Source organism: Nothoprocta perdicaria, unplaced genomic scaffold (assembly GCF_003342845.1).
Source record: "Nothoprocta perdicaria isolate Ctin4 unplaced genomic scaffold, notPer1 scaffold_18, whole genome shotgun sequence".
Lineage (NCBI taxonomy): Eukaryota > Metazoa > Chordata > Aves > Tinamiformes > Tinamidae > Nothoprocta > Nothoprocta perdicaria.
The window spans coordinates 2,514,309-2,586,397 of record NW_020454982.1 but is presented as its reverse complement, the minus strand read 5'-3'; the positions used below and the strand labels follow the sequence as shown (position 1 = coordinate 2,586,397).

Sequence of the window (72,089 nt, the reverse complement as noted above, 5' to 3'; positions counted from 1 at the left end):
CACATTGCAGCACGGTGGGCAGCAATAGGTGTCACCCTCTGCTTAGGCTTATCAGTGCTAAACCTCCTCATGGAGCTAGGCAATTAATTAAGGTTAGCTGCTTTTGTAACCCAAGTTGTGTTAATTTGGATGGAATAAACAGCTTCAGAGAGCAAATGGTGTAAGTATGACCCCATCGCTGGCACAATTAAGCAGCTACACATATCTAATATCTGTTGCTGTCCAGCTTTTGCAGACTTGCTAGTACCAGTGATGGACATCTGCACATGCAATATCTGTAGACACAGGGCAATACAAAGCCAGACAGCTATGTCCAATATGTGAGTACCACTGAGAAAGCAAAGATGTTTTTGTTGTTCATTGTAGACACTTGAATTCTTAAAATATCTGTGCGTGATCCTTCGCTGCCGATTTAGGCATCCTGAGCCTTTGTTCTGAGCTGACTATAACCCCTATGGCTTCCGTCAGTGCAATGCCAAGGTGAGCTACCAAGCTGCTTGAGAAAGGCGGTTCTGGTTCCGGTTCAGTGCCACACTAATGTGACTGCAATTACATCTGGCAGCCTTCGAGCACGGGCAGAGCAAGCTTGTATCTGCCAGCAGGAAACTGCATAGATGCAGCTTCTCTCACTACCAATTACACTCTGCAGGTATCCGTTCCCTCTTCTGAGCATATGAATTTTGGGGCATACTGAAAAACACCTGATTTTTAACAGTGCCGAATTTCTGGATATGCCACCATTTTTTTTAATCCTGATAAGAACATATGAAGTGGGCACTTTCCCACTTCCCTGGCTTGCTCAGCAGAACATCCCATCCCAAACACCCCATCCCAAATGTGGTGGAGGCTCAGTTAGAAATTTCCAGCCAGAACAGATTCTTCAGTGATCCCTCCTGGAGCAAACAGATCGCATGGCTCTGGGAAATGCCACCGCATCACAGAGCTTCCATTTGGTGGTTCTACATAAGCCCAAGCTAATTAAGTATTTAAATATGAGCAATCAGACACTCTTGGACACTGCTACAGATGTTCAGCTTCAAGGAACAACAACAGTAAGCAGAGGTATTAATGAAAACACAAATGTTCCCTAGAGACAGGAAGGTTTTTGAAAAAATAAAATAGACACTAGGTTATGGTATGTGCTGATTTTTATCTGTTGCATTAATGACATTTGCAAATAACTTAGATACTGGTAGTAAACTCTTGAGCTCTATTTCCTCAGTTTTCCTTGCCAGTATTTGTCAAGCTTTCATGAGTTGCATTCATATTCCATATGGATATCTTTTTTTCTTTGTTTTCCTTTGACATTAATGCTCTTGCAGAGATTTCTAAGTAGTAAAGCAAGGAAATTAACTTATATTTGCTGGCTTGCTGAAGTAAATTAGCTACACTTTTGACTTGCTGTGGTTTTACTCTGAATGGGAAAGGCAATAAAAATGAAATAAGGCTAATCACTGTTGTTCTATGGTTTTCTCTGTGGTGTGTTAAGAGGAGAAGAACCCATAATGAAAACCCATGAGCTCATATCTGCTTAAAACAGGTCTCTAATTAGCTTCCATAATCGATCTCCACGCTCTAGCAGGTGAACCAGGTAATTATCTTGTTTATACTGTAGGTGAGGCACGAAATGCTAGATAGCTTTTTTCTGTATCTTTAAAAGATAATGCATTGTAACAAGTGTTCCCAGTATGAATGAACTGCTGCCATAACCCGTACCATCTGTTTTACACATAGCAAGATGCAATCTCATTTCATGCTTTGTTACAAAGAGCTCCGGACATCAAAGACCTGTACCTTTGACCACTGCCTCAATCAAAGCATTTTTACCTAGACAGACCTCTACTTCCCCTTCTGATTAAAGTGCTTCAGAATATCAAGCCTATCCTGGTAGCAGGAATCCAGGCACCAGTGCTTTCTCTAAGGGCCAAACCTTGTCACTGTGCCCTTTCTGTGGGCTTTTGGAGTAGCATGGAAACTCCACCCTCAGCAATTAATTAAGGGTTAGTTACTTGAGGCTTTGGAGCCAGACTGTGGTGTGCTCTGCAGCGTGTGTCCTTTCTTCAATATGATGTGTCTCTCTGTCACTTTCCAGCAGGTAGAGATATGTTGGCTAAATGTATGGTCAAGATTAAGCAAATGTTAGAGTATTACCCCCGTATGTTTGCTCATAGAGAAATCCCAAAATATAACATATATTTGGGTCTTAATATTATCCAATCTGTGGTTTATTTACATAATACAATTACTTCTCTTTTTCTGCAGGTCCTCTTATACTAAGCTGTACAAAGGGATAATCCCTTTTGACGGAGAGCCTTTAATGGGTCACAGCTGTATTTGAAGCCTATGACTTGTAGCACTAATAATGGTATATTTGCAAAGAAAGGACATGCAGTGCAGTTCTTGGTGTAACGTGGAAGTGTTTCATCTCTTCTACACTAGAGAAGAAGCTTCTTGCTAGTGGTAAGTATAAGACTACATATTTTCTGTAATCATTAAAACAATGATTTACTAGCTTTTTCCCAAGCTAAAAGTAATCCTGTCATGGACATACCCCTTTTCCGCTTCTCCTTGATAGCTGAATTCAAAACTACCATAAACAATTTTTTTTTCTCCTTCTTTCCCCCCCCACCCTCCCTTTTTTTTTTATAGACTTGTCCCTAGCAAATTTAGTTTCAAGGTCTTTTATTTCTGTTTCTGAAGTAATTATCCTCTGGGCCTCTTCTTTTCTTCCTGGTATGATGCTAGACTAATTATTCTTCTCCTAATGAATGCTTGAAATGGATCCCATATGGTGGCATATGTGCCTTCAGATGGAAGCTTCGTTTGAATAAAATAAGAAAATTCTTCTCTTGGGGCTTTCTTAAATTTTTCATTCTGTAACAATGATGAGTGAAATCTGTGTCTTGGGGATAGAAGCAGCCAGCTTGCTTTCTATTAGACGCTTTGGAGCCTTCTCTGAACTAGGGATTTCCATGTCCCTCTCGCTATGTCCATCCACAGTTTTGGACTCTTACCCCACATTGTTCAAAAAATAATTTGAATGGATCAGAGTACAACTTGTAATGTCCTTTTATACTGACTTAAAGCTCAATTGATAAAGTGACTCTTTATACAATTACCAAACAAATATGAGCGCTACTCCAGTTTATTTCCTGCCTGAGGTGACTTGAACTCACAAATCTTGACAGAAATTTCTAACTAGGGGATTATCGCATATTGTATGGCACGTGTCTGTGACAGCAAGTACTTTAAGTACGTGTATGAAAAATGAAGGTCCTTGTTCTGCAGGCCTGCAAGAACCAACTGCCACCTACCTTTACCTCCCTTAGCTCGACTTCAAACTGTATTTCTTTAAGATGATCAGGAGCTAACCTGCCATTGAAGGCCCCCATTAAACCTAGTGCAGCCTTTTGTTTGAATCTACTAGCTGATACTGCAGTGAATGAATAAAACGGTGTCTTCTAATGATGCAGGTGATCCTAATGGCCTGGATCATTCTGACACAGGGTCATGATTTGGTACTACCTCATAAAAGAGGTGCCAAAGTTGAAATATCTGTAGCGAAATATAAGAAAAAATTAATTGTTATTAAAAGAAAAGGAATCTTCATAAACTTATTTTAGTAGATCACTTGAACCATGTGTTTTCATTTGTCTAAACAGCCTCATTTTATCTGGTGCATTTATTTGTTCTTATTTCAGAGACACAGGGGGAAAATACTGTATTGTTGATTACCACATTTGATCCCAACTTGATAATGAAGAGGGCAGTAACTAATTGTATCACTGTTAATACCAAGCATTACTTGGATTAAAAAAAAAAAAAATACTGCTAGCAATATTTGAATCTGCAAACCAGACAGAATGTTACAATATAAAAGCTCGATTTTAAGGTGTACCATGAGGCCTTGGTTTCTCTTAAAATGAGAATGTTAAAATGACTGTTCCCAGGCCTCTGGGTGGTCTCTGCCTGAGAATATCAGGCCAACAGCTTTGGAAAATACATACTGTACTTTTGTGAATAAGCTTATTTCTGACTTGCTGGCATTTTCTTGTTTTGTTTTCTCTTCTGTGAATGAATAATTGTTAGCATTCCAGCAACCCAGCTGAGGCTTTAAAAAAACAAACCACTAAACAGATTTTAGCTACTCTAACAATTTTCAAGCTTACAAATTCTTTTAAGGAATAATCCTTGATTTGGATTTGTTTTACTTGGCCCCATTCTATCCTGTTCTGTGCAGAATTTTCAGATTGTATTTCTGAAGATTCTGGAATAGTCCTCAGGGATCTGTTCAATAGCTTGTGTCCTCTACCTGACTTTCAATCACTGGCTACAAATAACCAAGGGAACATAAACCATTTTAGGGGATAATAATTTATCTTTTGCAGAACAGTTGGTTTCCTTTCTTTTACAGTCTGTACAGAATAGTTCAGAAAAAGATTTCTTGTTCAGCCCTCTTATTAAAGTCACAGTGTCATTTTCTAACAGGGCAGTATTTGCACATATTTGCCTTGATGAAAGGCCAGTAAGCAACAGGATTAGGGAAAAGGAGTCATTTCTTATTCATATCACAGTAGTGGCCCTTTTCTCCTGTTGGAAGTTGGTTCTGAACACCCTCTTTAACAAATTATGTTGCAGAAGGTAATAAATAGCTGTGGGAATCTCGGAAGCAATTGCTTTTCTTAGAAAACCCAAGCCAAAGCTTTCAATTTTGGCTACCTAAAGTTAGGGTCCTAAATCTATTGTTAAGTACCAAAACCAAATTGCTATCATGATGAAAGATTTTACTTAGCCACAAATCTTATTCTGACAATGGGAGCTGTGAGTGCTAGGAGCTTTGTAAAAGCAGACCACTTCCATCTATCTAATCAGATTTGTTTTTTCTGTCTCTACTTAAATCTATCTAGGAATTTTATTTCATGAATATAGTTCTGGCAGTATCAACTGCAGGAACCTGTCTTTTTCTTGATAAGGACAAAAGTTAAAAATGTTCTTTTCTCTTTCCAGTACAGAGTTGACTCGTTGAGCTCTAGAGCCAGGGATTTCAGTAGCTTGCTGCATCAAGTGGATACTCAGCAGCACTCAGGTTTTCCAGGTGTTATGAACCTACATTTTGGACTACAAAGGCATTTAGAGTGCCTTTCTCAGAAGGGACATCTGATATTGATGCATCTAATACATCAATATTGGCACAATAATTTTCAAAAATCAATCAAATTCTCTTGAAAATTCCGTACTGGTTTTGCCTGCTCTCCGAAGGAAGCCACAGTAGTTCTTACCTAGGTGTCTTCCCATGTAATTAGCAGAACCTTGCTGATTGATAGGCCTTTTACCATTGAGCCTAAAATTCATTCCTGGCCCTTGATAAAGGTATACATGCATATCATGCACCTAAATCTGTTTAAGAATCTTGAATTTTCTGCTATCATAAAAAAACAGTAAGACTACATTCTTAGAGTTGCTTTGCCCACTGCAAGAGTGGTAGGTCCCACAGGGGGAAAAAGTAATAACCTGCATCCAGTAAAACTCCAGTATCATATGATAAGCAATTTTTTTTTCTTTTCCCCGTTTATCAGATTTGATATTTTTACTTTATAATATTCTGGGAGGTTGCAAGCCCAGGCAATGAGACCAATCCTACTTCATTTAACAGACAGCTAATGTAGCAGCATAATTATACTAATAATTCCATGAGTTACCAGCTTTTTTACAGCTCTGTAGCCACATTAAAGACTTAGGAATTTTACTGTTTCTTTCCCTTAACTGGCCTGGTTGTGCATTTTCACCTGGTAAGAAGCATAAAAGCCAAAAATGCAAAGAAGCAATTCTGAAGAGCTCCAAGCGGTACTCTCAAGCACCCTTTCAGATTTTCTTTCTCTGACACATTATATTTAAAAATTAATCCCGAGCACCCCCACAAAAAATCTATTTTACTTGTTTAACAAAATGGAGTATTGATTTGCCAAAGCCTAAACAGAGCAGCCAGCATGATTCATTGATCAAGAATTTGGGCTCAGTCCATGTGATCATTAACTTCTTTGTCAGATGCATTCATTTATTCATAAGCTTTGTTTATGGCAGGCTCTTTTCACAGGCTTCTTGCAAAATAACCAAGACCAAAGGACTTGTCTACCTTCCGTATCACTGGATGTAGAAGACAAAAGAGAAGGTTCTGTCTGCTTCAGAGATTGTATGAGCCTTTTGAAGAACTTGGGAATTCTGGATGCTTTCAAGTAAGTCCAGGCTTCAGTATTATTTAGGAAGTGTGTATCACAAGCACAAAACTCTCCAAAGAAAGAAACCCTTTGTGCTGCAATGGGGGGAACATAACCCCAGATTTGACAAAGTCAGAGCTGCTCTTAGGAACTGCATATAACCTTGTAATGTTGTTGAGGAGATGCTAGTTTCATGACCCTAAAGCTTTTCTCTTGATGGGGAATTTGTTGCAACAAAATATCCTGACTGAGAACTTCTGATACGTAGTGTAAAGGAACAAGAAAAAGGATCCAGTTAAAAACTGGGGCTTAATCCTAAATCAACCCCTTTGCTTTAAAACAGGCAAAGCAGCAACAGGCAAAATAGATTAGATTTCTCTCCCTCTCCTTCTCTCTCTCTCTCTCTCTTCTTTTCTTTGAACACAGTACTATTTTAAATTCCAAACCGTACTGTGTTCTTAGCTTAACAGCAGACAAAATGTATTAACAATGAAAAATGAGTCCTTATAATCAATAACGGAGTATTTGCTGCACTCCATTAATCCTTTATCAAAAAGAAACATCACAGACTTGAAGAAGTTATTATAGGGTGAAGCAGGGTATGATCTTGCAGTCAGCTAAGTCACTGTACAGTTAACAGAGGGGGCTGAGCATTGTTGCAGACAGGCACCGAGTTAGCTAAGCCTTTGGTGGGAGATGGGCAGCCTTCACGGGCACTGCCCTGAGCTCGTGTGGGTCAAACACTCAGAGCCTGAGAGTAAATCCTGTGTTCACTCACTCACCTTGTAGTTTCTGTGTAAGCCTATCATCTCCTTAGCGTGCAACTGTCAACCTTTTAACATCAAAAATGAGAATAGTAGGAAAAGAAGATGAAACAGTTTGCGATTTGTTTTGTCTTGTTTAAAGAAAGAATAAAGTAGTTTCACTCAGTAATTTATAGAACTGAAGTCTAATTTACATGTTGGATGGGCCATAAGGCAAACTATGGAACACGTTCTGACTTCAGAAGCCTAGATATCTATGTGGCTGTGGAATTAAATCTTTCTTTAATGCTTTTACTAACTCTACAAATACAGTAATGGAAAACCCACTATCTGAATCAGGACATTGCAGAATAAATAGCCTGAAGTATGACTGCAGTAGCAAATAAAGGTCTTGTCCAGAACTGTGAAGTAGGTGGAAGTTTTTTTTTCCACAAATTGCATACACTGTGTTTGTGATCAGACAACAAGTGCTTATAGAGTATGGACAGGGGAACTAATAGCTCATTTTTAGTGTATTTGGATGGCATCATCTTGATTTCTGTAATTAACTAGAAGTTAACTCAGTTATCTCAAACTTAGTGTAGATAACTGGATGAAAACTCCTAAACAGTGAGTGGAGGGTGTACAGTGCTGGTACCCACTTGTAATTCTTGCTCTCTGAGAAAGTTTTGGGGCCTACTGCTTTTATACTGAAGCACTCATAAACATCTCGAGCTCAGCTCAACCCCAAGCAACAGAAAAGCTCCGAACAGTTCTTCTGGGAAACATCACAAACATTTTGTCACAACACAGGAAAGAATCAAGACAACTGACTATACCATATTCTTTCTCAGAGATAGCCTGATTTTTAGACTTAACTCTGGCATAACCACTGATTCTGTGCCAGCAATAGAGCAGAAAACAGAATGACGTTTTGCCTGAAGCTGAGTTCTTGCAGTCTGTTCTGCTATCGATACACGTCAGAAACCTTTTCTGCAGTGAGATCTCATTACAAATACTTTCATACTCTGAAATGTTCACTTAATTTAACTGCTTACAATCAGACTACTTAACATTTGGACAGGTTTTTTGAAAGGCATAATACAAAATGATACATCATGAACATTTGGAGTGTGTTCTCTGCCCGTACAAAATGTAGACACACACGTACATATGTGTCTGTTCAAGCAAGCTCACTGAATGGAAAAAAAAGAAGAAAACATTTCCCTAATACTAATGCTATAGATATACTTTTTTCCATTAGCAACATTTGCTTTATGTTTTCTTTCAGTTAAAGATGGAATATGTGCCACAAGAAATAGGCTTTAAATGGATGCACAATAGTTGGCTACAATGGATAATTTCATTTAGGCACAGCATTGCAAAGTAGCCATTTTTAACTTCAACTAGATTACACATTTACTAAACCTTCCATAAATTCATCATTTAGCTGAGTCACATTGAGAACTGTTTTAAATAAATCTATGTGAAAATTAAATTTAAGTTGAAAAGCAGCAGGAAAAAGATGTATAGTAAGTACTTCATTTGTTGTAATAGGACTGTTTGGAAGGAATACAAATGCACTTCAAATTGCAAAAAGCATAATTATTTTTCTGTAGAAGCTGAATGAAGTAGAGCAGCTTCTGCCAATATAATATTTGATAAGACTTATCCCCAGAAAATTCAAGCTGGAGTTTTAAAATTAAGTCTTTTCTTGACATATAGTAGGTTTCCCAAGGCATTCGCTATTTCTTTTTATTTTAATGGTCCAAAAGAACATAAAAATGGTCTCAGCAGATCAGATCTGCCCTTTATCTTCTCCATTTTAGTACCTTTGGCAGCAGATACTAACTGATGCTTCAGAAAAGCATCAAAACGACCTGTTTATTATAGAAATGCTGGCAGGAGGGTGGGTTTGCCCAGAGCCCAAACCCTGGGAGGAGTGTGAGGGGTCTCGCAGACCATCACCCTCTCCCGCTAATCCCCCCAGAGAGGGAATTTCATTCCAGCCCCTGACAATAAGTGGTTGTCTTAGAAACACTGAGGTCTCGGGGTCCCTTTCCATTTCTCTCTTATCTAACATAACTGCAGATGTGCATATTACCCATATAATGGCTAATCCTTTTCAAATCCTGTACAAGGTTAGCGTAGTGTAGATGACTGAAAAAGATCTGGAGTGCCCTGTAAGAATTTATTGGTAGTAGGAGATTGCTGTTATTCTGAGACATTGCTTGGGTTTAGTTGGGAATATCGGGAGGAAGGAGGATATTGTTCCAGACAGCCATCCATCAAGTGACACTTAGGAGCTGTTAAGAACTGTTAGCTTTAATGATTCAATCTCCTTTTCCAGACAAGGGACCAAACTTGTTCTGACAAGAAATGATTAAGGACTCACCAAAAAAAAAACCAAAAAAAAAAAAAAAACCCACTATGGTAAAAGATTTGCATGAGGAGTTTTTGTGTTTTTCTAAAAGAGAGCGGCCGGTGCCTCTCTCATGTCATTTGCAAGATGACAGAGCTCTGAACAAGCAGTGGCGGGAGCCAGTTCCCGAGTGCCAAGCAGCATCCAGGCTGCCTCAGTGGGTCCATGTCCATGTTCCAGTGGGTCCCCAGGTCCTACACAATCCCAGAGACACTAGCTAATGATTAGGATATCCAGGAAAGCTATCTCTACCTGCTCTACAACCCTCCATACTGATGCTTAAACCAGTGTTTAAAACCTCCCCTCCCACTTCTTTTTTGCTTTTCTCTCTCTCTTTTTTTTTTTTTTTTTTCTTTCTATCTTGGTCTTTAAAGTCATATGCTCACAGCCAAATGCCAAGTAAAGCATACATGTCTTTTAGAAATGTTGTTCTGGTCCTGGCACTCCCCCATTCATGGACTTCTATATGGAGTTTAAGCTGCAGGGGAAGGATGTATTGTAGCCTAAGGCCTGGTCTAAAAATGAAAAAATTGTAAATTTCCCTCCAAGGAGCCTTAAGCCAAGGGGAAGGCGCTAGACAAGGGAGACAGAGATGCAGCAAACTGTGTCACCATGACATTATATCATGAATTCCAATGGATATTTTATTGTCTTCTTTCTTTTGAGGGTTGAAATGCACTCACTGCTATTCTAATTTACCAGATGTGCCTTTGTTAGTATAAGAAAGTTTAAACAAGACTTTGCTTTGCTATCTCTGTACCATTTGTAGCTTTGTATCCATCATCTTCACTTTCAGTTATCACAGTTATTTACATTTTGAGATAGTTCTGATGTGTACAGTGTCTACAGAGGATGACATTTCTCCAGTTGGATACAGTGTTAATTAAATACTGTTCAGGTTCTTTCCTTAAGGGAGACAACACTAAACTCTTTAAAGACTTCAGTAGAAAAAAATAAAATTGTGCCAAAGAAATTGCATGCATTAAATACCAGCAGCGGTAGCTGCTGCAACTCGGGAGGGCGCGAGGCGGCCGCCTCACGGGTGACATAAAGGTAGGAGCTGTAGGAAGCCCATCCTGGCACGGCTAGTCTAGCTCTATATATTTGTCTATAGTGCTCTCTCTGACAGATATAGTCTGCCTCAGTTGCACGCACAGTGTGCAGCAGACAGAAAAATATTTTTAACCTCAGCGCACTCATGAAACAGGTTGTGGAGCCAGTGATGGCATTCGAGTCGTGCTTATGATAGTCATCACCAGCCATCGCAGGCTCTTTGCACCTTCCTCCTAGCAGAGCTGGCTGCTACGCAGGCCACAGCAAGGGCTTATAGGAGGATGACTATTGTATGGGATTTAGGGACTGATTTCATACATGAGTTCCAAGTTAAAGAGGCACAAGTGGAGAAATTCCTAAGAAAACACCAGCTGTACTGCAGTGCTCCATCTGCCAGTGGAGTCAATTGCAGATTCCTTACTTTGGGCTTCATTAAACAGTGGTAACCCAATATTTGTTAAGGAGTGTCGACAGTAATGCAGGGCCCTGCAGGACTTCACCACATCTTTTTTTTTTATTTATTTGCTTAATTTCTTTATATACTTTTCTAGCAGAGGAGAGAAACATGGTGTATTAGAACAGAGTCATGATCTAGAGATTACACTGGATTCCAGAAAGAAGCACTATCATGGAAGGTATTGTAGAATAATATATAGTAATGAACTATTATAAAAACATAAAGCACCTGCCAACTTTATAAACAGATCACAGAATATAATCCTAAAAAAATACAATCACCTTCCCCAGCTGTAGTGAGTAATTTACATCTTTCTTTCCTTTAAACAGTAGGAAGGCTTTGAAGGTAGATTTTTGGCTGTTAATGAACAGTGGGAAAGATCAGTCTCTTTATAAACAGAAACCAATTCAGCATAACCTTCCTAATCAGTATTTTCATGATCTACAGATCATGGCTGGCACTGCTTTATTAATTGGTCCCAAGGTAACATAAACAGCTTTGTTCACTGAACCATTCCAATACGAAGTAATTGACGAGTAAATTGTAAACTTATCAATATCCATCACTTTTTTAATAGGCTGAGGAACATTTGAATCTATCAAAATTACCTTAAAAATGTTATGAATTTTATTTTAATTGATCTTAATCTCTAGACAGCAATCATGTTCTAAATATTTACTAACTCTGTTTTTCTTAATGTTGTATTCTGGTTTTCATTAAAATTAATGCCTGTTTTATCAATATAGACACATGAAAGAAGTCTCATCCTGTAGTGCTGAACAGTATTAAATGCTTCTGTGGTCTACTTAGGACTGTCCTTAATAACTCAAATATCAGAATGAGCTGGATATATTTTTAGATAAGAAAAATAATTTTGAAAATATCACAATATAAAATATTTCTAAGTTGAAAATATACCCAATAAAAGTCTATTTTAACATGGATAAAGAGAAAATAGGATAGAAAACATTTTGGTTGAACAAAATGATATATAATATAATTATAGTCTATTAAGGTATTCTGGGAAGAGAGGGTTTATCTACTCTCTCTCTCTCTATATATATATTTTTTTTCCCAAACTCTGTTATCATTTTTCTCTTGTCTGTATTTCTGTGGTTAAACTACCAAACCCAGCCATTCATTATTCATCCTCTTCTAGATATGGATGACCTAGATATGGATCCCCACTTTTAACAGATCATAATCTGATAAACTTTTCATTATTGATCGGTTGCGTTTGCTGTTTTTTAAAGCGTTAACTTTTCTATTGCTTAAGTCTTACTTTATCTAGTTAAACGTGCTCTAACTGAGCACTTCCATTTGTGGCATCTGTTGCATTTCCCACTCCAGCCGCCTTGTACTTTCCTCCTGCTGGGAGAACCTGAGCTGACACAGTTGCTGCTGGCAGTGTCACTGTCTGCTTTTCATCCAGAAAAATGAGTTCTGTGTCTCAAACACCCTAAAGGAGTCTGAATTGGATGTTTTGTGTCATTCTGCATTTTACTCAAGCAGCAGAGGTTTTTCCTTCTCTATTCCCTTCATTCCAGTGAGCATGTTACTCAGTAGCAGTATTTGTGAAAGGCTCTCATGGGTAACAGGGTGAATGAGATCAATGCACCATTGCAAAACCCTAAGATCCAGCATTCTAGAAGCATTGATTATACTAGGAAAAATATAAGCTGTTACATGCCTTTTCAACATCAAGGACCCTGTTTCCTGTTGTGAACATTCTTATTTTCAAGGATGTAAGATAAAAAGAGCTTCTGGATGCCTTCGGATATGTAAGAAAACAAGATTATGGCCTATTGCAGCAAAACATACTGAATCTTTTGGGAACCTGAAGAATGATTGAGATTTACTCCTCTGTAGAGCAGTGAACAAATTCCCTACTAACCCTTTATACGCTTGGGCTATAGAGCACACCCCTAGGGACAGTCAGCAGAAGCAAGAGCTGAATTTAAATGTTAATAGCTTTAACCATAGATCTCAGGATCACAGTGATTTCCTGCAGTTTTGGGAGACATGCAGATCATTCACTGTGGCCAGATTCTACTGAAAGAAGACAGATTATGAGGGATTTTGTGCTGGGCTTCTTCACCCACAACATGAAGCTGTGGCTGCTGGGATCCACTTGAATTTTAAAAGCCCCTTTGCTGAACCTAAGATGTCCATGAGCTGTGTAACCATGGCCTGTTCAGCTCGATGTGCACCGGAGCACCCTTCCCACCTTGTTTTTGGAGACAAAAAAAAACGATTAAAGAAACTGAGGTTTCTCAAAACCTATTAAATGTTGTTCTCAGTTCATTCAAATTAATTTGAGGCAGTTTGGCACATTGAAAAGGAAAAAAATGAGGCTGGAGGTCTGAGCTCTGATACACTTGACATGTTTTGCTGTGATAGGGAGGTTTTGCTTCACAGAAGTTTAATTGCCCCTCATGCAACAGTGAGAACAGACTTTCTAGGTTAAGGTCAAGATTCATAGGTAGAGAATAAAAGAGCCTTTCTCTGCATTAGTTCTTGCCCTGAAGACAATAAAATATCTTTTTGGAGCCCACATGGGAATGCTACTTGCAAAGTCTAGATTGTATTTTCTTTGTTAGGACTGAAGAGCGGAACTGCTTCAGCAAAAAATGCTCATTTTAATTTCATGAGAACTTTAAAATGTGGCATTATATCAGGAGAATACAAGAGTGATGATTGGTGATAACTCTTTATATCTGTTTGTCAGAACATTTAGCAGAGTGCAGGAAGTCTGTTTTGAATTATTTCCCATGTTTTAGGGAATCAGAATCTACTTCCACCCAGGAAAGTGTCTTAACCAGGAGACTGCACTGCAAAGGGGTACATCAACCCTGTATTTATTACATAATGCAAAATAAACTGCTTCCCTTGGAAAAAAAAAAAAAAAAAAAACACCACATTCCCATATTCACAGATGTACACATGGTTGAGCATATAGTGTGAGGAAACAGTCACCTGATAAGGATTTAAATTTGAATTTAAATTCCCTTGATTGATAGAAGAAGCTGTGAGCTGAAGTATGCTACCTCTTCAATATTTTACTGCCTCCTAAGTGAAGGTATCAGAGGAAACACACATATTTAGCCATTTGTTTAAAAATATTAAACTTGTCCACTTATTTTTTGAGACTAATCCTGTAAGAAGGTAAGCAAGTCCATAAAAGGAGGTGTTATTTAAGACATACCTGATCAGTCATGTTCCAAATGGCTACTTTAAATGGCTCTCTGAACACACTGGTTTTGCAGTCCAGGTGCCTGATACTTCCCACAAAAGCTAGACTAAAAGGTAGTAATAATAACAACAACAATAATAACAATAATAATGACAACAATAATAATAATTAATAATATACCATTGTTTGAAGTTGGCCATGAAAAAAACTGGGTTTTGATCAATGTTAATATGGAAGGTAGCTAGGCACCCTCTGGAAAGAAGAAGTCAGTGATTCTATTTGTAGTGCTTGCTACTGCCCATGCAAGCTATACACGTGAAGGCTGATTGAGGAGGGTAGTTCGTCCATTTTTCATATTAGGTCATGCTTCTAAAACCACAGAAGTTTGGGTGGTGCCCTGCACTCGCACAGAGCCCCAGATCCAGGGGGATGCTTAAGGGACTACCTGTGTAAAGGTATGTGGTAAATTTATTCAGTGAATTTCTGTATGCACAGCAAATTTGTATGACACTTAAGATGAAGTATGATTTTTTTTTTCTTCTCTCAATACATTTGCTTAAAATATCAGCATCTATTGTGTTCACTAAGTATTTACCAAATCTGTGTAAAATACAGTGTTTGTTATTGTCACAGGACAAAAAAATATCAAGTCATTTTGTAACCTTTGAATAAACACAGGTTCTCAGGCTTGGCAATTGTTTGCTGTTTTTTTCATGTCACTTAGTGTAATTGTTCATTCTCCTTAGCTAGAAGCAGAAGGCAAATGCTTATGAAGACTTAATAGACATTTTACTGAAAAATGCACTTACTCTCAAGTTGATATCCTATTAATTTTCCCTGAATAACTCAAGCAAGTATATAAAAATAATTTGTACTTTGGTTAGATTTGTCTTCAAAAGTGTTTTCCTAAAATTTGAGAGAGTGGCTCCATTCTGAGTATCTTTAGTGGCTGTACGAGGGTGTGGGGTGAACAGAGCTGGAGCTCAGAGTCACCTGTCATATCTGAAAGGTCACTGTGTTCCTCCTGCCCTTCACACTGGTGTAGCTCAGCTCCAAACTGAAAACTAAAGGATAAGAGATCACTGTGTTCTCTCTCCATCTGATAAGCTATTTACTTATGGGTAAAACAACCACTACCACCCCCAAAAAAAATCACAATACTTTTGATTTTTTCCAAGCACCAGTTAGAAATTACTATAAATAGCATTATTCTTATGTTACAGCTGGAAAAATTATAAGAATTGTCTACAGAAAATTTGAGTTGGAGTTTTAAAATTAAGTCTTTTTCTTACTTTACAGATGGAGAACCTTAGCATTGTACAGCCACAGCACAGCTATAACTTACCATCATTTCAGCCAGCAGTCACACAAGGAATGGAGCTCAGTTCTTCAAAGATTATCCAGTAATGTATCTATTAGATTGCTTTACCTCTGAATGAGAAGCCAGTCTTGATCTTCTTACAAGGATTTGGTTTGAGACCAAGTATGAGCTGCAATAATCTCTAGTAGATAATATTTTTGACCAGATTAGAGTCAATGATTTAGAAATTAGATTTTATTTTATTCCCACAGTAAAGTGTAAGGCATTATTTCCTGAGAAATAAAATCTGCTCATTTATCTTTCATGTACATTTACTCGGATTTTGTAGTTAGATAGAAGAAACATTTCAGTTTTATGGTTTGTCAGCAGCATGTCACATTGAACTCTGAAAAATATTTAATCATGTACCAGTCATACTTTGTGTCTGCTTAAAGATGACAGATTTTAATAGTTCATAATTAAAGGACAAAGATTAAGTTAATATTGATAGTTTCTTGGCACCATTAGATCTCTGCATTTCAAATATGCAGTGGAGTCTCAATAACTTGCCCTTATTGCAGGATTCAAGAAGAAAGTTCTAAAAGTTAGTGAGAAAAAGCTACTTATTTTAGAAGATATGTTCATAGATAAAAATTGAGAGAGTGCTCTCTCTTCTCATTTGGTCTCCCATTATCTTCATTGACAGACAGTGTTCAAATGAAGCTGATGGTAGGCAAATATATTTTAACTTTCTATGATTATGTTTCAACTATTAGTGACTAATATATGATATATTTCATGTAAATGTAGTCTGTGTCAAACTTTTTTATTTCGCTGAGAAGTGGGGAAGCACTAGCATTCTTTGTGGGTTTGTGTATTCACATGGATTATGCAAAAAATAATGTTAGCAGGTTTCACTTCAGCGTCTCAGTAAATGCTGTTCAGCAGCTACTGGAATATTCAAATTAGACCAGATGTCATAATGCTGAATTCTTATCCCAGAGGATTACAGCACTTTAAAAATTGTTACTTTTGTTTTTAATTCACTACTCTATGGATGAGAGAAGTTTCATCTGTTTATTTTTAAATGGAAACATAAATGTTGTCCTGTGACAATTAGGCTAGATATTGTCACTAGATGACATTAGGCTAGATATTACATAGCGAGAGACCTCCAAGCAGTTAAAACATATCTAAAACGTTTTCTTACACACAACCATCTGCATGATAAAGCATTGGGTAAGTCTGTGAACAAGGTGGAGAAGGGAAGAGATGCATTCCGTTCAGTTTGAAAGGGAAAGGGAATATTACCATTTTCCTTTCCTCATATATAGTTCTTCTGTTGGTGATGGTACAAGATGAAAATGAGTGTGTTTGTTGCTATGGCCTTCCGAGATTACTATTAATAAGAGCAACCTTTTTAGCAACCTGAAAGACCGAACTTTCAGAAACCAATTTTTTTTTTCTCCCCACCAGACTCACCTTCCTAATACTGAACTTTCTGTCTTCAAGTAGATGTACTCCTGCAAATTAAGCTTTATGATATCAAGTGTAAAAATTGGCACTACTGGAAAATTCAGTAGTTTCAGGAGGTGACCTGCACTGTCTCCCCATAGAGAAACAGGGGCAATATTTCAGAGCTGTACTTGCCAGTGAGACAGACTGGATATACTTGCCATGATGAACTGCTGCTTTTACTGTGTAAGATTTTTGGACATGGGGTTTTCTTCTATTTAGATGAACTGCCAGGCTCAACTGAACGCATTTCCACATGTAATTAAATTAAAATAATCTTATACTTTCTAAGTATGTTACTTCTGTATCAAATGCATAGTATATATATGAATGTACATACATAGAACAGGTTGAAAAAGGATGGATTTTCTGGAAGCAGAGCTCATAGAACAAGCCATACAGAAAAAAAAATGGGAACTCAGGAGACTTAATGCACTTTCAAAGTATGTAAATGATATTTCACTAAGGTCTAAATGAACAATTAATTTCTTCAGCCTGCTTCAGTGATTTTACAAAAAACAAAATCTTCTGTATATATGAAACAGCATCTTACTCACATAATGGTTTAGAATAGAAAAGCCCTGGAAGTATCCAAGGTTTCAGCTTGGTGAATGACTGTACTTCTGAAAGGTGGCTTTCATATTTGAGAAGGTTCTTCAAGCTATCTACTGCTGAGAGAAGTAAGAAAAATAATTATTGTTTCTTAGCTAAATTGTTTTTTTAAAGCAACTGGCTCTTTGGAATGTGTGAGTACTACAGCTGGTGATCTTATTTTCAACAACAGGCCTGATCTGAATGGAAGCTTTTTCATCCTCTGCTTTTATCTGATGCCCAGAAGTATTTTAACACCGGATTAGGAGTCAAGAATTTGCAAAGTATAATCTGGCTCTGACCAGTTCTATCTGTAACACTATGAGGTCTTTCTTCTCAGCTTTCTGTTTTAGTAGAATTAATGCAGATTGTGGTATTTACCCTCCAGGCATATTGTAGAAGTTAATTCCTTGACGCACCTTGTAGTTGGAAGAACTGCTGAGTGTTATTAGTCTTAGTTTCAGCAATTATTCAAAGACTCCCTTTCATGAAGCTACGGTTTTTAAGGCCAGGAGGGCTTGATCTTGTCTATGATTAGCCTAATTAGTCTGCTTCCTCTTATATCATTTTTAGACCTTTTAATTGCAATTATATGTTGTTTTGAAACAATAGTTAGAGATACTTTTGAAAGAGATTTTTAAAATAATGTACATTAGCTTAAATGCATATGTTTTCATATACATCTGTATATGTGGGTAAACTAGTGAAATCATAGGTTCATATTTTTTATAATCATGACTGTCAGTCTGTGTTGCAAAACAGAGAGTAAGGGATTTGATAGAAGTCTTGCTCTCTCATAACCTTTCACTTCCCATTTCCTCTGTCCTTGGAGATTGTCATAATGCAGTTCTGTGCCACTTTTCAGCTAGACTTTGCCAGATGTCTACTTCTTGCATATATTTGGAAGAAGCTAAGCTTAATTTAATTGTGCCCCAATTCAAGAGAGTATCCCTGTGCTGGCAAGTTGATTAAGCATGGCGGTAATTTTAATTATCTTCTCATCTCTCACTGGAATGCTGTTAGTAGAGCTGATGAAGTTAACCCCACAGATAACTACCCCTTTTAAATTGGGATTTTAAATAAAAGGGATAAAGCTTTCCTTTCAACATCAAGAATTAGTCTTCTCCCGTCTGAAGTCATTTCTTCTCTACCATCTCATCTGCAGATCTTCTCTTCCTTGAGAGGCCTGACATTACAGTTGAATAGCCTTTATTATTGGCGTTTTATTTCTCGACTGGTTTTCCTCTTCTCTCTGATTCATTGCAGTCTTTTACATACGACAGTGATAAGTTGGCTGCTCAGGCTTTTTTGTTTTCCTTGCCAGCTGTTTCCCTCTTCACCTGACTAATTCTATTGTGTAGGTTCAAAAGAAATGGCACCAGGCCAACATTTAAAGTATGCAAATTAGTGTATTAAAGATTTGATAAGACCTAGTGTCCGTTTTACATGCCAAATTCATGATAAAATCATAGACACGTATAGGGCTAACATTTCATTAAAGACTTAATGAAGTCTTTACAAAGGCACAGTTTTCAAATATTGCATTTAAATGCTTTGTAACTTACTTTTCTTTCTGAAGATGTCCTGTCAGAAGTCTGTAGGAGAAAGAGTAGCATAATTTAAATGTCACTGTGCTTTCTAAAAATGAATTTTATAGTCCGTGATTCCACCCCGTGACAAAACTCCCATCTCTCCTAGCTTGTTTCTTTTCCTTTGGCCCTGTGTACTGTGCAAGATGCACACAGTAGCTGGGGTGCACTTTGGTCTGCTTACTAGGTTAGGTTTTAATTAACACAAAAAAACAATGGCCTGGAGAGAAAAACCGAGAGGGCCTCCATAAAGGAGAATTCACTCACTAAACAAAGGCAAAGGTACAAGGTATAACAAAATCATAACCTCCAAGTATACGTAGCTTTTTAGAAATAAGTTTTAGGAATATCAAGCCAATTGCAGACTTGCTGCAGCGCGCAGATGATTAAGAGGAGGATTCACGCTCACATCGCAGTACACACAGGCCTTATTGGGCTGCAGAGCCTTTCAGCTTGCCCTGGATCTTCAACGAGGCAAATACACTTCCTGAAGAGCCTAGTGCAGTTCGGTTTAAGTCCCTACAAAAACCAGTCCCTGCTGTATTTTGTGCTCTCTCCATGTCCCTCCTGCCACGTGCTCCCTTCCTCCCTCCCCAGGCCAGGATGCACCTGCTTAATACTATCTTTTTTTTTTTTTTTTCTTTCAAATGGATCTATCAATGGGATGCAGCTGCCTGGACATGAAACCTCTCATTTCACTCCAAAAATGTATAAAAATCCTTCACTTTAATCCACACTACAATTCAGGCATAGCTGTGGTCACACACAGCCTCTGTTTAAACAGCAAAAGGAAACACTGCATGTGCTGCATACCAGCTAAGAGGAGTATCACTACTGACAGCACAGTCTCATCTCTGGGGTCAAACACCCAGCCCTGCCCAGCCCCGAAACTGCCACGGGAGTTTCCTGAATTCTTCCATTTTGCATCTTATTTGCAGAATGCTACCTCCAGTTATACGGAGACACAAACATAGTCAGAGAGGTTGCTTCAGGCCCGGGAGAGATTTGATTCCTCATTACAATTTCTGCATCCCCTAAGATATCCTCAGAGAGCTAACATTAGAGCACTGGCCAGGCCATATCTTGCCTCACTTACAAGAGCTGATGCGTTTACATCTTAAGGGACTATCGATCTACTGCAAATCATCTTTTTTTCTTGCTTGTTTCATGCAAGCTGAAACTCCAGAGGAGAGACAGGACAGCAAAAAAGCTTGGCCGGAGCTTGTGAAAAAGATGAGGATATAATAACAGTGCTCTGAAAACTTACAAGGTGAACCCAAAAACTCAATGGCAAACATAATACAGAAGGGAAGCTCACACATGGAGAATGAAATTTGTGTACACTGCCTGTTCATAAGAGAGCTTGAGCAACATCTGGCACAACTAACCTTTTAAAATATCATTGCTGTTTATTTGTTTACAAAAGACTTCAGAGTCTAAAAAAAAAAAAGGGAAGATGCTGAAGGATAAACTCATAGAATAGCATCTCCCCCTCTCCCTGGTAAAGATTCCTGAGCAGGTGTTGCCGGCCCGTTACTGTTGCTATCAGCCGATATCAAAAGCAGTTGGTAATGCTCTTATCATGCAAAAATTCCAATCAGATTTCTCAGTACCTTCTAATTACTGCAGCGGCACCTGTTGTGGTCCTAAATGACTACCTCGTCACAGCAGACAGGTCTGCCTCCTACTTAGCGTTTATTAGCTCTTAAATATTCTACATCCTCTAATTGCACATCTAATCTTACCAAACAAATTTAAGAGTCCGCATCTATTCTTGGCTACCTGCCACTTTAATCCTATGCACATTTAAATTTATGCTGCTTTCACCTAAACTATTCTTATGCCCCTCCCAGCTTCACACCAAAATAGGAGACTTTCTTCTCTTTTCCTTTCTAATCACTTTATCACTTGGCCAGGTGATTCCTCCAGACTCTGCTCACGATATCCACAGGCAGGTATTTATCAGGTACTCTAACACAGAGATGTCATTTCTGCAAGCCTGTTTCTTTGCCATCACATCCCATATGAAGAAGTGTTTTCACATAAACCAGCTGTGGACTGACTGCACATGCTGCTCCACCCTGAAGGCCTTATGCTCATTCTGCACCTACCTACCAGAGGCAACTGGCAATCATTTTGCAATGAAACTGCCAAGCGTTGACTGTGGCGCACTCGATTGGCACATCACTTCACTGGGGAATACTCATGTATCACTCCTTTTCTGATCTGGCACCAAACAGATCAGCTATAGCGCAGTGGGATTTTTTTCCACTGACTTCGGCAGGTCTGGATAATACCCCTAAAATGTGGAGTATTACTGCTGAAAAATAAACATTTACGGTAGGAAGGTACGCATAAAAGAAAACTATTTTTTAACCTCCATTCCTCATTTTGTTGGGTTCCAGTTAAATTTTACTTCAAATAATTAAATCTTTTTGTTGATCATACGCACAATGAAATGGCACAGAAATACGCACAACGTCATGTAGCTTCCCTGCTACATCATGTAGATGTTGATAAGATGAGCTCATGTAACCTAAGTTTAAAAGGCAGTTATCATTCATTTAATCACTACTACTATTTGAGATAGGAAAGCAGAGAAAACACATTGCGCAGTCTTCAAAATACATACATACAGTAAGTTGCAGCTGAGTCACTTCTTCCTAATAAAATTGGTGCTGATCATCAGTCCAGTTGCTCTTTTATTTTGCATTGTTAATGTTCATTTTCTCCTCTATCTGGTCTGCATAACTTGTGGCCAGACCTGTAACATTTTACAGCACGCTGTCCAGAAGTTTAGGCACAGTTACTGAGTACCAAAAAGAACCATGTATCAACCCTCTGCCAATTCAAGAAAGCATTTCAAAAAAAGAGTGTGATCTAACATATTATGGTTTGGAAAAAAAGGCAGTTTTCTGTAGCAGAAGTAAGACTCCACTTCAGTCTGTTATCAACATTATTTTTAGATGTCCAGACTGAATTTAATTGAAGTCATCTAAGCTCGCAAAATAAAGAATTCAGGGAAGCATTTTTATAGATTCATACACATGAGTACAATTGCTCCTCTGGAACAGTTTTTTTTTTATTATTATTTTTTTTTTATCTTTAGACTTACCCAACTCTTCAAATCATTCTAGGTTGGTTTCTCTTCAGTTGTTACTCATTTCAACGTTGGCTCGGAATTGAACGCTGGAGTCGGGCGGCCGTCAGCGTGGAGTGCTATTGTGATCTGCCGGGATAGAGGATGGACGTCCCGCTGAAAGGATGGCCGCAGCAGTTACACATGCTGATCCAAAGCAGGTTCACATGCACATGCAACACACAATAGCCCAAGGTAAAGTAAGACCTCTTTAGACACATTAAAGAAATGATGTCTATAAAATTACCTGGTTACAAAGGAGGCCAGCTGTTTAAATGATTGCATTGTACACGGCACATACCTCCTCTGCATACAAGTGCTTTTTGTTTGCAGCTTTAGCATTACATTTTTTTTCTGGTGCTTTGGCCATTTAAATAGTTGCTATGATTTTAAGATGATTATGCTTAACACAAACCATTACTTTTGGATGGTTGTATCGTGCCTTTTTTCCTAATTTATTTTGTTACCTGTATGGATAAAATCCACTTTATTTTATAAACATTATTAAGCCTTTGAGGAAATTTCAATGTACTCACAGAGAGCCAGTGTAGAATGTATTCAGTCTATCATGACACAGCAATTACAATCCTAAGCTAGAAGTATATGAGACATTTCAGAAAAAGCAGGAGGAACAACATTTAAAGAGTTAATAATGAACCACTTGTCTTCATTCTGAGATCCTTTAATCCAGCTATTGTGCAGTTCTCACACAGTGCTAAATTGAATTACTGCATCATTTTTTACAATTTCTTCGTACAGCTGACCCAGTTTATAGCAGGTTTGAAAGCATTATCATTGCTTAAGGTTCAAAGATGCTGCAGTGTATTGCAATACAAGTCAATCAGTTCAGAAGCATTTTGATGTCATTTTGCTTTTGGATATAGTGCAGCAGATCACAGGACAAAGGATAGCATTTGATTTTGTCATGACAATGTCACATAATACTGTGTGCCTTTTTGTATAGTATGTATTGTCTCGTTTTTATTTTATCTCTTTTTTTTGTGTATATCTGGACATAACAAAGTGAATCCTCAGTTTATGACTTTCAGTGGTTTTATTAACTTGTGCAAGAACAAAATCAGAAAATTCCTAAGGTTTAGATATTTTACTTTTGTGTAGCAGATATGCTAGTTTCATATCACTAAAAAACTTAAAATAAAAACACAATATCTAAACATTACTCCACTTTCTAAATGCTCCAAGTTAAGATTTTTTTTTAATCTGGTTTTTTTTTTTTGTATTCTAACACACAGTGCTTTCTACAGCTTTTCATAGTGCATAAGCACGGTGCTCAGTTTAAATATACTTTAAGCAAACTGTTCTAGGTAAAGCATTTCATTGTTTTCAAGGTCATTCTTTATGCTTCGGGTGTTAATTTGTGTTGTTCTTGAAGCATTCCTATTATTGATAGTAGAGTCCTTGGTACATGTTATATTGAAATATTGCTAATGTATGAACTGTAACATTAAATTTTTAATCTAATCAATCAAATGGCATGCATATGCAGTAGATGCTTGGCTTTTACTAAGATTAATTACCATGTGCTGTGAAAACGAACTCTGTAAGGTGAAATATTGCATGCATAGAGACACAATGAGAAGAAAAGAAAAAGCAAATTGTGCAAAGGGATGAGCACTGTAATAAGTTAATGACTACTTCCGTCATTCAAAACATATGCATAGCCTTTAAGACAACACAAAACAAAGATTAAACGCATGCTAAATCAACTATCTATTAAAGCTTTTAGAGCTTTTCTCCAGATTCTACATGAAAATTATGCAATCTGTTGCAAAACTAAACACTTGTCTCCCAGATGGTGCTCAGAGTCTGTCTGAGCAAACACTCCCTCCATGCTCTGTGTAACAAATTGTGCATATTTTTGTTCAATGTGCTTCATTTTATGTATTTGAGGACATTTACACTGAATATGCTATGTAGAGATGACTAAATTTGCATTGTAAAACCCAGTGATGTTGTATTAATATATATTCTTGATTGCAGTCATGAAGTAGAAGATACTTCATCATGGAAAAGAACATTATCTCCATTTTTGCTGGCTGGAAGTTACAGATATATTGTACTTACCACAAATACTGATCTCGTTATAATTTTCACAGGCCATTGATATTACTCCATTAAATAATAAGTAGCTAATTGCTTTGTTTGAACTGTATTGCAAAGTTAAGCTTCTATGACAGAGTTTTGAGGAGGTGTTTTACTATGCCAAATAATATTTATGATTGAAACAAGAATAAGATTAAAGCTGCCCTGATCTTTTTATGATTTTATTAAAAGGTACCTTTCTTTATGTCCCAGAAATGTAGGGATTGCCCTTTTGGTTGAGACTATCATCTAGCTAAAGCCATTAAAACCTCAGAAAGTTATTTGCGATTGATGACGCTTCAATTCTTTTTTTTTTTCCTTTACACTTTTTTTTTTTTAAATTAATAATTCCTCCTCTTTGGTTTCTATCTATAAAATGGAGATAATTTCCCCATTTCACAGGAGTAAAGTGAAGATAAATACACTACTGTTAGTAGATTACTCAGATACGTGAGAGGTGTCTAAATACATACCTGAGATGAATAGACACTCTTTCTGTGGAGAAGCCACTGCAACAACCATTTCCAAACAGCTTCTTCAACCATACCTTGCAGACACAGCTCCATAGATTTCCTTTTGTGATTTTGTCAACTACCTGGTTTACTAACAAACAAAAATACAGGAGTATTCAGTCTTAGTATCATTAAATGTCACATCTACCTCTTTTATCTTTTAAAAAGGCAAAAGTGCTCACACGCATCGAACAAACGTAAAATAGCAAGAGGGAACTAGAAACGTATTTGCCTGATAGAGTACTCTGTAGTATGTCTTTCTTTTGCCTTGTTTGTTGTTTTCAGGTTCCTGTCACAGAAAAAATCACATGTATTAAATGTATGGCGAACCAAAACACTTAAATAAAAGAGTATCTATTTGTAGTCCATTTCTGAATCTTTTTAATAGAGGAATTCATAATCTGTGCGATTTGATATGCCTGTTTTAAATATATGAAGCTGTAAACCAATTTCCTGTACTAATAAACACATTTTTCCCCCCCCATTCCTATTTATCTTCTTTTAAAACTACTGCAACACCTTGCGCTCATTCTCTTGTCCTTGTCTTATAAGAAGGAAAGAGAGAAAGGAAAAGAAAGCAGCGGCTCACAGCAAAAAAATGGGACTTGGGGAGAATCCAAGATCAACAGACCAGCAAGTCCACTCATTGTTCTTCACTGTTCTGGCTCTCCTCCAGCCCCTCTAGGTTTCCATCTCCTTCCAAACTGCTTTATCACATATGTTATAGAAAGTGTTATGATTTCAGAAAAGTGCTTTAATTTTATAACAGCTTGAACTGTAAAAGCAGTTGTCTAGTTTTTAAGGATGAAGATGAGGGGAGCTTGTTGCTCTGTCTTAATGTATGTGTGTGTAAACTTGATTATTCTTAACAGGAGATCCATATGTGTAGCATCACTGGAGGAGAAATGGATGTCTTTTCATATAATTAGTAGGCATAATTATCTGTAAAACTGTTTGTTTTTGGATTGCTTTGGCAGCACATAAATATTTCAAGCCCAACACATATCAGGCCTGCTGACATCTTTGCAATTAGAAGCACAATAGTTTAGCTTTACATTTTGTCACAAAAATGACGAGTCTTTTTAATGCAGCAGAAAGATGCTGCAGTGCTGGTATAAAAAGGTAATGTTGAGAATATTTTATCTGCATTTCTAATAGATTCCTTCAAAATATACCAATTTTTGAACATTGCTTATTGTTCCTCCACAGTTCCTAAAATTCAGCCCTTCTGATCTATGGGGTTTCTGGTTGGAACCAGGTTTGCAGCTTCAGAGTTCAAGTACAGAGTTCTATGAATGCAACTGTGTTCAACAGCGTTGAACACTGTTAGCTAGTCCTCTGCTTAATGCTGTGCTTTTGCAGAGCAGGACTTGCTGTGTATCTAGTAGCAACAAGAGGGCAGACACTTTGGCACAGAACTGTGCCCTGTCGGGCTTTCCCTTCATGCCACCATACAAGGGCATTTCCAAGGGAAAGGTGCAGCCTGCAACTACTCATGTCCACTAGTCAAACAGCAATGAGAAGGACATCAAAGCAGACATAAGCACAGTTGTTAGAGCAGCATGACAGCATCATGATCCCATTTGGAGGGGGTCTGAACAAGGTCTGCTGCCCACACTGAACCCAGTGCCAGTGCTGCTGCTTTACCTGCTCCTGATGGGTTCCTGCAGAATTTTCAGAACCTGGATGAAGGTTTGCTGGAAAAGGGACTTGGCTCCTCAGCTTTGCACCTGGACAAACACTCGTTACCAAAGACCTGTGTGGAACTTAGGATGCAGTGCAGCCTCTCCAGGTGAACTGGGTGCCCTTCCAGACGTAGCTGCAGGCTATTTCCTGGCTACATCCTTACCTAATGTAGGAATGATAACCAGCTCAGTGGGGCAGGAGATGGGCTACAGGCAGCAATTTTACAGTAATGCTGCTTAGAAAAGACTGTTAGATTAGGATTTTTCAGGCTCATTCATTGGACTTAAGATTTGGCATTAGATATGAGGGAATACGTACATACATCTGTGCATCTCCAGAATTACAGGCTATGTGTTATTTTCTTCTCTGCTTTCCTAGGTTAGCTGAAGCAAATTGATCATAAAAATAAAAACTTTTATCATCCAAGGATTACCTAAAATTTTAAAGACAGGTAAATATATATATATATTCAAAAATATTTGAAAAAATCTATTTCTTTAAACTTTTCTATACGTTGTACTTCAAATATGTCCATTATACTTTTAAAAACATGTAAATATGAGAGATAAGCACTAGTTATTGTTAAATGCATTGCAAGACTTATATCTTCAAGCTAAGAGAAAATGCCTTCAGCAAATCCTGATTCTCATCTGCAAAGCTAGCTCTGCATTTCAGGTACTGTGAATGGGGAAGGAAAGAAAAAATCATACTGAGGCTCAGAGCCGGACTGATTTATACCAGCTCAGAGCAGAAACAAACCCACTCAGCACAGCATATCACTACCACAGGTAAATAAGTAAATAATGTGTAAAGCTGCTTTATAACCCAGCTGTCCCCATGCTGTTTCTTTGAGAGCTTTTCCATTTGTAGATGCAAGGAGGCTTCATAGAGGCATATATTCCCACTTTGATTTTCTGCTTTTCATTGCTTTTACTGCATCTCTAATAACAATAACAATCAGATAAAGTTGCTCATTTGACTTTCAGAGGCAGTGCTCGGTAGGGCTGAAAATGTGCCATTTTCGGATGTAGTCTGCCTTTCAATATTAGGAAGTGCCTGTCAGCATTATTAATTAAGTATGACATTTACTCTCTTCATTGGTTCAAACCGTGCATACCACGATCTCTGTGGCATATGAATATTGTAATTTACAGATAGGTGAAAAGTGGATTCATTGTTTTAAGACAGAGAGGTTGTGGTTACTCGAGGAAAAATTTGACTTTTGGGGTTTTCTTTTTGGGGGTCTTTCGCTTACTTGTTCTGTGAAAAAGAAAAATCTATCTACTGACCAATTCTAAGACACACTCACAAAACTGTGCAAGTTAAGTCTAGCAAAAATGCGAATCAGTCAATCTAACCATTTCTGGAAGTTGTGGCATGGTATTTCTGCAGCATGTGACTAAAGAATCTTCTCTGTAATGAGGCTTTGTTTCCAACTAATGCTGCAATAACTTGCTTACACACACACATATATATATATAATATACATACATTCTAAAGTATATATGTGTGTGCGCACACACAAATATAAATACACATATAAAAGGAAAAGATAGGATATATGAGTAAACCAGCAATGTGTTGTTTTGCTAGTTAGGCAAGTGAATCACAATTAACTGCCTTTTTTGAATGTTTCTGCGTTTATCAACAGGCCACAGGATGTTTGGAATTTTCCTGTTGGTTTGGTAGCTAAAGTCAAAGAGAAAATAAAATGTGAAGCAAGTAGCTCCAGGAACTTTCAAAAGGGAAGGATTTGTAAAGCCTGATTGCTAGTACAGATAGCTACATGTGATAAGCCTACTTTTATGTTCCTATTTACATACTAATTGTAATTCATCTGTGGTATAATTAAAGAGGCTCAATACAAGGTTTTCTCCAAACATCAGTTGAATCAACAATAAGCTGAAAACTTTCAAGGACTGGCATTGGGTTCACTTAAAATTCGATGATGGTCCTTATCACTTGGTTTTTGTGACATGCAACTTCCTATTTTAAGGATTATCTCACTGCAGCTTTTCAGAGATTCATTTACAGAGATATATTAAATACAAATGCCAACTTAACTAAGCATAAAATGAACATCCTATAATAACACATTATTATTACTATTCTCACTACTTCTGCAACTACTACCAAGCATATAAAATGCCACAAATATAGGACAGTGCAAATCTCCCAAAGAGCTAGTCATATGAAAAAAGACAAGCTTATAGTAAAAGGAAAGGCTGGCAGGGATAGAGAGACTCCCACTCATAAAAGCTAATATTGTATTGCAAATATGTAAGTAATTTTCATTCAGGTATTTTCTAGTTGATCTATACAACAAAACTGTATAAATACTGTTTATTATCTAGGTATTAATCGTCACAAGAGAAGTACGTAAAATCCGAAGAAGAACAAAATGAAACTATGCAAACAGGAAGCAGGGAAGACCAAAGTGGTTTTGAAGGGAGAGGTGACAGGAATTAGCAGTGAAGGAGGCAATGGACAGTCACCAGAGTCAGCCTCAAAGGGCACACTGAGGCACTAAAGGAAATGAAAATACATTACTGAATACATTACTTACTACATGAAAATACATTACTGAACACTACAGGGTGCTGATTCCACTAATATTTGCACATGCTCATGGATATTACATTTCTCATGGAATTCTTTTTGCCTCTTTCTAATCTAACCCTTAAAAAAATTAGATGCCTGTTCCCAGCCAACTGTCTGAGCTTGTCCTGCAGCCCACCTTCTCCAGCCATTTATCTTTGCAATAGATGACTTGCCTTCTGAAGGTGCCTTTTCTTTCCATCAGCTTAGGAGGCTGCAGCTAACTTGGATGTGATGCAGGGTCATGACAGATCACATGAATTTCCTGAGTATTCCACAAGTATATTTAGAATCACTTCCTCACACAGTATCAAACTCAAATGCACTCGGTGGGGAGGAGGTGACAGAGCTTGAGGATCTGTGAGCTGTTTCTGCTCTTTTCCCACTGTCACCCCAAGTTCCAAAGAGTAAACAGAGCACAGTCTGGGATACTGCACTGAAAACCTTTCCTATCTGCTTTCATGTCTATTTTCCACAGGAGGTAGATAGTTCAATCTCTCGGTCCTTTTCTCAATGAGACGTTTAGTGTTTCTACACAGTCAGTTGTTCCTAACACACACAAATCATCCAAATTTTAGTGTCAGTTCCCGGTTCATTGCTAATAAACATGAATTAGAAATTTTGTGGTTATTCACAAAATCAGTGTTACGCATACAGGACTCTGTGTGTGTGTGTGTCTGTGGACAGCGGATGTTCTGTCCAGGGGTGGTATAACCTAAAGCATTCTTGCCTTGTTTTTGTGATCAAGAAGATTGAACTACATGCAATGAAATACTGGTATATTAAAAAAGGTTCAATAATTAATATAACAAATCTACTCAGAAGCATAGAACAATTTACATTCAAACAGTGAATATTTAAAAATTAATAGAAAATATTAGCATGTTAATAATTGAAATCACAGGCATGTATAATGAGGTGGCACTTACCACACTATATTAACCATTATCTGCAGCTTGATAAGAAAGTGTTTAACCTCAGAAAAAAATAAGCGCTGCATTCTAGAAGCCCCGAAGGCTTTGTTATTATTAAGCCAATGTGCTCCTTGAACACACACGCACATCTGTACATCCAGTATAAGCAGAAATACATGTAGTCTCACAATATTTTTCTTTGTCTAAGAATAGCTTTTTTTATCCGTACATCTGGGAGGGAAAAATAAAAGCACCGAGGAGTAACTTCACTACAGAATGTGGCAAAAGATTAGCACTACATAAGTGTCATTTTCCTGAATTTTCTGCTGCTTAGTGTATTGTTTCCTTTACCTTTCACTTTTTTTTTTTTTTTTTTTTTTTTTTTTTTTCAGCAAACTGGCAACAGAAGCAACATCATAAAATTTTTGGTTAAATGCTTTAGGACTTCACACTTTTAAGACTTTTAACTCCCACCTTTATGTATGTGTGTACACACGCACACACACACACACACAAATATATATAATGTCCACCTTATTTTTATATATATATATTTCTATTTAAATTATATATTAAATTAAAATTACATATATTTAAATTTATTTATATAGATACATAGATCGATATAGATATATATTAGTTCTCTATTCCCTCAGGTCAAATGTCCTTTCTGAGAAGATTGATTTCATGCAGAGAGAAAATAAAAATCAGAACTCTTACCTCACATGCAATAATTTTGTCATTTTTACCTCTCTGCAATAATGATGGGTTAGAGAAAATAATCTCAGATTCTGGTACCTAACATTTAATTCACATCCTTCCTATTGCTAAAACTACAGAAAGAAGTTGGGAGGGAATATGGAAAATGGACATTTTTTCTTCTTGTGCTATATGTTCTTCAGAGCTATGAATGCTGAAATATTCATTTTAGAAAGATTACTAAATTGCTGTGGCCCAGATTCAAGGGAAGATGCCTGACAGCATAATTATAAACGATCCCTTACGACTGTGCAGCAGACAATTGTTGTTGCGATTGTTTAAACAGGCAATCTAGTTAAAAATAAAAAAGTAATCCACATTCTTTAGTATAGGCACTTTGCAGTCATGAACAAGATCAGTTTGGAGCTCCTGTTTATTGCTGCAAGCTGAAATGAAGTGAGATGGACGGCAGCGAAAGCTCCTGAACAACTGGTAAAGATGCATAAATTACTGCGGAATGCAAGCCAAAGGAATTGGCATTCAGGGAGGGCCGGCAGCGCCGACAGTCCATTATCCCTTTAACCACCTAACCGACTGAGACACACCTGCGTGATCAATCTGGAGGCAGATGCTAAAGCTAGCAAACTGTTTGCAACAGTTTGACATCTGGGTGCTGTGATTGCTCAGAGAAAAAGGACTGGTGTGGCGTGATGAGGTGAGCTGCAGCCTGCCGCGGGCTTCGGCTTCTAATTAAATGTTCTTTCTTCAGAAAGAAAAGCAGCTGAAGGAAACAAATGTGATTAGATAATGCAACCTGTGCTCGGCAATTGCAAGGTGTATGGCATGGAAAGCTAACTGTGTACTGAGTTTTGTCCATTAACCCATATGAAAATGTTAATAGAAAGCTTCTGCTAGCAGTAGTTTACACTTGCATTTAGCACTAGACCCTGATTCAGCCGAGCATTTAGGAACACTATTCTTCAACCAGGTGGACTTTAGGAAATCCTGCAGTTAAAGACAGCACTCATATGCCTTGCTGAGCCACAGACAGCAAATGCACCTTGTAGTAAAAATTTTTAAGTAATATTACTGTCATGTTTCCTGGGCAGTTTTAATCATGTTCTTGTCTTTCCCATGCATGACAATGTTTGTACATGTTCTGTAAGCTCTGAGCAGTCTCTCTTCTCATATGTAATGGCATCACCTGAGTGGCATTACTTACCTGAAAAATAATGGGCAAAACCGGTCCATATAGCACACACATGAACCCGTTATGGCCTCCCTAATGCAGAGCTAATACTAGGTATCCATGATCCGCTCATCCCTTTCATGTGGACAATGACTAGTAATTGTAAGAAAACATGAGTTTAGTTTTCATCCTCACCTAGACCAATGGAGACTAGAACTGTGCAAAATTCCAAGGTTTTTTGCTTCAAAAATCATCTCTCTTGATGTGCCTGTATCCAGCTTCTAGAAACTGAAGCATCCATGAGAAGCAGTTGCTTCTGACATGGTAGCATTACTTTTGTGTGTGAAATTCAGTGAATATCTCTATTGATATCACAGTTGGCATTAGCCAACTAGCACATTAATGAAGTGTCTTTTTCTTTGCTGTAATGAAATTCATTCTTGGCATTAGAACTCTGTCCTACATTGTGAAAGTAAATAGATGAACAGAAATGGCATTTATTCATTAAAAATGCAAAATAGCAATTAAGTCTTCTCCTCCTCTCTTTCCGAGTAATCTCTTCCAAAGTATCTAAATAACATGTAGTGGAAAGCAGTTGTGGGTAAAGCTGATCAGAGGATAATAGCTCCTTTTTGTGGCAACCACTGAGATTTCAGAACTTGTTTATATTCAAACATGGTCATGTTCACAAAAACATAACCCTTCAAACACATTCAGAGCGAAGAACAACCCCAGAGAACAACCCTGTTCTCACCTGGACTGAGAATTAAATCCCACCACAGAAAGGTGGAAATTGCATTTCCTAGCAGTCACATTAGGATCACGCTGCATTTGAAACTCAGAATTAAATGATTTCTCTTCCAGAGCAGAAAAGAGCTTTTCATTCCAGTCAGTACCAATCAGGACAATTAGTTAGTGATCTAGTAATTTATCTACCTAGTCAATGGAGCTCTGTTCCCAATGCAAGATGTTCTCTGATACAAATTTTAAGGCATCTAAGGAGGTATCCAGATCCAGTATTCCTCACTCAGGAATGAGCACGTCTGACCTGACAGAAAAGAATACAGTTTGCTGACAGCCATATGTGTAGTATTTAATGTAATATTTAACATTATGATAGCACTGCAGACGAAAATGTTTGCCAGTAGGAGAGAGACTGTGTGTCATGGTTCATTACTGGGTGCTAAATGGTAGGTAAGCAAAGAAGAGCCGGTGTCAGTAACAGTGAAAGCTCCCAGCGCCTTTTCGAGTGACCAACAGAAAACCTGCTGAATTACCCAGAGGCTTTGGATCGTGTTCTGGTATTACACATGCTTTGTATTTTTTAAATTGCTAGTTAAAAAATAAGGGGACAGCAGATGCTACCAAAAAAAAAAAAAAAAAAAAAAAAAAAAAATTAAAAAGCAGTATAGTCCCTGGAATTTATTGACTAATAAAATTTCTTCTTATTGTAAACAGCAAATGGTTTCCTCTCTGCAGCTTTTTACATCAGCTTCTCTAACAGCTCCTATAGAGAAGAAATCCTTTTTCATTACATTAGTAGTGTATCTTGGCCCAGATAAATGGACAGAGAAATGTGGTACAATCAGGGAACATTTAGAACAATAAGCCCCAGAGAGCAGGAGGAAGACTGCGTAAAGAAGCACAAACAAACAAAAGACAGTCAACAGTCTGATCAGAATAGAAAATTTGGCACTTGTTACAGAAACAAATCTCAAAAGCTTTTTCAGCCCTATATTTGGCTGCTAGTGAATAAGATAAACAGGCTGGTGGGAGGTGAGCTGAGGGAATACAATGTGAATCAAAGCAGGCGGTGTTATTGCTTTGCAAGGCAATGGTTAGACTTCACATAGGGTAGTATATCTAGCATTTGTCATTCTTTCTTAGATAAGATATAATTTCTCTAGAAGGAATGTAGAACTGAGTCACTTAAATGATGCCAAACTTCAAAGATTTAAAATGTGAAGTAGAAGTGAGAAAAGATATGCATGGCAAGCCTGATAGAAATAAGGATGATAAATTTCTCTTCAGACCGTTAGAGATTTAGGAATTAAAATTACGGCTCTCAGTCATTTTTCCTACCTTGTTTTTCTCGTTCCTCTTATTAGCACATTAAGTTATACCATTCTGGGGAAATGGCTCAGTGGTGAGGTTCTGGAGGGATGATTCTGTGAAGTAGAAGTGTATGCCAAGCACTCATTACACATTCATGGGCAAATCTGAGATGTCTGTTTTATATACATATATATATGTGTGTATGTATAAGGTCAAAATTGAGTTTCCCAACAATCTGTAAGAAAAAAAATAAGAAAAGCTGATGAGGAAAACAGATATATTGTTTCAGTTCCTTCAAGTATTGTATTGGACTATTTAATCTTTTAAATATTTTAACTATATATATTATTTTGAAACTAAGTATATTTTGTTTTCCATTTAGAAAATATTGACATACCAGCAGCTTGGAATCATTTTTTTCCAGTACTTTTCCTGAAGCAAGGAGTTCACAAAAGATCTTTTTTTTTTTCTTTGTGTTAACATTTTCTGAAAGATGGAAAAAATTCTCAATAGGTCTATTTTAGAGCCACCCAGTGCAGCTTGACACAGCTTGATCCAAAGGCCACTGAAGTTAATGAAATGACTTCTGTTGTTTTCAGTAGGGTTTGGGTCAACCCATTTAATGACCAGAAAAGAACTGAAAGTCCTAATATAGTGCCCTACGCTGAAAAGTGACTGCTAGCGAAAAAACAGTAGAGATGCCCCATAACTCAGAACATGACTGAGCTGTTAGCACAGCGAAAAAGCAGATTTGCAAAATTAAACCCTGGACGGTAGGAGTTCAGCAATTGCTACGTGTTCCAGTCTAACAAATCCCATATGTGAAGGGAGCCCCTGCAGTGCTGCTGAGGGGCTGGGGGCCTGGGCAGGACAGGGCTGTGTTGGCCAAGGGTGCCCAAGCATCAGAGGGGCTTTGGGGGCCTGAGTTTGGGGAGGGTGTTGGAGGATATGGACTGTAATTAGAACATATGTGAATGGGAAGGCCTAGAAATTGTGACTAATTAATCTCTTATCATGTCCTGAGTGCCACATTTAAATTGCAGCATGGCAATATTATGAGCTAGTAATTTATTCATCTACTCTTATTATGACCACCCCTTCTAAAGGATATTCCCTTTGAACAGGCTATGGCAGTGATAATTTTTTTAGTGGTAAAATGCACCAATAAGTTGTTTAAAAAGTGGGGCAACAAAATCATTTTTCCTCCTTTTCTAAAAGGGTAGTCTTGACTTATGAACCCTGTAAAGTAACAGAGAGCGTCCTGGCAGGGAAAGGCTAACTTTGTGGGAAGTTCATTTTCTCACTTTAAAACAAGGGGAATGCTCAAAATAATTAGCAACTAAACATCTGTTCTTGTATCCCTATGTGTCCTAAGACAAAAACCTTGCTGAATAAGCTCAGCCAGTACACAGCTTATAGGCAACTGGCCTAAAATTGTGGCTGTGTGAAAATTCACTAATAGAAAATCAAATTGTGGCAAAAACAGTGTTTCTAGTTTTGTCACAAATCTGAAACTGAGGTTGGACTCACCTGCCTATCAATTTTGAGCTTTGAATGGAGACCAGATAGATAAAGCCAGGTGAAGCTGTGGTGGTGATGCTCTGAGCTGTGGTTTGGCATTCCCTGCATTAGACCAGCAGCTTGGAGAAAGCCATGAAGCTTCACCCAAGTTAGTGAAACCTAACAACTGATTTATACCAGAGGAAAATCGGGCCTGAAGAGCAAGAGCAAGATCAGAAAGGGGGCTCCCATCCCAAGATCACAAGACACACAGAAGACCTTTCCTCCCCACCATCCCACTCAAGTACTTTAGGCTTGAATTAATCACTTGCAAAGTAAATAGAGTTGGATGTGCAGTTGTTGAAGCCTATCAGTTTGGCTTGCCAAAATAAGAAGGCCTAAAGACCTGTGAAAGAAATCATTGTTAATAATTCTTAAACAGATCCAACTCACTTCATATTTAATGCAAAATTAACACCGGTCTGTGGCTTACTCATTACTTGTATTCACAGAAATACTAATTCATAAAAGAGGGGTAAAAATTTATGCCATTAGTAGACCAATGGGGATTTGTTACCATCTTACCAGAGGCTAATACCTCCAGAAGAGCAACCTTCAGGGAATAATGAGGATTTTTTGAAACTGAAAAATCACATATCCTGTAAGCAGATGGCTTTCAAGACAATGACTAAAGGCAGTTGGAGGCTATTACGAGACTCAGCAATCTGTGGCACAGTACACGGAGTGAACAAAGAAAGAACTGTGGAATGAGAGATGACAGTCAAATTAGCATGTGTGAGGGGTGGTTACATGAAGCTGGTACACAGGGTCAGGGAAAGGTGCTAAGGTCTTTCTTCCCTCCTATTCCCTGCATCTCCCAAATAATTTGACTTCAGAACGACTTGCCGCCGCTTTCGCTCATCTGTCGCTTCAGAGGGAAGGATCACAGCAGGCAGGCACTCAGTGACAGCACCTCAGTGGCAAAAGTTTCTCCCCACGTGTTCAGTAAGTGGGGAGCACTTGACTTCTCGTGCCGCAGTCCTTAGACTGTACTGAGAACTTCAGAATATATGATGAGAATTGACTCTGTTGACTTAGCTTCCATGTTAGCAAAATTCATGCACAAAGCCATTGTGCTATAATCCTGCAGTCTCAGACTGCATGAAATTATTTTCAGGCATGCACTTGCATGGGAAAATGCTTGTGTTATCAGCACTCCAGGGGGCTGATTCTTGAAGGTCTGTGCAATGAGTGAAATGCATAAAAAGTGTATTTAATAGGGACTATGTGTATTGGCATGATTTGCTAAGCACTTGGGGCATGATTTGCCAAACACTTGGGCCTCCTGAAAACCTGGATTCATGTGTCAAAATTCAATCTCCTTTAATCTACCTTTTCAAAAAGGTTGGATTTCAAAACTTCAGCTCAGAAAGCTGTGATTTCTGGCTGGCCAGGCGGTCGTGTTCCACCAGCAATAGAGTCAATTCTCATTAAGAGTCGTGACTGTTTGCATAAACAGAAATGACAGTTTATAGTTAAATTCTACCCAGTGTGGAGTCCATTCATTTTAAATGTTATGCTCAAAAGGCCACAGCAGCATAATAATGTGAAGGCAGGCATGAAGCCTCCAATAAAACTGCACCCCCTGGGTCAGTGCCATTGCGTGGCACGCGCTGGGTATTTACAGAATGCTTAGGCACTAGGTGGGCAATCAAAGCTCAGTCTGGCTGTCATAAATAGTAGACCTAAAGGCCACAAGGTGTGGATTTCACAGAACTGTTTCTTGTCTCTACTTTCACAGGGTATAATACCTATGTGCCTTTATAAAGAACTTGCTCTTAGTCATTCAAGCCTTTCTCAAAGTGATTCTTCTACACACTATGCATCTATTATGGGAGTTTATGAAGGATACTCCCCTGACGCTCACACCTCCTGGCAAGGCTGTACTGTCTTTTTTTTCACCGATCCTGTGTTTATAGAGACAATGAGACTAGGAAGTCCGTTACTTACATTTTTCTAGTTACACTGACTTATCAGTTGATGGCAGATGGTTTGGGGGAATCGTAGAGAGAAAAGACCCACTGCTAATGCCACCTCCGTACCATGAACTTTAGTCTTTCCCACTGCATGTTATTTGTTAGCAAAACGTGGACACCAGAGCAGCACAGCACCCAGCCTGAACCATGAGAAAAGCTTTTCTCACCAAGAGAGACACAGACGGAAATAACTATTCCCTATTTCAGATGCAGGAAGAAAAAAAAAAGAAAAAAGAACAGAGAGAGAGAGAGAGGAAAAGAAAACCAAAACTACTCCATTAGAGTAGTTTTGCAAATGTCAGGTGTTAAATGTTTTGTGGTACACAAAGAGCAGCAGCAGCCTTTCAATGTAAAATAATGGTTCTACATAAAGGAGTCAAAAAAGGAGAAAAAAAAAAAAGAATAAAAGCAGGGAAGTTGAAGGATGGGGGAACAGCGGGAGCACAGCAGGCCCGGGCTCTCCATGGAAGCAAAGGCCGAGCTGCTCCTGCGAACAGGCAGCATTCCTGCCCCTAAGATAACACTGCGAGATGTAACTCAAACCAAGCACGACTGCAAATGTGTCCAGCACAGACAGGTATAAGAAAATTCATACACCCTGAGCTGGTCCTACCACCAATGCAGAACAGAGCCAATCCTGAGCCTCAGAAAGCACTTGAAAACTTCCTGGACCAAGTCAGTACTCCTAAGAACACAAAACCAGATATCCAGCAACGCAGGTACGTATCAGATATCAGATGGGCAAAGGCACAAGAAAGGTATCAGGTATGCTCTGCTTTCCAGGGTCTAAGCTATGCCACCTGCATACGATGAAGTCCACTGCTGTACCAGTTCGGCCCTATAGATGTAGGGCTTAGGGCACTGCATTTTACTGCAATGTGGAAACCTGTGTGCATGCAGAGGGTTTGGGACCTGAGCTTTCTTTCTTTTATTTTTTCTTTTTTTTTTGGGTGTGGGTGGTGACCCACAGCAACATCTTAAGCAAGGAGACATTAAAGCCTTGAACAATACATCTCCTCTGTACTACAAACACATCGGAGTGTCACTACAATACTCTTGTGTTCCCTAGTGATTTAAATTCCATCTTAACAGGCAGTTTAAGAATTATGCTAAAGGCTTGGCAAACGTAGGGTTTTTTTCTTTGCATAATTCTTAGTGAATATTTAAATCACATCTCTAAAGCAAGCAAAGTCATGCTTAAATATGTAGGAGGACAACTGGATAGCACTGGTCTCCCAGTAGAGAACTTGAAAGAAACACAAGGAACATTACTATTAAGTTAAAGATCTCTGCTATGTATTTAATTTTATACACTCAGGCTGATCCTCTCAGGGTTATTTCAGCTCAGACAAAGTCAACACTATTCACAACAAAACATGGTTTCCTGTGTGCAGCTGACTAACTAATTTTGCCATTACTCAATATTATGTGGAGCTTTGAATTTTTTTCCTGTGGATATTGAGAGAACATGTCCTGATTGGAGTTAGATGAACTGTGCCTGCCTGCATCCCGAGTAGGAAAGGTCTCTGGAGACAAATGACAAATTTTTACTTGTAAATTCTCCTGGTCCAGCCTCTTCCATGAAGGACTGGATTGAGCAAGGCTGTTTTAATTACTTTGCAAGGAAAATATGACAGTGTTTGGATTAACTAAACAGCCTTCCCAAAATGCCTATTCACAGAGCGCATTTTCGAGGTATCACTGGATGGCAGCAGGGACTCTGCAATGCTGTGCTCAGCCCCAGGACAGGCACCTCTCCCGCAGAGGACTGCAGCTGACTTTTGCCTGTGACATTCAGGAAGCAAATCACGGCCCGTGTGGGTCTGCAGTGGAACAAAAAAATCTTTTCATACAGAATTAACCAATTGTCATATTTTAGCCAGAGGCTCAGAGGAGGGTTTTCTACAAGACCAGGAGGAGTTTATTATTGCAGTCAAATTTTTCATGAAATTGTGAAACATGTATCATCAATATTTAATGTGAATAAAAATATAGCTTTTATACAGAAATATACATATACAAATTAGCAGTAAAGGAGACTCTTCTGCCTCCTGAAGGATTTAAAAAATGCAGCATCAGAGTACTAGTCACTTCTGCTGAGGCTTTTAAAATTGGAAGTAAATATGTATTGCAGAATACTAATAATCTGTTTACATGTGGCAAATATTTCAAAGGACTGTCAGATATTTCTCTTTCTCTCCCGAGAAGGCATTTTCTCTCCATAAATAAAATATGCAAAAGACTTGCCAAAAATGGGTGTGCATTGCTACAACTGATAATTAGGAACAAGTCTTGCATTCCTCACCAAAGAAAAAATTCTCAGGGAAGTTAATGTATAACCGCTTACCTAAGTGTTATCAGGGATTCAAAGTATTATCAGCACTGGCCTGGAAGCAGTGCTGGAGATGGTGAGCGTGGGTTTGCAGCGGTGTCTGCTGATCACCTGGACAGGATGCTTTTTGCCATAAAAAGGATGCTTTTTTGCCATATGTTTGCCATAACATTTTCTAGATACAGAAAATTAGCAAGCATTCAAAACCACAGAGGATCAGGAGCAGGGAAGAAAAAGATGCTTTTCAGAAGTTGTTACTTCTGTGCCAAGGTCACCGAATGCTTTTCTCTTCCTCCTGTTTTTCCATTAGTTCAGGGATAGTGAGGAAGATAAAACAAGACTGATGCAAAAGTGATTTTAGTTGTTCTGGCACAGCCAAGGCAACACGGTACAAAGCCCTACTTCAGATGTGAGAGACAGTGTGGAGGCGACTGCTGTTATTAAATCCTTTGTTTCAGGAGCAAGGAAAGGTTCTTTATCCAGATACTTCGTGACTTCATCTAACAACCCAGATTACAGATGTTTGATAGAAATGGAAAGACTCCTTTAGGGAATGTGCCCCTAAGACGTTTCCAAATCTCCCAAATCTCTAATTTTTTACTATACTCTTGTGCACACTACTGTTTATACTGCAGTGAAATAAAGCATATATGTGAAAACTAGCTTTCTCTTTTCCCAAGATATACATTATAGCTTCTATCAAATGCAATGTCCCCAAAATTAAGAGACAGTACAGCTTGTCCTATTCATATTCAGTATCTATTGACTCATTTGAAAGGGAAAAAAATTGCCAGAAAATGCTGCCCACTTACCTGGCTGACATTCATGATGAAACTTATAGATCAGAAAAGGCTTCTGTCAACATATTTATGCATACATGCATCAAAAGAATATATTGCTAATGCTTTACTATGCATCACTCAGTAGTAATTTCAGCTTTTATTAATTAATCTCTAATAGAGTCATTTTTAAACCCTATAAACTGGAGCAAGGTGAGAATCGGATCCTAAACAACTAACAAATCATTTTAAAAACAGGAATCAATCTGGTCTGGAGACAAGGCTTCAAAAAGAAATATTCCGTCAGTAAGTATTTGCTATAATTATGCATAAATATGACATAATGTATTATGATGAATCATAGGTCTCAAGAGGTGAATATTCAGCTCAGTTCGGCCCTGGTACGACCACATCTGGACTGCTGTGTGCAGTTCTGGCTCCCCAGTAACAAGATACATATGGACATAGTGGAGCGAAGGGCCCCTATGCGCCCACTTTCAGGAAAACCAAGATATTAATTCTGTTCCACATGCTCACATGCTTGGATTTTTTCATCATCTCAAACTAGAATGAAAACCAAGTAAATCATTTAAATATTCAACATGCTTCGGTCTGAAGCAATAGGCTGTGTTGTCCCCTTACAGAACAAGATGGACTGATTTCACTAAACTTTTCAGTACATCCTCACTGAAAACTCTGATGACAGTAGCATGTCATGCATGTGACAGGCATATGTTATATTTATTGAGCAGGGATCTTCCTATATAAAACCTTTCATTTGGATTTTTTTTCAGCCTATTCTTAAAGCCTGGTACCGACCTCTCAGTCCCAAAAACCTAGAATCCTAACATGTCACTGAATGCTTCATCACAAAATAGACCTTTTTTTTTCCCCCCCACTCTGTAACTACCTTACAACTAATGACACTTAAAATTAACATACAAAAGGATAGATTCAAACATAGGAAGATTGTTATCATTGCATTGGCTTTATATAATCTGCATAGCTTGCAAGTAGTTTTCTTTTTTTTTTCTTTTTTTTTTTGCATTTTTTTCTTTGATCTACAAGATAATTACATACATCCTTTTCAAAAAAAGAAAATAAACAATAAACAAGAGTAGAAATTGCTAGCAGTAGCAATATAAAATATGGATAGCAGTGCATGTGGCATAGGGCTCCTACATATATACGCCTTCTTAACTAAATCTTTTTTCTTTGAAGCTTTCAGTGCCGAGGAAGAGAACTTTGAGCCAGTCTTGCAACAGTATTTTTGACTACTGTGTGACTGCAGCAGTATGACTGAAAGGTTTGTTGCAAGCTGCCAAATTAGGGACCACAATTATTACCTGAACCAAGACTCTGAGGAATAGCTTCTGGGTAATGGCAATGGGTAATCCAGGCAGCTCCTTCCATTCCATGTGATACGGTGTTGTCCTGGAAATTCTGGAACAATACTGACTTCTCCAAGAAACCTTCCTTTGCATGCACAGTGTGGCCACATTGGCACACATAGCAACACTGTTCAGCCCAGCCTTCCTTTCTTCTACTGTCACACGATTTCTTGCTTCAAATAGCCTGCACTAAAACTTCATTTTGTTTGTATTTCTCAATTATCATAGACCACACATGCATCTTTTTACACATTCTTTTAATTAAGTTGTAAAATGCAACTTGTTCCTTTCTGTAATATATACTTATCTAATTAAGAGACATATAACTTCTAGTATATACCATTATTATTTCACAGATCCAATGCACACATTGGCATTTTATTGCATGCTATCAATAAGTTAAGATAATGTATAGTCAAATTGATCTTCAATGAAGTTCCTATAGCTGATACTAGCCTAAAGTTTGCTCGCTCATGCTAGGCACTCCCAATTAAATAAATTTATTCTATCTTAACTTATAGTAGGTGAGTGTTAAAAATACATTTTAGACTTTCAGACCTTTACAGAAGGTCTTTACAGAAGTCATTAAATGAATCACATACAATCTTATTGTGGCACTGATCACTATGTACAATGGTGCTCATTTCCTATTTGAGTCTACATCTGCTATGCGATCTTATATTTCTCTTTTAAGACCATAGTTAGAATATACTTCTTACACTGAGCAATGTCAGTTAGGGATACTTTTGTAGTACCAAAAGGCTTGGTGCAGACAGTTGCACTGTGAAAAAATATAGCTTATTTCCTTCAGGGAAGTTCATAAGCAGTTCTGACAAAAGCACTTTATTGGTACAAGTTGCACTCATACTAGGAGCATTTTCAAGTAGAGTAGCCTGTCTCTTTGGTGAATGTCTGAATAACTGGGATCCAATGAATTCAGTCCACTGGTTTAATCATCAATTTTCCCAGTAAAGACCGAGTACTGACAGGGGACATGATAAGAACATTGATTTATTGCTCCCCTCTACAGCTGTACCAATATATATACAGCAGCAATCCTTTCCTAGAAGGCTGAGTTAAAAGGGCTGAAGAAACCCCACATACTAAAAGAAGTCTTGTCTATACACACCACAGTATACTCTTATACATTTAATATATTTAATCAGCTGGTCTAAGGTATATTTACAGTGGTATAACTGATAACATACTAAATGAAAAACTACATAAGACTGCATTAGGTAAGTGGACCACTCTAAATGGATGTTTTCTTACAGTGAAAATTTGCAGTCTGGAGCGTCTTACAGTCTAGAGAAGGTAGACAACGCTTCACTTTCAACATGGGGAGAGACTGGTAGAAAATCAGGTACTACCACATGTGGAAACAAACCTAGTTTTCACTTCCTTAGGAATGGAGCAGCGATCACAAAGCATTCTACTGCTCAGAAGAGAAGCAAAACCATAAAAAGACCAGAAGATTTTCATCTTAGTCTTTGGAAAGTGAAGAACCTAATGAGCAATACGTCGTTTAGTCTCAGTAGCAGTCAGTGACGGTTAGTACTAACTTAAACTCAGCTTTTTAACTTTTTTTTTTTTTTTTTTTTTTTAAGGGTGTGTGGATTCATGGAAATCACAAATGGGGCAGTCTCCCTTCTTAACTATCACATTTACTGAGTGCTAAAACAAAATTACACCAGCAGAAACAATTTTGATATCACAGCTATTTACCACAACCACATGAATCTATGGTATAAGTGACCTAACTGTGACTGGAGGAGAATCTCCACCTCTCCAGTTTTCGCTCTGTCTTGCAGTGATACAGTGCTCTTTCTTACAAAATAAAGCAAAACATGAGTAAGATTGTATTTGATAATGTGTTCCTAGTGAATATAACATGATAAAATCCTTGGATAGCTCTTCAGCTGGCAGAACCCCTTGGAGTCCTGCCATCTACACCAACTGAGGATATGGCTGATTACCAAATTTTTCCCCTAGGCAACAGAAAGTGTGTTTCACAATGTGTCAACCACACTTCATATGCAAACAGAGATCCATAACCATTTATGATTGGCAGTTAATTCTTACTGTACACACTGGCAGAAATGATTAGTGGGTAAACTAATGAACGGAGCTCTCCACCAGTATGCAGACAAGTGCAGTGGAGTCTCACATTATTAGACAACTTCAGTGAACTTCTGACTTTAATAGCTGTTCAGAAACTGTAGTATAAGCACAACAATTCACTGAGTCACAACAGCATCCCTCTCTGCACTAATGACTAATATTCATAGACTATTCAATGTCATCGTACTGTCAAATAAATTATTGAACACTGTCCACAGTCGGGATATCATTCAATTCCAGATACCCATCGATTTCAGTCTGGACATCATTCCCCCTGAATTTAATTCTATTCTGTTCTAAACTAATGAAGAATTTCTGTTTTCAACTAACAAAGAACAAAGAAGAGTGGACACATTCTTCTGCAAGATAATGAAAGAAATGACAGAGGAAAGAATGCTGAAATAAAACAAAGGTATTACTGTATGCTGTCCTCTACGAATTGAAGATCGTGATCCCATCTGCCAGACAAACAAGTTAGGTCTGTCTGTAATCAGGTAAGATATCTCTGATAAAGCAATCTGAGGTTCTCAAAATATTGCTGCTGGTGCAATAAATGGTGGTCTTCCTTTTCAGTCATACCTAGATCAATGACACATAGGTCTTAACACAGGTATCAAAAGCAAAGTAGTTTAGTGAAGTGATCCTGTGGCTGAGAGCCAAGAACATCAAAGTGTTATTCTTAGAAATACATTTATATCAGTGTGTGCTTTTAGGCAAATCACTAACTCAAAACTACATTACTTTCCTTATTTGCAGAACTGGGACATAATGATACTTTCATATTTTTGTAGAGTTCTTTGAAATCTATGGCTTCAAAGGGTGGTAAGAGCATCCAATGTTAATTATTACTATTGTTACTTAAATTGAAGGAAAACCGAGAAGAGTCACTGCTTAATATTTAAAAGGTAGTTTGAGTTGTGTTCATCTCCAGGGCATGAGTTAAAGGGTGTCTTTAACCTCCTCTCATCACTTGTTATGGAAGAGAGTATTTCAAATAAAAGGTGGTAGATAATAGTTATGTCCTGGTCCTTTTCCACTAGAAACACTTGAGTTTTGCATACTTAAAATTCAGTGAATTGTGCATGTTATTCTTCACTAGTCAGTTTTGCAAAGGGACTGAAAAAATAAGTAGAGCAAAAAAATGGCTTTACTTAGGTTGTTGGTGCATATGCTACCCCAAAAATGTCAAGGGAGTTTTCTGGCTATAAGCAAAGTCACCATCTGATAACTAGACACTGAACCTCGTGATCTTCCCAAATGGAAAAATCTATCCAAGGGAGAGAGGAGTACAATCTGAAAGGGTGAACAGTAACATGTACTGAAGAGTAAGCAGTGAAACACGGTAAAATTGAAACACTTTTGAAAATTTCACCTGAGAATTTATCACAAACAGATATTGGACTGACTTAGAAACAGGGCTAGAAGCAAACATTCAGCACTGATCCTATAATGAGCGTATGTTTAGGACAAATGTCATATAATTTAACATAGAGCAGCCAAGGTGTGCACCTCATCTAACAAATCCTCAATCTAACTGCTGGTTATGGAATAGCGAAAAACAGCTATGTTTCTGTTCTGGCTTCCCATGATTAGCTTATAGACATTGGTAGATGAGTACTGAACCAGCAGTAGTTCACTAGCACGTGACCTGCTGAAAGTTCAGCTTATAGAATGAGGTGAAAAACATGCGGTACTTGTGGGGATGTGAATCTTTCTGGAAAATAAGCATCATTTTATCATATTTGTAAAGTACAGTTCTAGTAATAGCCCATATACTGCCTTTAAAAGTGCAGTTCCAGAGGTAAGCAGGATCATAGAATCATAGAATGCCGAAGGTTGGAAGGGACCTCAGAGGTCATCGAGTCCAACCCCCCTGCTCATGCAGGGTCACCTAGAGCACGTGGCACAGAGCTGCATCCAAGCGGGTTTTAAAGATCTCCAAAGAAGGAGACTCCACAACCTCTCTGGGCAGCCTGTTCCAGTGCTTTGTCACCCACACAGTGAAGAAATGCTTCCTTAAGTTCCTGTGGAACTTCCGATGCTTCAGTTTGAAGCCATTTCCTCTAGTCCTAGGATATATCTACTTACTTTGCCTTTCCAGTGTGGAGGATGCAATCGAAGCAACATAAGTGTCAGAGGCATGTCTTTTTTATCACACAGGAAGCCATCAAGAAACTTTTCTAGAGGAAGAGACCATATGCGAGCAAAGACAGCATGATGTATGAGTCACATTGCTGAAATCAACTCTTGGATTCAATAGCGCCATTTGAAGGGACAAAACCATTATTTTCTTCAGCCATTCAAGCAGGGGAAACACACTAACTCAATTGCCAGCACAGCTACCAGAAGGAAATTGTGAACTCCTTTTAGTATTCAAGACGTTGCTCTAGTGCCTTATTCATATGAGATTCGGCATCTCTTTTGAAAACAGCAAAACAATGACTGTGTCTCCATTTTAATTTGGAAGGAGTCCAAATTAAGCTATTATGAGAGATAAATGATATAATGAGAACTGCATGCAATTTACTGTAAAAAATGAACAAGCAAAATGACCTCTCAAATGTTTGCATTTTTCTTCTTTGAACTTCCTGAAATTTTAATGTTCTAGGTAGCGAAGTCAAGTTTCATATTCAGCTTTCCTGTTAATGTTAACATGCACATGACAGGTTCCAACTAAGCAGAAAAATAGGACATTAGGATTCCAACCTAGCCTTCCGTTATTATCAAGGATAAATGAACTCAACTTACAGTTTTTGTATTAACTATTTCCAGAATATACTACTACGTAAAATATTGTCTCACTGAAGCTTTTCTGATTGGCAAATAGATATGATCATATAGCTTTTGAGCAGCAACATCTCTAGCTCATAGCCAGTCATCTTCCATTTTAAAGCTCCAAGTTTTTAAGCCTAAGGGATCCAATCAGATCTATATTAAGTGATGAACATATTATGTTAATAAGCATAATTATGCTAATGAATATTCTTCAAGAATTTCTTTATTTTTGATTCATTAGTTGGATATCATCATCTGAAAGCAATGGAAAATGTTTTGAAAAACTCATTTAACCCCTTTAGAGCAACCACAGACCTCAACAAGTTGTCTGTCTATCAATACTGTCCTAGTTGGAATTCCCAGTTTTGCATCTATAAAAATTCCTGTCAGTAGTCATCATTTCACTGTCCCTTTCACCTTCTTAATTTTCTAACAGTGGACTTCAAAACATATCTACATAAAAAAAATAATAAAAAAAAGAAAATTATAATCACCTTTTATTTCTGTAGCCTTCTGTATTCCTCTGCAAGATCTAATATCTTGAAACAGTGGAAGTGCTCTTGGTTCTGCAGGTTATCCCAGTGGCATAATGTCCTGAAGGGGAATGGAAAAACACTAAAATAACGTAAAAGTCGTCAGAGAGAGCACCGGACTGAAAAGAGCACAGGTCTAGCATGATACTGGAGAAGACTTGTTAACCATTTCATTCTTGCCAGTGCAATGAAATGCAGAGTCTGTGGACTTTGGGCCACTGCTCATTTTTTCCAGTGCTATTGTTTTTATTGCATTTTGTAGTAGTACTTACTAGAGATGTTATCTGTTGTCTGGCACTGTACAGCTTCCGTGTCACATTGCTGATCCCATGCATGTAACTATGCTGACACTTTAATGTGTGAGACACACACAGTATCATGATAAGCTAAAAGACAGATTTTTACAGGCCAGAAAGCTGCTTGTGCAGATGAGTGTGGGACATTTAAATGTGCCTCCATCCATGTGCCGATATTAACAGCATCCAAGCCTACTAGCAAAGAATTTGTATCAGGGAATATAAATTAGCATCATGCCAGTAAATGTGAGACTATTTCAGCCTAGCAGCTGACACAACAGCCTTACAGAAGATACAGTTAGGTTACATTTTTCTAGCACCAAAATAAAGGAACATGTCCATTGATGGCTATATGTTCTTTGCAATAAGCCTCTTTGGGCTGCTGGGTTATAAGCTAGTTTACATTCCAGAGCCAGCAGTGTTCAACCAAAGGGTTTTCATTGTGCTTTATCAGTTTAATATGCTCGAGCATTGCACTTGTGTGCAGAAAGGATGGAATTGTCACCCAGCTAACGGGCCCCGGAGGAGCTGCGGTCCTGGGACGTCTCCCTTCATCCTGGTCTCAGTGCCTCCCTGCATCAAAGCTTAAGAACAGAGCGTGTGAAGCCCTCTGCAATGATGACCTGTGTAATCCCACAGGGTTCACAGTGGAGACTGGTTGATGTTGACTGACAACTACTTATGATTGTGAAATTTAATGGTCAGTTTTAGCATCTGGTCCTCTGAACCTTGCATGCAGCGTGGGGCTGAGAGAAATCATTTCCCCCTCCACGTTCACTTTTCTTAGCTTTACTAAAAGAAACTTGAGCCCTCGCAAAAAGGATACAACATGCATAAACAGGGCAAACATTATGTTAAGCTATTTTAAAAAGTCTGTTCCTATCTGTTACTGGATGTAAGATTCAGACTTAATACCTATGGGAAAATGAATGAATTTGAAAATCTCTGTTTAGCAGTTTAGAAAATGGGATCTGAGATTGTTTTAAGCAAGATCATAAAGACCTCTCAACCTTTCTATTTATTTATTTTTTTTGCAAATACAATGACTGGCTTGATAGTGCATCAAATATGTATATGCTTCAAACAACGAAGCAGTGTCATTACACAATCTTGACAAGCTCCCAGTGTAATTGCAACCAAAACAAAAGATTTTTGAGGCTGCAGAAAAGTGTCAAAATAGGAAATCGAATAGCACAGACCTGAGATGTTTTCTATTTGCAGAACTTCATATGGGCACCTTTTTTTCATACTTTTAGCCATATATTGGAGAGCATAATTTGATGACAGACATGAAACTGTGTATTAGTTTTTATTTTGACAAATTCATTAAACATCACATAGCTTGAAAAATGAACCAGAAGGCACTAAGCCAGCCTGAGAAGATTGTACTTCATAAACTGAATTGCTCACATGGGCAACATTTTGGTGGAAGTTATAGATTTTCTAGCATATCCCTGATAGATAACACTAATATAACTTCAATAAAAACTCCGGATATGTCAATATAAAATTTTTTTCTAGCATCGAAAGATGTAAGACACTTCAACTAATAAATTGGAAGACTCTCTATTCCTTAAGGTACACTAACTTACACATCGGATTATAACAAGTATTGAAAGTCACACAAGGCAGCTGCTGCACTAAATTAAGTTATCAATGCACTACAGGTTATAATTAGAATTTAAGAACTAAACCAGCATTTTGTAAAATGCTAACATTTTCTATTTTTTTCAACTGTTAGATATTGTGTGGCTTTTCAAAATTGTCAGATATATGAAAAAGGTAATCAGTATCTGCTGCATGCAGTAATGCCCTTTCTCTTTGTTCCCAACAGTTGACGTTTCATTTACCTTCCTATGATTTACTGACTTTTTAAAATTTGCTGCTGCTACCAAATTTGATTTGGTATGAGGAATGCAAACAGATACCTGATTTTGAAAGAAAAACAGACACAGGACTTGGAAGACTGCCAGAACTTGGGGACAGGGTGATTCATCTGTGTGCATGTATGTGTTAACTATGTATGCACATACGTACCTTAGTGTAAATATATTCAGAGTTAGATTCTTTACAGATTAAATTGTACATATAATTAATTACATTTTCTTAAACTGAAAATAATTTCAAAGAAAAATGTTATAAAGTTTAAAGTAGGATGCTCGCAAGAATGACACTCTGTGCACTTCGGTAAGAAAATTCTTTAACTTCTTATATAAATATTTACCTACCATGGACAAGATGAAAGTCATAGCATGCACCATATCTAGATGGCCATTCATGGCTTCCTTGGACATAATACCTAATCAATACTTATGCAAGATTCAAGAGATATTTCTTAAACAAGTTTACAAATAAATTATACAGTACTTAAAAAACTCATTACTGTCTTGCAAATCAAAAGCAATATTAAAACATGTCCCAGCAGATCACTCCTTACCTGTTTGGAGGAAGCTGCAGAGCCTGAGCAGGTGAGCAGAATGATATTCACTACAGGCTGAGAAAGTGTGTGGTATTGTGCAAACGTCTAAAATAAAGCTTTAAAGCTGGGGGAGAGGAAACACCAAGACAGAAGATTAAAGGTTGGCCTGGGATGGTATGTGAACTATAAAAGCACTAACGATGGAACTGATTGCAGCTAGCCTTGAAATGGCACTCACCAAGACAACTTAAAAAGGGTATTGTATAAATCTAAATGTTTTATACAATACACACAGTATCTGGTAGCACTAATGATGGCAGAAAAAATCAGGTACTTCTACTCTGTGTATTTGTGTGCATGTGTGCTGAGATAGCCACCTCTGAGAAAACAGGAACAAGGTTTCTGCAGTACCTCTTGGCTGGCTAAGCCTTAACCCCTTTAAAAATAAAGGGGCTTAGCAACAACTTAAGGTAGAAATTCAGACATACTCAAACATAGCCCAGTTCAGACTTCAACAGTCCTCAAAAATTGCACTTCCTGATGTCACTGGCTAATGCATATTACAAGTGAACGTATTTCCTAGCTTTAAAAATTATACAAATTAGTTTGGACATCACAACTGTTAAAAATTTATGCAGACATAGAAAGCGAATAATGTTGCTGAATGTTTAATGCTATTTGTTTTCCAGCGCTCCCTACAAGTAAACAGAAGTGACACATTCCTTACGGATTGTGGACTGTGAGTAAGAGCAGCCGGCTCCTTCATGCTGGTTTCTCTTTCTGTGCATTCCTCTGAAAAGCCTTCACATCTGCCTTATTCCTGTTACCTACTTGCATGTGGTGTATTTGTGTGTAAACGTGCTTGCACAAAACAAGAAGGAAGTGTTTTTATATTTATTTCTTTTACCTGAAGTAAAAACTATCCTGTTTGTACTGTACAAGAAACCTAATGACCTTTATGATATCTCCTGTTCTCACCATCACAACAACAACAAAAAAAAGTATGATTTTTTTTTTTTTTTTAAAAAGGAATTTCACTTTCTATTAACACTAGAATATATTTGTCAAGCTGTGTGAATCAGCCTTGTGATTACTGCCCTTGGATCTCTTTCCAATTTTATCTTTACTTTTGAAATACATAACTGGAAGCTGATTTTCAAATTCAACGTAAAACACATATCTCTCTGATACTGTGATGGACAACACATTGATTGGGATTAATTAAGCTGAAAATCATTTTTCCCCATATACCATTCCCACTTCAGCACACAGATCTTTGGATCCGTGTCAATTTAGTTATATTTTTCAATTTGTAAAATGCATGTTTTATGGGAATGTAAAGAATAAGACACTATCATGTGCAATCTTCCTCTGGAAAGCTGTTGCTTCTGAGCAAGTGACCAGTAAGTTGAGTCCATGTTAACATTAATCAAATTGAATGCTAGTATGGGAAGGGCCTCAAGTTGAGAGGGGAAAAACCCAGTTTTTATCATGCATCTTTCTGATGAAATGCAATTAAGCAAGACCATGATCTGTACTGAATATTCAATGAAAAATAAATAAATTTGTTTTAAGACCCTTATGGCTACTTTGAAGAGCTAATTATTTGACCCCTAGAGGAAATGCACACCACTCAGTCTACAATGGTGAATTGAATATCCATCAATTGAATGAAAGAATAAAAAAAAAAGGAGACAGTGAGAGAGAGAGAGAGAGAAAATATTTGCATAACCTAGTATGAAATGATTTAATCTGAGGGAGAAGAGGTCAGCATATAATGCAGTAAAGTTACGAGCACTTCACAGAAATGTAATGACCTATATTTAGCCTAAACAATATATTGTTACTGTGAATGAATAAGGTTTTCAGACATAGTAGGTAAGTGGTAATAAATATATAATATACAATCTTTTGTCACGAGTAGAAAAAGCATTTAAATTATAGTGCTACTGTAGAGCACAATGACATTCTTTGTTATTAACCCTTCAAAAACTCTCTTGTTCCTTATAGGAATTGTCAATATTCAAAATAAAAAACAATAACTGAAATGAGTGAAGCTAAAGACAGAACCTTTTTATGAGCTTCCAAACATGTGAATATACACATACATAACCTGGACTGAAAGAACATTTACCTTTAGGTTTGGCCAGGAAAAGGGGGAATTTGTGAGCAACTTTGCATAGGCAGTCTCAGATTCAGGGCAAATACAAATGAAAAAGGGTACCTAAAGTTAGAAAGATTAAATTAAAGTAGGCCTGAAGGAGTGATGACTTAGGACTCCAAGTTATCTATACGTGATACACATATATATACACATATTCCTCTAACCACACCCAACAACAATACTATGATGAGGTCTATGCTGAAATCTACTCAATTCAGAGAAACTCCTTCCCAAACAAAGTGAAATAGCAATACTCGTAATAGCATGCTTCTCCTTAAAAGTTAGAGGGACACAGACAGAAATGTGATCATTCCCACAGAAGCCTAGGGGACCACGATGGCGGGACGATCAGGAGCGAGGAAGCAGAGGGAGGAAGGAGCTGCCAAGAGCACACAAGGGTGATCCGCCTCGAGAGGTGCTCACTTCCATGAGAACTGAAATCACCAGGGCTGAGGAGAACAAGGCAGAGAGAGCAGGAAAGAGGCAACTAGTGAGGGAATTTATGCAGGCTCGAAGTTGAACGAAAAGCAGCAGAACTGAGGTCTTACCAAAAGACAGGTTATTGACAGGGCTTGGAGGCCTCTGCCTGCCAGGCCGGTAAACAGTCGACAAGGGGAACGTAAAGCAGCAGGTCTGGGGGTTGTTTTTCTTCCATCTCCTTTCCTGTTTGCTTTCTAGATAAAGAAAATTGAAAGCCAGTGGGACTGGTTAGTGAGAAAAATTGTGCAGTGTTACATTTATTTTCTTTATTGAAGTCCTGTTGCTCAAGCAGATCCAACCATACACAAAACATGCAAAGTTCCCACAAGAGCCTGCAGGGGTACGGGGCCATTCTGTCCCCTGCTAATAAATGAGGCAGGGATGTTCACGAGAGAGAGAAATGCTAATTAAGGGGTAGCTGCCTTTTGTAAGCAAAGAATTTTTTTTTTTTTTTTTTTTTTTTACTGTATTTCCAGTAGGTGGTCTCCTGATCAGAATAATCTTTTTTTTTTTTTCATACACTATTACTTCTTTTTAATCTTTTTGTGAAGCTTATTTGACTGAAACTGCTTTAAGTGCAGTAACAATCACAGAATAATGATGAGAAACAATGATCTTTTAAATTAGAATGATGTTCTGCAAAGGATGAGAAAGAATTCATCTCTGCAATAAAACAGTCAAAGCTTTGGATTTTTTTGTTTTGTTTTAATACATTTGAAAAGATTTCACGGAAAGGTAACTATAATTACCTTTGAGTATAGCTTTGACCTTAATATGTACCTCAAAGGACAATTAGGTTTAGCTCTGAAGGTTTTTTTCTTTTATACCTCTTGCTGAATAAAAACATTTTCTTTTTACAGTCCAGACCTCATTACATGCTAAGCATAGTATTTGTGGCTGTGATAGAGCACTAGATATTTAATGTTCTAGCTGTTGTAGCATATGCATATATAATATAGAGCTCATGCAACTTTTATAAGTTTATCTCTACTGACTCCCTTTTAATACCTCACTAAGGACATTTGTGGTATCGTTCTTTATTTATTTTACATACCACTTGCCCCCACTGTGGATAAGCATGAATAAAAATTCTGAAGGTAAGTTATCTATAGAGAGACTTGGTTAGCTTTAAATAATATATATCTGACACAGGCTTCCAAATATGCCTGTCATGGAGCTCTGATGAAATATAAACATCATTATTATTATATAAGTATGATGAAAGGGATAGATTTGAACCAGTCATGACGAAGCTGAACAATACTTAATTTTGCATTATGAGAGCTTATGTCTGAACAGCATATCTGTTTTTTAAATAGACTATCTGACCAAAGTGTGAATTTATAAAGATCGTCACAATTAATTTAGGAAAAAATGTGAAATCCCCAAACTCTTTCTCTCAAAAGGACAGAAGTATGAAATGAAAATTGACCTACAGTCTGTGTTAACAAATTACTCTCCAGCAAATCTGAAGCAAACTCTCCTGAGGTATGTCCTGTGGACAGAGCAACAAATACATGCACATTGTGTGTGCGCATGCATAGTAAGCAAGAAGCTGGGTAGGTAACAAAAAGGTAAGAAATTGCTTCACAGAACTAGTCTGTAAAAAATGAAGGGATTGCTGCCATATCTCTAAAGACTTGGCACATTTTTCACATTTTCTGTGATACCATTGTTGACCATGAAAAGCATTTAAAAGCTGGTTATCTTCAAAAAAAAAAAAAAAAAAAGTCATGTTTTGCTTAATGCAGTACAAATCCAATACCTGGCCAATATAACTTTCTTCATGCCTACGGAGAGCTCCAACTTTCCTTATGCGTTAATAGCATGGTTCCATTTTTCTAGCTCTGCAATATGACATAATGCAAATCTTAATTATTACTTAATTGGTGTTTACACCCTTGATCAATTCTGAAAAATTTTAAAGCTGGAAAAACACTTCTGCAATAAAAAGAAAAGCAAGTATGTGAAAACTTGATAGAAATATTTTTCTTAATGGATTTCAGGAAAAAAAAAGTGGTTTCAGGAACTTAAGGCAGTTGAGTTACTGACTCAAAAATCAAGTCATGTATGCACCTAGTTCTCTTCTACAGTAAAGGGCAACAAAGCAAATTTCTAAAGTACTTTTATACACTATAACTGTATGTTGGAAGGCCATAGAGGATGTGGATGGATGTTACTGAGAACTGAAGTCCATGCCACCGATGTTCTGGAGAATTTATGGTAGACTAGCTCTAGGCAGGTTCTATGGACTAATCACTCACATGGTTTGGAACAGATCTGCTGTTTTAGTTTAATCTGAATGGACTCCAGCTCATACGCTCTGATCCTACTCATGACGTGAGCCAAAGCACAGCAACAGAAAACCATCAGGAGAGGAGCTTCAAAGCACCTTCCTGTGCAAGCTGAAATACTGATATAAGCATATCCCATAACTCTGGGAATTTTCCTGAGTTCAGAGGGATTCAATGAAATTTAGCAAACATATTTTGGGGAAGGGACCTAAGGGTAAATTGATTTTTAAATAGGAAGTTGTATTTTCCCGATTAGAGAAAATATTAATTTGCATTGTATTTTGTATTTACCTTTTTCCAGACTATCTGAATGGATGCATGAAAGAAATGATACAGGTGTAAGATAACAATATGTGTTAAAAACAGTGTACAAAAAATACCTCTTGAAATTGAACATGTTGTTGTTGAAAAAAAATGCTTTTCTTTGAGAAATGCTTTGAAACATTTTAGAGCTTAGAGAATTCTCAAGGTTATCAGTTGGGACATTATAGGGATAAAATAGAAGTCTGAATCATAAAAATAACAAGTGGTTTGTTTTTCTGTTGTTTTTGGAGGATTTTTTTTTCTTTGCAAATGTGGAACATGCGCAGGTAAAGTTGAAACTGAATTTCCAGATAGAATTCTACTGCAGTTTGCAAACCCACCTAAGTCAAAGTGACAGTCAGACCATGAACTGAGAAATATGTCACAACAGATTTCCTTTAAACATAAAATAATTCCAGATGCTCTCCAAACCATTACCATTTTGTAATTTTAAAAAGAGATGAGGACAATCCTTGCACAGGGATATTTCAGCTGTTCTCTACTTTTAGCTATACCCATTCTTTAGTCATTGCAACTCTTCCATTCTATACCTATTTTTATTAAGAACAAATCCGCAAAAGGTGCTTTACGGAGAACATCTTCTAGGTCTATAATCTTAAGGAAATTTTCCTTTACATTGTGCCATTTGCATTTTTACATTTTTTAATACTAAGAGTAACCTGTGTAATTCATTCCATGAAAAGACTTTCCTTTCCCCTTTAAAGAAATTAGACCTATTTTTTGGATCATTAAGTAGTGCATAATCTTCAAATGGGACATTAAAAACTGTAATCAGTGACATCACCATGACAACCGATTAAAAATGTCTAGAGGAGCTTCTGAAAATGTAATTTTTTAATATAATACATTTAAATGAGTTCATTAGAACAAAGCGCCTTAAGTAGATTTATTGTGAACTGAACATCTAGAAATAATTTGGCTATACAATGAACATTAAAATCTTCTCACTGTGACTCCAATAGATTAGGGGGGGCATCAAAGAAAAATTTGTCTTTCCTGTAGTAATAGACAGAACCTTGGATGTAGAACAAGAGTTATGAGAGTATGGGTAAGTGATCCAACAGCAGTGCATTTATTTAGATGGCAGCTTTAGCAAAGAAAGGCATTACTTTTGAGTAAAGAAGGCAGATCTGAACTCTAAGAAAGTATCATGTAAAGGTCTGAAAGCTAACTCTTCAAAACCCTTGAACAGATGCTACCTGACTTTAGAAAGCCCTCAAGTTTCTCACTGCCTGTATTTGTAACCTTAACCATCCATAAATTTCATCCTGTTGTGCTAAAAACATTAGAAGCTTAAACACCAGCAGGATTTACAGATCAAGTATCAGGCCATCTTTTTATTTTCATCTTGCTACCACTGACACCAGTGTATTACACTTCATGAATTATTCTTTGCTGCATACTTCTTCCTCTGTTTATTGTTTATAGTTGGCCAGTTTGCAGCTATAGGTTACACCATGTGAGGGCACCTAAGAATTAGGCACTACAATAAATCCCCTTTGTGCTTTAGCCTTTAGTTACTATGGGATGCTTTGCCTACTGTCCTGCCTGCTTTGAATGAATGCGACTGGAAGCAGCAGAAAGATCATTCTGGCATAAAACAACAGTAAAATATAAATAAAACATGTGCATAAAGAGACTACCTGCATTATACTGTGTTACAAGGTAAAATAAATTATGTGCCTATATAAAAGGGCACTCATGAGAGTAAAAGCTAATCAAAATAATTTTTTAATGTCTCATAAGAGCACAAATAGGATAAAACCATTTTTACAGATAATCTGTAGATTAGCTATACTTAAATAAGATTAAACTATGCAACATGCTCTATGTTAAATCTCTAACTCATCTTCAAAAGAACTACAATAATATAGGAATTTCTTCCATCCATCTTTAAGTTTCCAACTCGCCCATTCAAGTTAAACAAAACTTTTCTATCTTTTGCACTTATGTCTCTAGATTTTGTCAGATGTATTTGATAGACTTCTTGATAACTACTTTCTGTCACAAACGGATTGCATGCTTAAAATAAAGTATTTCCAAAATATTGAATTGTAGTAAGTGTTGTGGTTGCAGGAAAGCAGGACTCAACTTTCCTTATAACATACAACACTTGGAATGACACCACCTTTTTCCACTGCAAAAAACTCACAACAGGGACATCATCTCCATTACTGTAAACAGGTACTGATCCATCGATGTGGTCTAGATCCACAGTACTTTATATCAACTGCAAATCTGTCTCGTAGACTGTTTGCCTGTTTAGCATCCTAAAATGTCCACAAATCCAAGGGTTTGTTAGGAGAAAACTTTGGGTAAGTCTGCTAAAATGGGATGCTCACCTTCTAAAACTTTAACGCAGTGCAGCAAAATGTGTTAAAAGCCTGCAGAAGATTGGGTGTTTCAAGTTGCTCCCTAAACTAGAAGCATTCCCAAACACCAACTCCTTTTGAAAACCTGGGCCGTTACACTTACAAAACACTGACTTGCTATTAAACTCCTTGTTATTCTTTTACTTATGAGACACTTTACCGGCCTGTCATCACCCGCTGTGATTAATTCTCTACTTATAAAATTTTAGCTCTCTCTCTGCTGCTGATGTTAATGTGCTTTGTACCAAATAAAAATGAAGTTGATGTTTACAAATCCTGTCTGGAGTTGTAGGGTTTTTTTTTGTTGTTGTTTGTTTTTGTTTTTTTAAAAAAGCTCTTCTTTGGCTTATATTAATGAGACCAAATGTAATGCTTTCTGCTGGAAATTGCTCTGGATAATTAAACACTGTTACAGACTACTATGGAAAGTATAAAACTCACAGTGGTTTAAAAGGTTTTAAAATATGGTACCTTTGGAATATATGCTTTGTTATTAAAAGCCTGTGTATTTTCCACATACGCAAGAAGTTAAGATTTGAAGATCACAAGCACCCTTCTTAATAGTATTTGTGAAACAGGAATTTGCATGAGAAAAGAGCTTCAAAAAATAAGATCTACATAGTCATATAAATAACTTCAATTAAAATTAATAGGAAAAACCTATAGGATAGAATCTTGCAATCTGGAGTGCACATAACATTATCCATCCTGAAGGACAAAGTAAAATTTATCCCCAGGAGATCGGGGAACAAGAAGCATAGCAATAAAATCTGTACTTCTCTGCTGGTGCCTTCTCCTCATTCACATCTTTCTCACTTGCATGGTTCTCCAAAACAGGATTTTTCTTAACCATGTTGTTATCTAAAAATACAATCAACACATAGATATAAGCTGCATGAAAATGATAACAGAGAGCGAAGAAACATTATGTATTCTCTTTGCTTCTGCCCCAACCTTCTCCTAGTTCTGCTTACATGCAACCCAACCCAATCTACAACTCAAGCCTGTGCAATGCTCAACATGCACAGCTGAAATGATATGGCTGAATTGTGAAGGAGATCTCTAGGATGATCTAGAACCTTTCTGGAAAAGTAAAGAAATGAAAGTAATGAAAGTAAAATAAAGTTTTGAATTATACTTCCACTGTTGGGTAGCAGCAGTAAGACTGGATGCCTAAATATCATTCTGTATTAAAAGAAATCCAGAAGTTGCTCTGCCTCACGACTTACAAGGAACGAAGGAAGACAAAGTCTAATTAATCTAAAAAGCCAAGCGGCACTGTTCAGATTGCAGGCCTTGAAGGAACTAATGTATTTACAGAGCTCTTATGCTGGAGAGAGCTAGTTTTCTCTTTTTTTTCCATACTAAATACATTTCATTAAATAGGATGAAGCCATCTGCTTTCTTTAAAAAAATAAGATTTTCTAATTCTTTGCAAATCCGAAACATCTAAGAAAGGCAATGTCTTCATACAATCCTTGAAAGAATTTCTTATCATATTTCTTTAGCTTTTATTCATAAACATACACACACGCAAAGCATTTTGTATGTTCTCGATGTTTGCATCTACTCTTTTTCTAGAGCCTGATGATGCTTTCCATTACCATCTTGGGAACATGCTGTTCTGTTAACCAAACTGTTAACCAAATAACTGTTAACTGTTAATCAAAATAATAAGTGAGAACTAATCAAAAGATTTTTGTGCCTTTAACAGAGAAGAATGATCTATTCTAAAAGCACTATGTCAACCAGAATTTCTAAATTCAGTCATTATTTTCTATATAGTCTGAAATGTCAGAAGACATTTATATATGGAAGAGACATATACACTCACAGAAAAAGATATGCATTGCATTTGCCTAATTTTATTACTGAGCAATTTGAGTGCAAGATATGACAGTTCTAGCATTGATGGGCATCTATCTATGAGAAAATAAATGGACCTAGCAGAGTATTTCACAGACGGTCACCAACAGTGGGGCCCTTCCCTTCTTTTTCTCTGGTTGATCTAAGCTGAAAACCTAGGCTATGTCTACATGAATGGGTACAGACAAATCAGAGCTCTTTCTGCCAGCTCCCACTTGTATGAATTTGAATAATTTCCACTCAAAATGTCATGTAGGTTTGTAAGTGCTTAGTCAAGCAAACATACCTTACCATATGGTAAATTCTTTAGAAGTGTAACTCTTGAATCTCTCTATGCTACCTTGCCACTAATATGTATTTTTAAAGTACCATTTTAGGGTTGCATCATTTGGAGACATATATGGGAAGCAGCTCAAAAATGTATCAGTAAAAGGCGATTATGAAGTCAGTTTAAAAGTGCCCATTAAGTTCCAGAAGAAAAGCCAGCCATTAAAATACAAATTGTTTGATTCTATTTGCTTATTTTTCTATCATTGCATTTTCATTAAAATTATTTATCTGCCCTAAGTAGGAATCTGCCACATATTAATGAATAATACCATTTACTTTATTTTAAATACATGTAACAAAACAAGCTAAATGTTTCTGTTTTAATACTTAACAAAAATAAAATCATTCCTTATTACATGTGTATAGCTGTAGATAATTTGCTGCACTCAAACTACTACAAACCTATGACAAATAGGCAAATACTCTCAGAAAGCTTCAGACTCTGAAATTCTAGCTCCTTTTTCTGTATTTAAAGCCATGCTTTTCGTGACAAAGGAAAGGGAAGTACGGCTGGACATCATCTTCATAAAACACAGTTACCTATTTAGCTCTGTTCACTGTGAAATATCAAAAGCTGCGCTTCCCATTTGAGTCCATATTGGATTAGTTACACCACATCTTTTCACTTCTCTACAGGACCATCTCCAGCAGTGCAATTAGCCCATGGGGATCTTTCACATCTGAGCTCTCCCACTGAAGCTGGTGGGAGCCCGCGTGGGTGCAGGGAGTCCTGCCTACTTACTGCACTGCAGATTAGCTTAGAGCTGCTTAGAATCTTTTTTAAGTCTCCTTCCCCATTGCTGTGGCACAGACACTGAAGCAGTAAACAGTATTAATGTTTTAAAGAGGTAAACAGCAAACATCAGCATCACTATAAACTAAGACGACAATTTTGGACACACAGATAATGATTGCCTTTTCAAGTTAAATTACTGCAAGCAGCTTCACTGTAAAACATGAGAAAGAGGTGTATAAATAATATTAAAATATATTACTAGAGGATGCTATCCATTATTCTGTAGCACTTGCACATTATAAAGTGCAATAGTTTTTACCATCCTATTCAACACTGCCCTAAGTAACTAAGGGAAAAATGTGCATTAATCATTTACCAATTACTAATAAACTATTCACAAATAGCCATAAATTAAAGTGTGATTTTTTTAAAAGAAAAATGTATTCTTTAAGGCATAGATCTGATGATTTAAGTGCAGATTCTATATATATATTTAACCAAATTCACATAGATTTTAGGACTGTAGAGAACTTAGAGGAATAGAAATGCTATAAATTAAAGTGCTGCTGCCTTAAGAACAATACAACATTCTGCAATGCACAGTCCATTTACAAAGCCATAACTGCAACTCTCTCACTCATCTATACTGTATTTCAGGCCAGATCTCATACTAAGATCTCTCTTTGTAAAATAACAAATACTGATACCGAAAGACACCAGATCTCTCTCAGTAAAAAAATGGATGCTGAATTCATGGGAGCAGAACCAGGTCCTTAAGGCTGGGCCCCTCTGCTGCTACACACAATCCTGTCTCAGTGTGGAGAGCTGCAGAACCAGGGATGGCTATTCCATTTGTGCCTCACAAGAATTAAGCACTGCAGATGTCTAGGAAAAGACTAGTCCTCCAGACTCTAAAAGAGGAAGCAAAGCCCTCTAGTAGCCCTAATCAAGAGCTGCTTGTGGAGGAGCAGCTCTGTGAGTCCTGTCAGATTGTCCTGAGAAGAGTCCTGTCAGGAGGAACTAACCACATTCTTTTTAACAATTTTACCACCTAGCAGTCAAGTTTTGAATCAGCTTGGATTCCAAAAGAATTATTTCCAGGGTGGTAGCGATCAATATACTCAGCTTTCTGTCATAAGATAGATGAGTTTTGGAACAAGTGAAATCGAAGGTGTGGCCAGCAGTAGCGTATGATCAATGCTGTCATTTGCCAAGCTGCAGCGTATGATCAATGCTGTCATTTCTGCCTTATACTTGTTTTCATAGTATGTCCTTGGTCCTATCCAGTGAACGTGGGTCCGAACCTGCAGGTACACTAACTAAATAACGTCCCTCAGGAAGAATCATAATAAATTCAAAAGTTAATTTCAAAGAACTAGGAGAGGTCAGGTTTGATTTTCCTCCTATAGTTTACTAATCATTGAACTACAGATGCCACTACAGTCAATGGAAAAAAAAATATTTCCAATCACTTACACAAGAGTGAATTTGGCCCTTCAATACATGTGAAAATATATTCAATGTAGAAATGCCTACTCCCATCCTGCTACTGAAGATCTATGCAGGAATAAAATATGTTAGTAAAGATATAAGCATCAAGAATGTCAACTGGATTTACAGATGGATTATATATTGCAATTTTGAAGATATCAAAATGGTTTTAGACCGTCTTTAATGAGAGGCAAAATGCACAGCTTATCTTGGGAATGACAGGAACACTGTCACACCTGTGATTTGTCCCATGTACACTTTAACAGGAAAGTCATCTTTCTGTCACTGTAGAATAAAGTCAGAGATTAAGAGCTACCCCTCAGCCTCCTTATACTTCCAGTACAGAGGAAATAATTTGAACACTTCCTTAGGGGTGATCTGGTAGTTCCCTGCACTAAAGGGAACACCTCTGCTTCTTGGCCACCTGGGTAGAAAGGGAAGCACTCAGGCTACCAGCTATCCTGGTAATCCCAGCAGTCAACACATGGGAAACTGAAGTCTTGCCTTCCATCTGTTAGAAAGATGATCCATGTGTAACAGAATGCTGACATAAAATAAGTTCAAGTCATATAAACTTGTAAAACAAAACAAAAGACCCACTCCCTCTCTCAAAAAACATTTTAGTATAGCAACTTGAGGAAGATGATGGAGCCAACATCAAAATACTATCAGCAGTATGTTTTATCATTTGCAGAAATAGTTGATAAGATCCACCTTGTGCACTCAGCAAGCATTGGATATTACAGATAACCTCTGCGAGATATGTGTGGGGTTACCTGCAGATGTGCAAGAGATTCCAGAGTGTTTCTTCAGTCAGTGTATCCTTGTATGTGCTGATGGGATACTTTCTCATTCTATTCCTTAGGAAAAGTCCAGTGAAAAATATATGTGTTGATACCACCTATACTCATTTTGACTGCCAAGATTTTGTGAGAAAATAATAAAGGTAGTAACAACTTTTTGGTGGAACTCAAACTCCTGGAATCCCAGGAAGAAGATTTTCTTTTAGCTGAAACATGTTTTCCTTTTCACAGGCAACTGTTTTTACATTTTCTTAATATTCTTTCTCGTTAAGCTCTCAAAGATTGTGGGACAAAAGCACCCTTTGGTGAGCAGCACCTGTTCAGCATGCTAGCTCAGTTATATACTGCCTGATAACTAACCAACCTCATATGTTTTCCAGGGTATTTTCTTGCATTTTGAATCTTTTAAGAATGTATCTCTTCCAGTGAAGCATTCTGAAACAGAGAAGTCAAGAAATTACTCTTTCTTGAGACATACAGTACAACACACAACAAAATGAAGCATATGGAAATCCTAACATTAATATTTCTGTACGTAGACCTATACCATATTTCAGAAGGATAAAAGACTTATTTCAAATAAAATTCCAAAACATTTCCCTTTCACTTTTAATCTATGGGTATGCCATATAGATGGTAAAAGTACTTATTTTATATGCTAGATTCAAAATGCAAATATTATTAATTTTTTTTTATAAAGTAGGTCAAGTAAACATTGCTATCCCCATTCTTAAGTTGGAAAAACTGAGGCAGAAAACAAGACAACTTTTGTGAAGTCACTCAATTCCAACTGGCATTCTTTGCATTTCTTTATGTTTCTGCAACCACTTGTTTCTCCGTGGTCTAAGTAGAGTCAAAACTCAATTTGAAGAACAGTTACCTGCAGCTTGTTTAGCATCACAAAACAAATACTTAGTGTAGTAGCAGGTAGCGTACAGCTTTTCACATTCAAGAAAATCTTTAAGTACTCCTATTGACATGTCCCACACATCTTAGAATCTCCCACTGTTAGAAAGCTGGTGAAAACAACAGAGACCTTATGCATGAAAAGGAACCTGTTAAAAAGCATGAACAAGTTTCCAAAGTATGTGAAAGGACCGTGTGGCTCAGGGGAACAGTTATTGAATTTCTGAAAGCTTTAAATTTAAGATCCCTTTCTCAAGACAGCCAAGATTTGCTGTGAATGAAAACCATTACCATCATATACATGCCAAAGAGCGTGAGATGAATTTGGTGTCTCCATCTAGTGTCTTTTGATCGGTCATTCTGATCGCAAAGTCACGATGACATCTTTCAGCAGCTGGCATCCTTATTGATGGAATCAACAGGATTTAATGGCCGTGGAGATTGAACTACCTTCACTCACACTTCAGGCATATTGATGAGCTGAAGAGATGCTTGTGCTGTCACTGTGGATGCTACTGCAGTCGGAAGGCAAATAGAGCGATTTCAGTTTTCAAGACTGTCAATCTGGCATTTTCCACAAGACTAAAAATTCACAAAAACCTGAGAGGAGCAAAGAGAACTCAATCAGTACAGGTCCAAATGACATTAAGAACAAAAAATGTATTGTAAGACCATTTTTAAGATAATTCCTATTTGTTTCAAATAAAAGGCATGTGACAAGTTTTCAGTTCCCTTATTTTCAGACCTTTTAAAAAGGACTGAGTTGTATGTGGACAGGGAGGGCAAGGTCAGCACAAGTATATGCTGCAGCACTAAGTGGAAATGATACCAGCTATTTGCATATGGCAGTTGGAAGCCGAAATATAACATTTTTCAGTATTTCATGCAGGTTAGGCAAAACAAGCAACTAAATAGAATGCGTGATGAACAAAATTACTTCCTTACAATTTCTTTCAGTAAAATCAGTCATTATAGATGGGAAATATACATTAATTTTTAATTTTTACTTGGCAGCTAGATTTTAAATCGTTGACAAGATTATCAGGAACTCTGATGAGATCTGTTACAATATTTCATAGCAATCACAGCAATTCTATTTTATTTTACAGGAAAAATTGAAATGATTGCCAAGATTTTATATAAAAAAAATTGTAGTAACAAAGGCTAGTAGAAACTCAATATTTGGAGATTTCTACTCTTCTATTGAACAAGCATTTGGAGAATTTTACTTCCAATGCACATGAACACAGGTAGATTCCTTTGCTTTAGTAACTGAGTTTGAAATGGAAGATTATTCTTTGGTAGTCTGCTTTTTAAGAAGAAATACTACCGAAAGAGGTCTGGAGAAAAAATATAATAAAAAATCCCCCTAAATTCTACAGGCCAGTTAATTAGTTGAGATACATGTCAAGGGTTTCCCAAAGAGGTATGAGATAGAAAGGGGAAGTGCTACCAACCACTTCATTTTCTTAGTATCTTGAAACAAGAAATTTCAAAATATTTTTCTTTGCTAGGATAATCAGTGAAAACAGCCTTGCCAAAGTCTTCTAAAGGAATCTTTTCTCTTTTCCTCCTTACTGGCTTACCTTGAGATTTCTGCTATCTTGTCTTCCAAGACAACCATTTTTCCAAGATTAATGTTACAACTCTATTTTTTCAGGCCCAGGAAGTTTGTCTCATTTGTATGAGTTTCAAGTAGGCGATACAACTCTGCATGCTTAGCTGAATGAATTGCTGAACCTTCTGGTTTGTTCCCAGTGCTTCAAATGACGACTTACTTCATTCAGCCATTTCATCTCTGGGCTTGCGACACTACAGATAACTATATATGTCACCTATACCTGATAAATGTGTAGCCTGAAGAAAATACGACAACACATGATTTCTATCACAACTAATATGCATTCCAGCAGTCAATCAGTGTGTTACATATCCATAAAGATATATAGGGTAGTTTGTCAGTAAGATGACCTTTCTGTCACCCACTCACAGAGCTGCTGAATTTATCAGCCTGCAGGGTACAAACTGGGACTGCAACAATTCTCTCCTTGCATAAAGGTAGCCTAAGAGAAGTAGTTGCCTTTTGTAAACGAAGTGATAAAACACCATTTTAACACAAGTATATGTGTTATATAAACAAACATGATTGCTTGCCAGTCTCATCTTTTCCAGTGCTCAGACTTTCACATTTTTTTTCCTTTTTCCTTCCTTTTTCTCCCCTAACTTCTAGCATATTTAAGAAACACTGAACAGAATTTTAATCAAAGAGACAACATACTAACAAAATCTACTTCCCTTGTACATTTTCTTTGGTGCTATAGTAACCAGCAAGTACAAATAATTTCAGAATAAGTGAATTTTGCCGCTCATTAAACTCAGATTATTAGCATACCTGAAATACAGGAAATTCTACTTGAACAAAACAACAACACTTATTTACCGTGAGGATGGTTGAACAGTCGAACAGGTGGCCTGGAGAGGTTGTGGAGTCTCTGCTCTTGCAGGCATTCAAAACCTGAGCAGATGCAGCTGTGTGCACAGTGCTGAAGCTGATGCTTTGGCAGGGGGATTGGACCAGGCGACCTCCAGAGATCTCTTCCAACCACAACTACCCTGTGATTCTGTGAGAAGTCACATCAACTACTAAAGGCTTGTCTATGTGGACATGTGAAGCAAGAGCCAAGGTCTTTGGCCCATATCCTGAGATGATGAAAAACAACTCAAAGCCTCAGCTTTGGGTTTGACTGCATCGTATCAAAAAATGCATTAGGGAGCTGAAGGGCAATATGCAACTCAGCACAAGGCTCCATAAAACCAGATACTCAGTTTCTTCGTTATGGCTCTCTTACGTGCACCAGCTTGCAAGAAAAGGGAGGGGGAAAAAAAAAAAAAAAAAAAAAAAAAGGCAGTTCTATATGTTCAAGGGCATTTAGTGAATAAACCTCATCTCACAAAATAGAAAACATACATAATTTACTATGTCTTATTCAACTAACTCTTGCTACTATTTAAACTGTGCACGAAAAAAATACACAAATATATTTCAAATCAAGATAACTGTGCATGTAACAAAGCACTTTCTGTGCTTTCCTAATTTCTGTTCTATGTTTCAAATTAAAGAGTCATGGGATTAAGTGCTTTTTATCTTAATTTCACTGGCTTTTTAGTTTAGTGTTTTGCCTTATTGGATTACAGTTTTATAATGCTTCTATTAAGGCACTCTAAGGCTATTAGATATCTGATGCCAAGAAATGGAAGTAATTTACCAATATTAAGAAACACATCATTTGGACTCCATTTTTGCCCAATTTTAGAACACATTACATGTTAAGGCTATGCCTAAAGACATGGAATTCATCTGCTCAGTACTTATCTGCCACTGCTCTGCGCAAAACATCCTTCATCCTCAGAACAACAAATAACTTAATCTTGCCTTTGTCTCTGCCTTAAGAAAAAAATATCTTTCCCTGAACAATATTCCAGTACAGTGCAAAAAAAAAAAAAAAAATCCAAAATCCAGTATATATTCACATTTATATTCTTTACTTCAGTATCTACTCTATACTTCCTTGTAACTAATCTCATCCATATATATTCCTTGCCTACAGTTACTCACGCTCACTTGCAAACCGCACAGCTAAAGCCACTGCCCAAGGTTTTGAGAGTGTTCTCTGTTTTAGTACATATTATTACAGCATCCTATAGTAACTAGGAAACCTTAGGGAATGAATTGTACCCATGCTGGATTCAATGCTGAATTCTGAATTTAAATGATCAAAACACTATAGGGCTTAGTTTCTTACCTATGCTTCCTATGTGGGAATCTCAAAAGCTCTACTAAGCTAAAGGCACCCAGCAGAGCTTTTATTGAAATGAACAAACTCCTTATGGGTACAAACATTCCAGCTTTGTACTTCCTGCCTTCAAACCTCTTCAGCTCATGGACAGGAGCAATTAAGAACACAGCATGGCAGAATACCATGCTAATATAGCTATTTTCTCTCTCTTTTTTTTTTTTTTTTTTTTTTAAATAGAATACACTATATATACACACCTCTACATACCTTAGTGAAATCAGAACTTAAGATACTAAATTAGCTTCTTGGGGTCTCCGTAATTACAGATTTAGAACCAGGACTTCTACTAAACTATCACCTGCCTTTACACAGAAATATTGGATCTGTGAAAAAAATCCACTACAGAGTAATTGTCACCAAGAAAGCATAATCTAGGGAGTCAAAGAGTGACATTGTAGCCGGTTTACTATTATTACCACTAATGAAATTAGACTGGAATCTTGGACAGAAAAAAAATTGCATTTTATATAAATTGGAAAATGATTTGAATTTGACTTGGCTGTTCTTTACAGTCGCTAACATTCTAATACATCTGCAAACTTTATGCTCAAAGTAGTTTACCTTAAATAGACATTTCTGAAGGTCCCTGGGGGCAGACAAGTGCACTTTCAGAGAATGAAACACAGCTTTGTTTGAAAGTATCCAAATTTTCCTTACTTTCAATGAGAAAAACTGTCAAGATCTAGTTTTATTTGCAGAGATCAACACTGATGAATTAAGGCAGTAATATAAATTCTTAATTCAAAGTAATTACATTTTTCCTTTTTTTTTTTTTTTTTTAACAAACAAACAGAATTTCCATCTCAATTTTACCACCTACAGAAATTATAAAGTAAACAGCAGGTAAAACAGGTAGACTCTGTTTTATCCACAGGCAATCACTGGAGGCGGCTTTGAAAAATCATTTTGAAAATGTCTTTGCAGAAAGCTGTCTCCAAGCTGAACTCATAACAATCTGTGAGGTTAAAGGTTAGAAGAATTTTTCACCCACAAATCAATCTCCTCTGATCTGGCCCTTAGCTTTTCTTGGCATAGGGGAAGTGCTACTTACATTTAAAGTATTTGTTTAATTCATCAACAGTGCAAAGAAATATAGTGATTTAAAGTTTATGAAGTATTTATGTAGAAACTTGAAGGAAGCTCTTCCAGTACTAGGTTCCACCTCTCACACTAGGGTATATAGGAGTAGTTGTATTGACATCAGTGAAGATGCTCTAGAAATTCATCAGTGTAACGTAGGTCAGACGGCGGTCCCTTGGCTCTGTAATATGTTGACCTATTCAGAGAAAGGTCAGTTTGCCATGGTAGACAGTTTATAAATTAGAAAAGAACCTAATCTATTCGGAGACGCTATAAACTGTTGGCCTGACCAGGGTGTGGAATATTTTGCACACACGTGAACAGAAACACAGGCAGACAGCCTGAAGTATGTGCACGCTGTTCTTGTGGAATGAGAAATTTTGCAGCCTCCAAAACTTATCATTAATGCTACTTAACTCAGTTTCCTCACCGTGATACTTGAGCATAAACAGTATCAGTCTCTTAATATGTATAGTATCAGTCTCTTAAGACTTAGTATCAGTCTCTTAAGACGACAGTCGCATTTCTTACACATGTATGTTCTTAGAAACTTGCCTCAGACAGTGATTTACAGAGTTTCACTGATTTTTGACAGCATGGAAGAGTTTAATGTATAGAACTCAACACTAAACAATCCAGGAAAGAACTGTGAACATAAACAGAGAAAACTATAATGCTTGTTGACTGTTCCACACACTAAACTTATCCATAAAGTATTGTCTGAAGTCATCATCCTGTTTCTGTTCCTCACACTTTCATCAATTTCATATAAAGTAGCTATTGAAATCCTTTCTGCTTCAGATTACCATTGTAAAATTTGGATAATATTTGTTTCACATTTTTCTGAAGCTGAACTGAGCAAGCTGCCAGCATAACTCACACTATATTGATTCAAAGCCAGTGCTAGTTAATGGAGAAACCAATTCTCACTCAATGTATGACCTGCTTATATCCCAAGGCAGTTTTTGCTTCAAATATCTCCAAACACACTGAATTATTTAGTTGGAAAAAAAAAAAAAAAAAGAAAACTTAGAAGTGTGCAGTATATATGCAATATCTATTCCTATGTATATGGGTATAAGGTTATCTTTCAACACATTTGTGAACATATGCATTTTGTCCACACAACTACTATATGGCTTTAATAGTTCAAAATGTTGAAGCTGGAAAGAACTCTGAAAGAATATGAAAATAAATTAGATAATTTAGGTATTTATCAATTGTGCAATCTTTAAGAAAGGTACAGATATGTAAATACATGGTATTTCTGTTATGTAAGGTCCATCTGATTTTCCACAATATAGATTAGAACTCAAATTTGTCCCAGAACATCAGTGTTAAATATACAGTGAGCACAGGTCTTTCAGTCTGCTTCACAAGAAATTACTTATAAACTCATTGGGCCAAATCATTTGATTAACTGTAATGGAGTTACACCAGTGATAAATTTGGTCATTGTTAGTCAATTGCCCTAAGGATTCAGGAAATGTAATTTATGGATCCTTTTTATGCCACTAGGCACTATTTTCAAAGGAGTACACTACGGTATAGAGTATGTGCTTTTTGAAGAACTTGAATAAGTAACAGGATTTGGGATAAGCAGTATAATTTTTCTGTAAAGTAAAAATTCCATGCCTGCTTTAGACATTCAAGCGAAGTTTTTAAAAATATCAACCATGATGATTTTTATACATATTTTCAAACTGGCCCATGGATAGTGACACATATATGTTTCAACATTAAGAAATGATAAGAGACTTAAAAACAGATATACTGTGAGAAGATATCTTCTTAAATTCTTTATTCAATCAGGTGTGAAACAGTGTAATATCTTAAAGGGACACATTTGGTAGCATGAAAGACAAGTGCAGTGAGGCTTGAGCTTACTAAATTCATTGCATTCTTCAACCTTAGAGCCGCAAATAGATTAGTTTTTAACCTATCAAGAGGATGGCAGGTATTCTGCAAGCAACTGGCATTGTGAAGCAATTTAAATCTTCTCTATTTGTTAGCTGGTTTAGTGAATACTAAACTGTATGGTCTAAGTTTCTTATAGACTGATTTTTCTCTATTCCTTTCACTCAGTAACTTGCAGGCTAATAGCTTCCATTTCCAAGCCTGGCAGAGACAATGCAGCCCCTGCTCAAAATGGATTTGAAGGTACAACTTTGGGAGAGCTAAAAGATTGACTTCTGAAGCAGAGTTTCCAGGATAGGTTAAAATGTGTCTGCAGTATAATGCAGACATAGCTGTTACTTTGTGAGCTGCAGATTTGCCAAATGACAGTGAATTATTTGCTTAGCCTGTGGGAAATTACTGCAGTTATCTAACCAAGATCACTTTGGACAAAAACGACAAAGTATCTTTTGACCATCTCTTGGATTTTCCAGATCACTTGAACAAGGACCAAAGTGTTATTCAAACTCACAAATTTCTATTAGTTATCTTCATGAACTCACTTTATTTTGGAAAAAAAAAAAAGAATTTTTTATTATTTCAATCTGGCAACACTTAAAAATTAAAAACTTATTGAAGTTTGTTGAAGTCCCAAACTTTGCCTGCATTATTAATTGCTGCATATCACTTATCTTCCTTTGAAACTTGCACTTAGTACGCAGACAGATGGATGCACTGAAGCATGATATTAATCAAAAAGAAATCCAAAAATACACTGCAGCATACGGGCATCCTAGGCCAACCACATATTTGAGTGTGAATTTCCAATCTGGGCAGAGAGTTAGGAATCCCCTTGGTTTTGCATACAAAACTACACACATTTGCATGCAGATAGAACATTTAACATGATATTTATCAACAAGGAAGCATCCTTCATCTAGTCTACTAATGTGGCTTGTTCTGATGCTGCAGCTTCTGATGCCCAAAAGGCTGCTGCCTCCATATGCTCACTTGCAACTGCCATGACAAAAATCTCTGCTATAAAGAGATAGGAAGAGAGTACAATCCCAAGCTTCACACATGAAGGCAAACCGAGTCATCGCTCTGTAAGGCATAAAAATACTAGTGCAGCAGGTCCTGACTAGACACTGGCAACTGATCTTTGGTTTAGGTAAATCAAATGGGAATTCTAAAAATGCAAAAAATATACATTTTTCCAAGTGAGAGACAAAAAGCTCAATTCTTTGTTTTAGTCACTCAGTCTCATGAGATGGTTCACAATATCAGCTTTTCTGTTGAACTCCTTTGCACTATTCATAACACTGTTTTTCTCTT

The 72,089-nt window shown here is 37.3% G+C and overlaps 2 long non-coding RNA genes across 2 annotated transcripts; both read right to left on the bottom strand.

The window, feature by feature from the left end:
- Positions 1 to 24,886: 24,886 nt before the first annotated feature.
- Positions 24,887 to 34,158, bottom strand: LOC112945037. Its single transcript, XR_003248927.1, has 3 exons — positions 34,001 to 34,158; positions 32,855 to 32,966; positions 24,887 to 24,923 (listed from the first exon to the last, which is right to left on the bottom strand). It is a non-coding gene; the product is annotated as an uncharacterized LOC112945037 (long non-coding RNA).
- Positions 34,158 to 54,623, bottom strand: LOC112945036. The gene is made up of 5 exons (XR_003248926.1): positions 54,565 to 54,623; positions 52,868 to 52,993; positions 50,174 to 50,279; positions 47,402 to 47,501; positions 34,158 to 34,208 (listed from the first exon to the last, which is right to left on the bottom strand). It is a non-coding gene; the product is annotated as an uncharacterized LOC112945036 (long non-coding RNA).
- Positions 54,624 to 72,089: the final 17,466 nt, after the last annotated feature.